General features: G+C 38.7%; 1 long non-coding RNA gene across 1 annotated transcript; it reads left to right on the top strand.

Moving 5' to 3' along the window:
* Nucleotides 1–31,913: 31,913 nt before the first annotated feature.
* Nucleotides 31,914–39,827, top strand: LOC113767553. The gene is made up of 3 exons (XR_003468024.1): nt 31,914–32,034; nt 33,098–33,161; nt 39,724–39,827. It is a non-coding gene; the product is annotated as an uncharacterized LOC113767553 (long non-coding RNA).
* The last annotated feature ends 32,262 nt before the right edge of the window (nt 39,828–72,089 follow it).

The raw sequence follows: 72,089 nt of genomic DNA, 5'->3' as shown, positions 1-72,089 counted from the left end.
CTTGGCTGATGTTTGGTTGACTTTCGGAACGATTCGGCTTGCAAACGGCAAAAGAAAAATTTTTGACCGAAAGGCACTGGATCGAATCCGGCCAGGAATCCGGCCAGAAACTGGCCGGATTGTCGGCCGGATTGCTTGGGAAATTTTTGAATCCGTGAACTTGCTCACTGGACAGTATCCGGCCAAGAATCCGGCCGCTAATCCGGCCAGATTCCGGCCGGATTCTGCTGTCCAGGCCTCTTTTCATCGTTTTCATTTTTTCTTATTTTGATTATTTGATACTTGTGGCTTGTCCGAACGCGCTTTTACTTTCCCGAAACATTCTAGATCGCGTGTAACTGCCCGTAGTCCTGGCGAGAGCTGGGCAGGCAGTCCGCTAACCCCTTTGGTTCGCCTTAGGGGAAGGTGGGGCTGTTACAATTGGTATCAGAGCCACTTCGCGTGGTCTCTGCGCGGAGTGAGACTGGGCCAAGTGGTGTTGTGGTCCTAATTTCATGAATGTGTCTAAGTGCTCGTTTGAGCATAAGTTATGAACCGGGCATGTGATAAGTGTACGAATCATTAACATGGGACTCGAGGAAGCTAGGTATGTATGTCGGGTAGGAATCCTTAATAAGGATGGTTTACTCTTGGGACCGGCCGGCTCGAGTTGTGAATTATCTTAGATGGGATTCTTGCGCCCGGATACGAAAGATATGAGGGCCTAGGTTAGGAAGGATTTGGTAAACTAGTCAGGCCATTCCTCGGGGGATCGTCTATGTTTGTTTCTGACTTGCCTGTACTTGACTGACTGATTGTATATATGTGTCTGACTTGTATATATGTGTGTTTGTGCTTATGCTTGGACTGTATACTTATGTGTTTTTGTGCAAAGTTTAAGTGTTGTTTATATGTTTGTTACTACTTTGGTTTAGTATTCTTGCCTAGACCGAGTGAGACTTATGGAAGGTACTCGGAGTGGTCGGGGACGTGGGCGCGGTGCTAGACAACCCACACCGGTTAGGGGTGCGGGGGAAACCTCGGCTGGACCTGATCCTGAACCCCAAGCCGACCCTAATGCCCAGATAGCTGCTGCTATGCAGCAAATGACAAACCTGCTTGCACAAGTAGTGCAGCAACAAGCTCAGAACCCAGACCCTAACCCTGGAAACTCTGGCCATCATGTCGAGGGCGAAGATAGAGCTCTCGAACGATTCCAAAAGTTCGCTCCGCCAAAGTTTGTTGGGGGACCCGACCCAGACGTTGCCGAAAGATGGCTTGAAAAGATGGTGGATATATTTGCAGCCCTACACTACTCTGACGAACGGCAGGTGACTTTTGCCGTGTTCCAGCTTGAGGGGGCAGCCCGTTCCTGGTGGAACGTAATTCGGCAGAAGTGGGAACGAGAACAGACACCTAGGACTTGGGTGAACTTCATCAGAGAATTCAATGCGAAGTTCTTCCCTCCTCTAGTCCAAGAGAGGAAGGAGGACGAGTTTATTAGGCTCCGCCAAGGGGCTCAAACTGTGGCGGAATATGAGAGTCAATTCACCCGCCTGTCCAAGTTTGCGCCTGAGTTAATCATGACGGAACAACGACGGATTCGGCGCTTTATTCAGGGTTTGAATGTTGAGATCCAGAAGGACCTCGCGGCAGCCCAAATTAACGCCTTCAGCGAAGCAGTGGAGAAGGCACAACGAGTAGAGAATGCTAGGCTCCAGGTGAAAAACTTCCAGGCGAAAAAGAGAGGATTTCCTGGAAGTAGTTCGGGGCAGGGGGATGAAAGTACCCCTCCCAAGTTTGGGCGAGGAACGGGAGGAGTAAGGATGCCGGGAGTGTCACATGAGAGCCCGTCAAGAGGAGGCTCGGTTTCTGTAGCACGCGGACCCTGCGGGTATTGCGGAAAATTAAACCACTCGGAGGACAATTGCTGGAGGAAAGGAGGAAAATGCTTGCTTTGTGGGAGTGCCGAACATCAAATTGCTAACTGTCCAGCTCGCCTGCGCGAGCGGCAAGGGACTCTGCCACCAACTACGACCAACCCTGCCCAGTCGAAGGGGGATAAGGATGAATCGAAAGTGTCCTCTTGGGTGTACTCCTTAGATGTTGACCCATCAGAGGACGTGGAAGGTAAGAATTTAATGAATCTGGCCAGTGAAGGGGTACAGATCTGTTAGCTAAGAATAATGCTCAATTTAATCCCGGAGTAGTCAATGATAAGGAATTTCGAGGACGAAATTATTTTAAGGGGGAGAGAGTGTGAGAACCCGTATTGCCCTAATAATTTTCCTAGGGTTTTTTCCCTTAATTGCATGTTTTCTGCATTTTCTGGCCTAGGAATATTTTCTTGGTGGATTTTATGGGTAATTATAGTTGTTAGATGATTTTCCTAGCATTGGGTAGTTTTTGAAAAATTACGGATATAGAAAGGACGTGGGACCCACTAGTGCAAAAAGTTAGGAAAAATTCGGCCAATAAGGTTAAGTTTCGGATACTGTGAAAAATTTATCGGGTGTTAATGGATAAGTAAAGGAGTGTGAGGTGATTGATGTGAGAGGTGACCAAAGGATTGAATTTCATTTAATGAGATGCCAAGTGTCATTAGATGGTTGGGTGGACTTTTTGATTTTTATTCTTTTGTTTTGACTATTTTGACTAAGTGGTTAATATCTTCAAAAAAATCACAAAAATTCACCATTTTCACCTCTTGATGGCCGAACCTCTCTAGCAAGAAGAAAGACAAAATTCTTCAACGTTCTAGCTTCCATTTCACTCAATCTTCCAAAACCAACCACATAACTTAGATTCTACTCCATAAAATCTATCCTTTGGGTGCTTGTGAGTGGTCTATTGAAGTTTGTTTGAAGGTCTTAGGTGGCCAACATCTCTACATCTCTTGTTTCTTAGGTAAGTGATGCTTGAACACCCTACTACACCTAATGATGTTTATGTTTGGCTTAGAAGTGGCTAAAGTGATGGATTATATGATTTATTTCTTGGTTTGGCTTGATTTGGTGAAGTTTTCCATTTTATGATGAATTTTCTGGTTTCATATGATCTTGATGGTGTGGTTGTTTTTGATGGTTGGTAATAAGGGGCTTTGACTCTAGTAGGTGTGAATTGATGATAAATGCAATCAATTTTGGATTTGGAATGAAATGTGAAAAGTTAGGGTTCATGAACCCCTAATCTGTCCGAAATTTTAGGTCATATATAGAGGCCGAATTGGACTTTCCTCAAAACATGAAAGTTGTAGGTATTGATGAGTATGAAGTGCCTGAAAAATTTCAGGGCATTTGGAGTAGTATAGAGTGAGTTATGCCGTTTTTACTGTTGCTGTTTTTGGTGAACAGAATGTCCGAACTGCGATAGTAATTGCCTGTTTTGACTGGAATTGGTTTGGATTTTGTTGTTTGTGTATTCTTATGAAATGTAGCTTGATGTCTTAGCTTTCATATGCCTTTGGAATCAATGTATTTGGACCTGTGTAGGCTGAGATAGACTGATTACAGTTTTGTGTGTTTTGGGAACCTGCAATTACGGTGCTGGCTTGGTTTTCTGCATTTTTCACCTAGTTGTGCTAGAATTTGGACTGAGAGGCCTTCTTCATTGTTGTAGCCCTGTTTCATAGCTTCGAAACGGTGGGTCTTACACCCCCATCCGAGAACCGTAGTGAATTTGACGCCATTACCGCATAATAAGGGCAAAACAGTTTTTCTATTCGGGGCCAAGGCTAGTGCTACTTCTAATTTCTGGTTTGCTTATGATGCTTGTTTATGTATATGAAACCCTATTGGGTTGTGATTAGTGTTGATTCATGACTCGTTATCGAGTCTTATGGGAATTGTTTACTTGTTCTAGGAGGAAACGGTGGTGCACGACGTTCGTTTAACGACGGTGCATGAAACATCATTTTATCGATTGGTGAGTATACTACTCACTTGGATGTTTATAATGTGGCTTTGCTATATGCTAATGTGATGCCTTGAAGGCTTATTTGGCACTTGGAAACGATTAGGGTGAGGGTGTACTTGACCGCCCTCATTCCTTTTATTCTTGTGACCGATTGTTTACCGTTTCATGGTCTTACTGTATTGCTATATGACTTACTGTACTGGCAATTGTTTGGGTGTCGGTTGGACGAGTATCCAACGACCCTACTGTACTACTGAGCTCGACCCCGTTGGTAATCAAATGAATCGAGCCACCGAGGGCTTGGTCGTGAAAATTGACTAGCCACGGGGACTGACATGGGAATCTTGCGGTATTGAGACCCTGGGTTCCGGTGTACTCGAGTATCACCTAATGTTACTGCTTGGAGTGCGGGCCCGGTTGGGGTATGTTGGGTGGAAGGAATGGAAGTGAAGAGAGGTCTACGGTTTGGTACTTTTAACATTGACGGAGGGTCAATGAAGATGGATCAAGAATGTAAGCGTGGAAATGGGCTCTTGAGAGCCGACCGTATCCTTTTACCGTTTTGTTTTGCTTCTTAATTGTTTACTTGAAATGAACGGTTATGCTTACGTGTATTGGTTGATTGTGTGATAGTTGCTCACTGAGCTTTAGCTCACACCATTCCATTTGTTTTCCTTACAGGAAAATGATCACTTTTGGAAGTTGGTTGCCAAATTGAGCCATGTATATGCCTATTTTGAATCGCTCTTGCATGAAACCCTAATGTGTATTGGGTTCATTTTTGATTGGCAAACCAAACATGTGTAATCATGATAAATAGCTTTTGACATGCCAATGTGGTTGTAAATATTGAATTTCAATGTATATATGCTTGGCTGATGTTTGGTTGACTTTCGGAACGATTCGGCTTGCAAACGGCAAAAGAAAAATTTTTTACGGAAAGGCACTGGATCGAATCCGGCCAGAAACTGGCCGGATTGTCGGCCGGATTGCTTGGGAAATTTTTGAATCCGTGAACTTGCTCACTGGACAGTATCCGGCCAAGAATCCGGCCGCTAATCCGGCCAGATTCCAGCCGGATTCTGCTGTCCAGGCCTCTATTCATCGTTTTCGTTTTTTCTTATTTTGATTATTTGATACTTGTGGCTTGTCCGAACGCGCTTTTACTTTCCCGAAACGTTCTAGATCGCGTGTAACTGCCCGTAGTCCTGGCGAGAGCTGGGCAGGCAGTCCGCTAACCCCTTTGGTTCGCCTTAGGGGAAGGTGGGGCTGTTACAGTTAAGGTACCTTGCTTGGAAACTTCCTCTTTGTTCTTGCTAATGTCAAATTAGTGGGTTTTAGTGGCTAAATTTGCTATTGTATGGAAGGTTTTGTGGTTTGAAGTAGAGTTAGCTAAATTTCAGATTTTAGTGGGAATTTTTCTGATTTTGTATGATAATTAGTGGTTGACCATGAATGATAGAATAAGATGGTGTGAAATGAAGCTTTGGTATGTAAGTTTTAATTGCCTAAAGAAATTTCAGCTAGAGTGCATAAATTCCAGTTTAAGGTTTCCAATTTGCCCTGTTCTGCCCGATTCTGTTTGACCATGTTAGAGGCCGAATTGACCATGTTCTGCCCGATTCCTGTCAAATTTCACCTCGATCAGAGCACTGTATCATGTGAAATGACCGAAATACCCTTGACTGCCCATAAGCCCTATTTCGCGGACAGTTTTCTGTCTTCGTGGAGATTTCAATTTTTGACTCTGAAAATGCATGATTTAGCTTTGGAGGGCCTTCATAAGAAATATAGGTATATGTCTTGGCTTCGAAACACCATAAGATACACCTCAATCGGACTTCGGTAGCCTGAGTTATTGTCGTTTAATCATAGTGCGGTTAACTAGTCTGATTGTGAGATGCTGGTTCTGTAAATTGAAATTTTGACCTAGATACACTGCAAACTGGACTGAGTGGTCTTCATCAAAGTTGTAGGCCTTTATCTTAGCTTCGAATCGGTATAAATTGTATCCCAATCCGATAAGCATAGCCTCGGTTGTGTCCGTTACGCAAAATAACGTCAAATCTGTCTTTTGTTTCTTGAGTCAAACTTCATTTCCGCATATGTTCCTAGCTTGAATTTGTACTTGTACAACTTTGAGCCTATTGAACGGCTATTGAAATGAGATTATTTTGTGTGTGACTTTGGGATTGATTGAGGAAAACAATGAAGCCATAAATGGCTGGAAAATAGGTAAATACAGAGGGCATGCTGCCCAAAATTTTAGGGCTACGCGATTCCTTCAAGTTGAGTTGATCTTGGTAAAAACTGAAGGGTTTTGGGTGTTGTTTGTAACCTTTGGACCAACTTGCATCTTTTTGTTCAAAAGTTATATGTTATTCTTTTGTACTAGTACTTAACCTTGGAAGGCATACGACTTGTAGTCGAGCCTCATTGATGCATTCCATTCACTGGGTTTGTGGATGTGCGAACTATAATTGTTTTATCTTTGTTATTTTAGGGTTTCTTGGCGATTAAAGCCACTTTGGGTAAAAACTTTTGAATTATCTGGACTGGAACTGGTGAGTGTACCACTCCCCTCATTTGTTGTTCAACTTGGTTTCTGTATATGAAATCTGTGATTCGAATAACTATACTATCTATTTATTCTGTTTGAGACGAGGGTGTACTTCATCACACTCGTTCTTTTGTCTGTCTGTATGCCAATTTACTGTGCGAATTTGAATCTATTATCTGTATCTGTATCCGTTCTTGTATCTGTTCTGACGTCGTTTGGAGGCTTGTATCCAACGACCTTTCTGTAACCTCTGAGCTCAAATCCTGTGGCTAAGTTACTCGAGTCGAGCTGGCAAGGGCCTGGTCGATTAGATAACGAACCACGGTAGTCTGTTCCAGGAATCTTTGGGTATTGAGGCCCTTGATTCCTGTGACAGCCCCACCTCCCCCTAAGGCATACCAAAGGGTTCGGCGGACCGCCTACCCAGCTCTCGCCGGGACTCAGTTGTTCACGTCAATCCTCAATCGAAACCAGAATAAACCCACAAGACTAAACATAACAACGATCCAAAACTTAAAGCAAAACTTATATACATTGCTATCTCAAAAGGGAAAAACAAACATCGAATATACAAAGGTTCTCAATTCACCATACATCCAACCCGTGCCGAGCACTAGGGCGAGAACCATTACAAAACCAAAGAAACCAGTCTAGGCTAGACTCTACCGAGCTCTCGTCCTTGCTCGCCATCCCCTGTTAAGGAAAACAAAACTAAAGGAATGAGCTAAAAGCTCAGTGAGGTTCCGAACACATAGGCAACAAGAAGTTCAATGCATTCATTACATATAACCAATAATTCAAGATACAAATACAAAATAAAGCAATAAACACATTCATTAAAAGGATACGGGCTCACAGGGAGCCATATATTCGTTCGTTCGTTCGTTCTCCTGTCATTCCCCTTATTCCTTCGGTCATTTAAATAAAATGCATTTTTGGTAAATAAAACCCTCGTTCGTTCTTTCGTTTCGTTCACCCCCTCCTGGAAATTGGCCAGGCTCCACCAGACTACAAAGTAATACTCGAGTATACCAAATTCACCCAGGGTCACCATATCGCCCGACCGAGTCTGCTTCTGGCTCGAGTCGATCGGTAACGAAGGGCAGGGCCCAATTCAGCCAAAAGGCTTACATCATGCGCAACTAATGTAGCAATGATTAAATCATTGAAAATTTCATGTTTCATTTAGGTCGAGCGCAGTAAAGTACACGCTCGCCTAGAAAACTCATTTTGGAAATCCTTGAAAGCATTTAACACATTATCAAACAAGAACACAAGTCATGAAGTCAAGAAAAATATAGCAAACAAGGAACACTCACCTATTTACGCAAAACAACGTGCAAATATCCTTCCGGATATTACCTCAGTCACCGAGAAAATCTAAGAGTAAATGAGAAAGAATATTACAGTCTATCTAGCACAAACAATTATGTGAAATCGAAGAAACTCAACAATTGATGAATAAAATGTATAGAAATGACTTTAAAGTGAAACGAGGGCATTTGGACCGGTGGATGGAAATAGCTAGGGTTTCATAAACTAAACGCAAAACCAAACAAAAAGGGGTATAAAATTTCCAATGGAAAACACTTGAACCAAAGACATGTCGGCTCCAACTATTTAGACTAAGAAATATTGTTTTCGGGATTGTTTATGTGGTTCAAAATCATCTCATATTCAAGTAGATATTATAGACTAAATGTCTTAATGAAATTCATGTAAAAGGGAGGACAAAATACCCAAGAAAACCCTAAACTACTCCTTTTTATTTGGGTAAGAGTAAGTAAACATTTGGAGTTTTCAATTGAAGAAGGATCATGTTTTAAGATGGAAAAACGGTCATAGTATTTGCCAAACGAAAATATACAAGTTCAAGTAGAAACTTAGCCCTCGAGCGAAAATTTGGGCAGCACGCCCTTTGTATTTACCTAATTTTTTCAGCCATTTATGGCTTCATTATTTTCCTCAGCCAATCCCAAAGTTATACACAATATAAATTCATCACAATAGCCATTCAATAGTGTGAGGACCCGTAATTTTCTTAATTTCTAGGTTTTATTTTCTTTTAATTGCACGTTTTTCCACATTTTCTTGATTTGAAAAATTTTAAAAATAATTTTTATGAGTAAATATAGTTTTTATGTGAGAACCCTTAACCTTTCATACTTTCTAAGAGTTTTGGTTTATTCCCGTTTCTCGTTTAATTGAAGTATTGTTCACTAATCGTTTCAAAAACGGGAAGGCCTTGTTGTTATGTGCAATTATGTATGAGATATGTATGTATGTGCACGTGTTAGAAGTACAATTGAGCGTGGCAATCAAACTTGGAAAAGAGGGAAAATTTTGAAGGACCGAATCCGGCCGGAAATCCGGCCAGTTCTTGGCCGGATTGTTGGCCGGATTGTGGTGTAGTTTTGAAAAAAAATGTGTTTCGTCTCTGCCTCATATCCGGCCAGGAATCCGGCCGGGAATCCGGCCAGAAACCGGCCGGATTGTGACAGGACAGCTGGTTTGACCAGCATTTTTTTCTTCCTTCTTATCACTTTTGATCACCAAAATATCTTCATTTCCTCTTCTTGTTCAGCCGTGAGCTTTGAGAGCTAAGAGAGCAAAACTCTTCATTCTTCATCTTTGATTTTCCTTCAATCTTGAAACTTCACCAATAGATTTTTAATTCCCTCCGTACAAGTGAGCTTCTTGGAAGGTTAAAGCTTTTGGGTGGAGTGATTTTTAAAGGGGAACTTGGAATTGCTAGTCTTCTTGAGTTGTGAGGTAAGATGATTAGAAAGTTCTTTCTTGCTTTGATTATGGTATAGTAGTGATTTGTGGTGGTTATACATGTTATATTGTGAATGATTGCATGGGTTTAATGGATTATGGTGAAGTTTTCTAATTAATTATGATTTTTCTGTTTTCATATGGTTATTGCTTTTGGCCATTTATGATGATAGGAAATGATATAGAATGAGGCTAGTTAGTGCAAATGAGGGTTAATTACAACCAATTTTGGGTTTGGAAGGAATTTGAGGAAGTTAGGGTTTCATAACCCCCTTTTCTGTCTGGTTCTGGATCATATGGTTAGAGGCCGAATTGGCCTTGGCTTAAAACATGAAAGTTGTAGGTATTGATGTGTTTGAAGTGCCTGTAAAATGTTAGGTCATTTGGAGTAGTGTACAGTGAGAAATGTCGATTTTACTGTTGCTGTTCTGGGTTCTTCAGGATGACCGAACTGCGTTTGTAATTGGCTGTTTTGACTGGAATTGCTTTGGATTTGGTGGTTGAGGTCTTCTGATGAAATGTAGCTTGATGTCCTAGCTACCATATGCCTTTGGAATTTCTGCATTTGGACCTTTTTAGACTGAGTTGTACTAATTACAGCATAGTGTAATTTGTAAACCTGCAATTAAGGTTCTAGTTTGGTATTTTGCATATTTGACCTAGTTGTGCTGGGATCTGGGTTGAGTGACCTTCTGAAATGTTGTAGCCCTGTATTTTAGCTTCGAGATGGTGGGTCTTACACCCTCATCCGATAAGCGTAGCGCCAATGGTGCCAAAACCGCAAAATGATGTCAAAACTGTTTTTGTCCGAAAATGTTTCTAGCTTGCTTTTCGTATTTATTTTGTTTTGATATGACTTGTAAGCCTAGTGAATGGTTTTTGGTTGAGATTATTCTATATGACATGTTGGGACTGATTTAAGGAAAATAATGAAGCCATTACTGGCTGGAAAATAGGTAAACACAAGGGACATGCCGTCCGTTTATTTTCTTGTAAATTGAATAAGTTAAAGTGAGTTTTGGAAATGTATTTTGTATCAAATTGAACGTATTTCCTTGGAAGGGTCTTCGGGTCTTTGAATAAGGGTTCGAAGGCTAAGTTTCTATTCGAACGCGTACATTGTCCTTTGGCAACTAATGTAACCATTTTATCTTTTGAAAACATGATATCTCTTCTGTTTCAACCTTCAAATGTTCCTTAAGCCTTTCCAACCTGTAGAGGTATGAGTTCGGGTTTTATCGGCCATAAGTGCATTGTTTCTAAGCAAGGGTTTAAGTGTGAAAGTTAAAGTATTTTGTCCTCCTTTTCACATGATTTTTATTGGCTTCGGTCATTTATTGACCACTTGAATATGTATGCTATTGAGTCATACAAACAATTCCGAAAGAATCTTGCCTTAGCTTATTTCCTGGAAAATTTGGATTGTTTTGAGTTAAGTGTTTCCGTTACAAATTTTATAACCCTTTTTGGTTTGGGTCGCATTAGGGTTATTTTGTCCACGGATCCAAATGCCTCTTTATACTTTGAAAGTCTTTTATACGTTTACTTGCAAGTAGTCGGGTATTTCTTGATTTCATCTAAATCATGCTCGATGAATTGTAATGTGATCTTATTTAATTTTAGGTTTCATTGGTGATTGAGAAGTGCACAATAACTAGGTGAGTGTTCCTTGCTTGTTACGATTCATGATTATATGGCTTGTTTGAATGATTGATAACATGTTAAATGCTTTCAATGATTGCTAAACGAGTTTTCGAGGCGAGTATGTACTTTATCGCACTTAGCCTAAATGATTGTGAAATTTTAATGATTGAGCGATTGAAATGTTAATTGTGCATGAATGTAAGCCTTTTGGGCTGAACTGGCCATTGCCCCTCGTTACCGGTCGTCTCGAGCCAGAAGCGGACTCGGTCGGGCGACTAGGAACTTGGGTGAACGTTTCGGTATACTCGAGTATTACCTTGTAGGTTGGTGGAGCCTGGCCAAAAGCCAGGGACGGGGTGAATGAAATGAATGAACGAATGAATGAATGAGGGGTTTTACTTATACAAAATGCATTTTAAATGATTGAAGGTAGGGGAACGAAAGGAGAATGAATGAACGAATGGCTCCTTGTGAGCCCGTATCCTTTTCATGAATGTGTTTATCGCTTTATTTGTACTTGTAACTTAAATTGTTGTTTATATGTGTTAAATGCATTGATTCTCTTGTTACCTATGTGTACGGAACCTCACTGAGCTTTCCAGCTCATTCCTTTAGTTTTTGTTTTCCTTAGCAGGGGAAGACGTGCAAGGATGGAAGCTACGTATAGACTAGCCGATCTAGTATTTTTGATTCTTTTGTTTTGGTTCTCGCCCCAATGTTTGGTGGGCTGGTTGTTTGGAGAATGGAGAACCTTTGTACATAAGTCGTATTGCTTTTGGGATGGATATGTATACAAGGTTACGTTTAAGTTTGGAATTATTGTTATTTCGATTGTTTTGTGGGTTTTATTGTCTTCTCGTATAGTGACTGACTGAGTCCCGGCGAGAGCTGGGCAGGCGGTCCGCCAAACCCTTTGGTTCGCCTTAGGGGGAGGTGGGGCCGTTACAGTTGGTATCAGAGCCTGCTTCGCGTGGTCTCTGCGCGGAGTGAGCCTGGACTGAGTGGTGCATAGGTATAATGCACTAAGTGCTCGTTTGAGCATAAGTTATGAATTGTGAATGTCTAGGCCTTACATTTTCTTATGGTATCTGAGGACCATAGATAGGTACGTCAGGGAGGAATTTGATTGTAGATGGTTTACTCTTTGGACTGGCCAGCCCGAGAGGTGAATTGTCTTATTTCGGATTCTTGTGCCTAAGTACTCCAGAGTTGAGGCGGTGTTAAGTATGTGAGATTTGTATTTTTGGGAACATGAACAGGCTTTGTTCGACTGGAATGAGTACAAGAGGTTTATGGACATCTAGTTTGGATAGTAGTAACGTGAGGGACCAGACGGGGCTACCTTAGCTAAGACTGGGACGACACATCATCTCCTCGTTTGATTTGCTTATCTTCTTATTACATGACGTTTATTGGTGTATTTGAGCATATGAAGATTTGCCTAACTTGATACGTACTTGTGTAATTGATCATCTATTTTCTTGATATGTGGAGTGCTATGTGCATATATGTTTACTTGTGTACTTGGTGCCTCAATGTTGGTTACTTTTGAGTCACCTTATTGCATTTATGCATTTATTCATTAAACTACTTTTGAAAAAAAAAAGAGGGAAGGAAAAATATGGACGGGAGACGTAGTCAGAGACGTGGTCGAGGCCGTGGAACTAAACGGACCCCAGAACCTAGAGCAGAAAGGGAAACGTCCGCCGAACAAGAACAAGAACCTAGAGTTGAGGCCGGGGACCAAATGGCGACGGCAATTCAACAAATGGCAAACATTTTGACAAGGTTGGTGGACCAACAAGGCCAAATGCCTGTAAATCAAACCCAGAACCCAGAAATGGGCGAAGATAAGGCTCTGGAGAGGTTTCAGAAGTTTGCACCTCCAAAATTCGCTGGAGGGCCTGATCCGGATACCGCTGAACAATGGCTAGAGGCCATGGTGAATATATTCACAGCCTTAAATTACACCGAGCAAAGGCAAGTGAACTTTGCAGTGTTTCAATTTGAAGGACCGGCCCGATCATGGTGGAACGTAATTAGAGCAAAATGGGAAAGGGAACGGACCATATGGACCTGGGCGAACTTTACCAGAGAATTTAATGAGAAGTACCTTCCCCCTTTAGTCCAAGAAAGGAGGGAGGACGAATTTATTGGACTACGCCAGGGGACATTAAGTGTGGCTGAATATGAAACGAAATTCACCAAACTATCCAAGTTTGCTTCCGAATTAGTGGCCACGGAACCAAGAAGAGTAAGACGGTTCATACAGGGATTGAACTTGGACATCCAGGAGGCGTTAGCTGCAGCGCAAGTGAATACGTTTACGGAGGCCCTTGAGAAGGCTCAACGAATTGAGAGTGCCAAGGCACAAATAAAGGCCTCCCAAACGCGAAAAAGGGGTGCATCGGGTAGTGGATTGGAAGAGTTTAGTGAAACGATGGCGCCTTCTAAAGTGAAAAAGGTGAGCCAGTTATCCTATCCGCCCTGGACAATAGGGGCGATAGATGAGAGGTCTACGAAAGGAAGCCAAATCGGATCTAAGGAGATTTCTCAAGATAGTCCAAAGATGACCTCTCACTTGATTTGCGGTTACTGTGGAAAGGCAAATCACATCGAGGATGCTTGTTGGCGGAAAGGGCGGAAATGTTTGATATGTGGAAGCAGTGAGCATGAAGTGAGCAATTGTCCAAGGAGGCATCCACGTGAGGGTAGTACTCAGTCACTGGATGGAACTAAATCACAACCGGTGAAAGAAAGAGGAAACCGAACAAGTGTACCGGCCAAAGTGTATGCATTAGACAACCGAACGGTTCCAAACTCGCCTGAGGCTAATGAAGGTGAGAAAAATTTCGAGGACGAAATTTCCTAAGGGGGGGAGAGTGTGAGAACCCTAAACCTTTCATACTTTCTAAGAGTTTTGGTTTATTCCCGTTTCTCGTTTAATTGAAGTATTGTTCACTAATCGTTTCAAAAACGGGAAGGCCTTGTTGTTATGTGCAATTATGTATGAGATATGTATGTATGTGCACGTGTTAGAAGTACAATTGAGCGTGGCAATCAAACTTGGAAAAGAGGGAAAATTTTGCGAAAATGTTGAAGGACCGAATCCGGCCGGAAATCCGGCCAGTTCTTGGCCGGATTGTTGGCCGGATTGTGGTGTAGTTTTGAAAAAAAATGTGTTTCGTCTCTGCCTCATATCCGGCCAGGAATCCAGCCGGGAATCCGGCCAGAAACCGGCCGGATTGTGACAGGACAGCTGGTTTGACCAGCATTTTTTTCTTCCTTCTTATCGCTTTTGATCACCAAAATATCTTCATTTCCTCTTCTTGTTCAGCCGTGAGCTTTGAGAGCTAAGAGAGCAAAACTCTTCATTCTTCATCTTTGATTTTCCTTCAATCTTGAAACTTCACCAATAGATTTTTAATTCCCTCCGTACAAGTGAGCTTCTTGGAAGGTTAAAGCTTTTGGGTGGAGTGATTTTTAAAGGGGAACTTGGAATTGCTAGTCTTCTTGAGTTGTGAGGTAAGATGATTAGAAAGTTCTTTCTTGCTTTGATTATGGTATAGTAGTGATTTGTGGTGGTTATACATGTTATATTGTGAATGATTGCATGGGTTTAATGGATTATGGTGAAGTTTTCTAATTAATTATGATTTTTCTGTTTTCATATGGTTATTGCTTTTGGCCATTTATGATGATAGGAAATGATATAGAATGAGGCTAGTTAGTGCAAATGAGGGTTAATTACAACCAATTTTGGGTTTGGAAGGAATTTGAGGAAGTTAGGGTTTCATAACCCCCTTTTCTGTCTGGTTCTGGATCATATGGTTAGAGGCCGAATTGGCCTTGGCTTAAAACATGAAAGTTGTAGGTATTGATGTGTTTGAAGTGCCTGTAAAATGTTAGGTCATTTGGAGTAGTGTACAGTGAGAAATGTCGATTTTACTGTTGCTGTTCTGGGTTCTTCAGGATGACCGAACTGCGTTTGTAATTGGCTGTTTTGACTGGAATTGCTTTGGATTTGGTGGTTGAGGTCTTCTGATGAAATGTAGCTTGATGTCCTAGCTACCATATGCCTTTGGAATTTCTGCATTTGGACCTTTTTAGACTGAGTTGTACTAATTACAGCATAGTGTAATTTGTAAACCTGCAATTAAGGTTCTAGTTTGGTATTTTGCATATTTGACCTAGTTGTGCTGGGATCTGGGTTGAGTGACCTTCTGAAATGTTGTAGCCCTGTATTTTAGCTTCGAGATGGTGGGTCTTACACCCTCATCCGATAAGCGTAGCGCCAATGGTGCCAAAACCGCAAAATGATGTCAAAACTGTTTTTGTCCGAAAATGTTTCTAGCTTGCTTTTCGTATTTATTTTGTTTTGATATGACTTGTAAGCCTAGTGAATGGTTTTTGGTTGAGATTATTCTATATGACATGTTGGGACTGATTTAAGGAAAATAATGAAGCCATTACTGGCTGGAAAATAGGTAAACACAAGGGACATGCCGTCCGTTTATTTTCTTGTAAATTGAATAAGTTAAAGTGAGTTTTGGAAATGTATTTTGTATCAAATTGAACGTATTTCCTTGGAAGGGTCTTCGGGTCTTTGAATAAGGGTTCGAAGGCTAAGTTTCTATTCGAACGCGTACATTGTCCTTTGGCAACTAATGTAACCATTTTATCTTTTGAAAACATGATATCTCTTCTGTTTCAACCTTCAAATGTTCCTTAAGCCTTTCCAACCTGTAGAGGTATGAGTTCGGGTTTTATCGGCCATAAGTGCATTGTTTCTAAGCAAGGGTTTAAGTGTGAAAGTTAAAGTATTTTGTCCTCCTTTTCACATGATTTTTATTGGCTTCGGTCATTTATTGACCACTTGAATATGTATGCTATTGAGTCATACAAACAATTCCGAAAGAATCTTGCCTTAGCTTATTTCCTGGAAAATTTGGATTGTTTTGAGTTAAGTGTTTCCGTTACAAATTTTATAACCCTTTTTGGTTTGGGTCGCATTAGGGTTATTTTGTCCACGGATCCAAATGCCTCTTTATACTTTGAAAGTCTTTTATACGTTTACTTGCAAGTAGTCGGGTATTTCTTGATTTCATCTAAATCATGCTCGATGAATTGTAATGTGATCTTATTTAATTTTAGGTTTCATTGGTGATTGAGAAGTGCACAATAACTAGGTGAGTGTTCCTTGCTTGTTACGATTCATGATTATATGGCTTGTTTGAATGATTGATAACATGTTAAATGCTTTCAATGATTGCTAAACGAGTTTTCGAGGCGAGTATGTACTTTATCGCACTTAGCCTAAATGATTGTGAAATTTTAATGATTGAGCGATTGAAATGTTAATTGTGCATGAATGTAAGCCTTTTGGGCTGAACTGGCCATTGCCCCTCGTTACCGGTCGTCTCGAGCCAGAAGCGGACTCGGTCGGGCGACTAGGAACTTGGGTGAACGTTTCGGTATACTCGAGTATTACCTTGTAGGTTGGTGGAGCCTGGCCAAAAGCCAGGGACGGGGTGAATGAAATGAATGAACGAATGAATGAATGAGGGGTTTTACTTATACAAAATGCATTTTAAATGATTGAAGGTAGGGGAACGAAAGGAGAATGAATGAACGAACGAATGAACGAATGGCTCCTTGTGAGCCCGTATCCTTTTCATGAATGTGTTGATCGCTTTATTTGTACTTGTAACTTGAATTGTTGTTTATATGTGTTAAATGCATTGATTCTCTTGTTACCTATGTGTACGGAACCTCACTGAGCTTTCCAGCTCATTCCTTTAGTTTTTGTTTTCCTTAGCAGGGGAAGACGTGCAAGGACGGAAGCTACGTATAGACTAGCCGATCTAGTATTTTTGATTCTTTTGTTTTGGTTCTCGCCCCAATGTTTGGTGGGTTGGTTGTCTGGAGAATGGAGAACCTTTGTACATAAGTCGTATTGCTTTTGGGATGGATATGTATACAAGGTTACGTTTAAGTTTGGAATTATTGTTATTTCGATTGTTTTGTGGGTTTTATTGTCTTCTCGTATAGTGACTGACTGAGTCCCGGCGAGAGCTGGGCAGGCGGTCCGCCAAACCCTTTGGTTCGCCTTAGGGGGAGGTGGGGCCATTACAGTTTGGATGATTTTTCTAGTATCGGTTAGTTTTTGAGAAATTAAGAGTGTATACCGGACGTGGGACCCACTAGTGCGGAAAGTTCGGTAAAATTCGGCCAATTAGGTTAAGTGTTGGATACCGGATTTATTTTAGCAGGTGTTAAGAGATAACTAGAGGATACTAAGTGAGTTGGAGTGAGAGGGACAAAAGGATAGCCATGCATTAAATAAGGGTGACAAGTGTCACCTTGTGGTTTATTCTTGACTTTGACTATTTTACTTACCTTTACCAAATAACCAAAATTAACCAACAATTTATCATTTTCTTCATCCTTATGGCTGAATATCTTCAAGAGAAAAGAAGGGAAAAAGCTCTCAAATTTCTTGCACCAATCTTGCTCAATCTAGCAAACCAACCGTTTAAAGTTCCAATTTCTCCATAAAAATCCTTCTCTTAGTAGTTGTGAGGTGATTAGTGAAGTGGGTTGGAAGATTAAGGTGCTAAATTGCTCCCTTTCTTGGGTTGTTAAGGTGAGTAGCTAAGGGACCTCTCTTTCTTCTCAATAATGCTTAATTAGTGACTTATGTGAGATGAAGTGATAATAGTAGGTGTTGTTTCATGATTTTTGGTAGAAATTGGTGAAGTTTTATATTTATTTGTGATTTCTCTGTTTTCATATGATTAATATTGTGTGGCCATGGATGATGGTTGGTAATGGTTTAGAATGAAGCCTTAGTGTGTAAATTGTAGCTATTTGCGGAAAATTTCCGCTTTGAACCGAAATTTCCAGGTTAGGGTTCCAATTTCTCACTATTCTGCCCGGCACTGTTGGACCTAGTTAGAGACCGAATTAGCCTTAGGTTAAAACATGAAAGTTGTAGAAAATGATATTTTATAGTTTCTTACAAAATTTCAGCCCAATCGGAGCAACGTAACCTGTGAAAAGACCAAAATATCCCTGCTGCCCTGTTTCTACCCGAACATGCTAATTAGCTTCTGTAATTAGTTGTTTTGACCAGGAATACTACTGATTTGGTTGTCAATATCTTCTTAATAAATATATCCTGGTATCTTAGCTTTCGGATGGCTTTGGAATCACTTGAATTGGACTTTGGTAACCTGAATTATGGTTGTTTAACCAGAATGCGGTTTGCTAACCTGTTTATGCGGTTCTGGTTTGGTACATTGCAATTTTGACTTAGTTTCACTACAAACTGGACTGAGTGGCCTTCTTCAATATTGTATCCCTTTCTGTTAGCTTCGAAACGATATATATTTCACCTCCATCCGATAATTGTACGCCGGTTGTGTCCAATACGCTAAATGACGTCAAAACTGTTTTTGGGTTTTAGGGCTTAACTTTCATTTCCGGTCATTTTCCTACCTAAATTTTGTACTTGAATGCCTTTGAGCCTATCGAACGGTTGTTGTGATGAATTTATATTGCGTATGACTTTGGGATTGATTGAGGAAAATAATGAAGCCATAAGTGGCTGGGAAAATAGGTAAATACAGAGGGCATGCTGCCCAAAATTTTAGCGCTACGCGATTCTTTCAAGTTGAGTTGATCTTGGTAAAAATAATGGGTTTTAGGAGTTGTTTATAACCCTAGAACCAACTGTTATCCTTTTTACTCAAAAGTCATATTTTATTCTTTTGTACTAATACTTAACATGGAAAGGCGTACGACATGTAGTCGAGCCTCACTTGTGCATTCCGTTTACTCGATTTTGGATGTGAAACCTTCAATTGGTTTACTTTGATGATTTTAGGGTTTCTTGGCGATTAAAGCCAATCTGAAGTGAAAACTTTTGAAGTATCTGTACTTGAACCGGTGAGTGTACCACTCCCCTCATTTGCTGCTTAACTTGATTTCTGCCTTGCAATCTGTGATTTAAATGACTGCACTATCTGTTTATTCTGTTTGAGACGAGAGTGTACTTTATCACACTTGTTCTCTTGTCTGTCCATATACCTATTTACTGTTAATCTGTTAACTGTATCTGAATCTGTTCGGACGTCGTTTGGAGGCTGGTATCCAACGACCTTTCTGTGACCTCTAAGCTCAACACCTGTGGCTAGTTACTCAAGTCGGGCCGGCAAGGGTCTGGTCGATTAGATAACGAACCACGGTAGTCTGTTTTAAGAATCTTTGGGTATTGAGACCCTTAATTCCGGTATACTCGAGTATTACCACTTCTGTTCTGTTCGGCGTTCGGGCCCGGTAGGGGTATGTTTGGTGGACGGAAATTGGTGTAAAGTGGGGTCTACGGATATGTTGGTTCTATGTACGTTGACGGAGAGTCAACGGGTTCGGATCAAGTACTGCAAATGGAAATCTGGCTCCTGAGAGCCACCTGTATCCTTTCCCTTTGAATCACTGTATCTAAGTGCTTTCCTTATATCTGGTATATCTATCTGGTTGATTAAACGTGAAAGGCCATGATTTTTCTCCTGTATGTTTGGTACCTCATTGAGCGTAAGCTCACCTCTTTCTGTTGCCTTTGTTTTCCTTACAGGGATGTGAACACCTTTTGGAACTGTGATTTTGAAGCCGAGTTGAGCCAGTTTAATATACGTTTGTATAGCTCCTTGATGATTGGAAAACCTAAATGTATTTTGTTCTAACACTTTCTTTTGGGTTGTAAGTTGGGAACCTTACATGTATAAATGTGATTGGCACTGTTCATGTGCGGCTCCGATATTCCGTTTTCATTCCATGGTTTTGTTCCGTTTGAGCGCGCTAATACCTTCCGAAACGTTTTAGACTGTACATAATCGCGCTGGTAGTCCTGGCGAGAGTTGGGCAGGTAGTTTGCTAACCCCTTTGGTACGCCTTAGGGGAAGGTGGGGCTGTCACAAATAGGCTCAAAGTCATATGAGTACAAAATCAAGTTAACAACGTGTGCGGAAATGAGATCTAACAAAAGACAGATTTGACGTGTTTTTACGTAACGGTCACAACCAAAGCTACGCTTATCGAATTGGGATGAAACTTATACCATTTCAAAGCTAAGAGAAAGGGTTACAATGTTGAAGAAGGCCACTCAGTCCAGTTTGCAATGTATCTAGGTCAAATTTACTAAAAGAACCCCAGATTCTATAGTTCGCAGTTCAACTAGCAGTCCTGATTCATTCAATCATATCTCAGCACATACAACTCCAATTCAAGTGATTCCAAAGCCATTTTAAAGCTAATATACAAATCTATAATTCTTAAAAAGACATTGACAACCAAATCAGTAGTATTCCTGGACAAAACAACCAATTACAAAAGCTGATTAGCATGTTCGGATGGAAACAGGGCAGCAGGGGTATTTCGGTCTTTTCATAGGATACGTTGCTCCGATTGAGCTGAAATTTTGCAGGAATTTATAAAATATCATTCTATACAACTTTTATGTTTTGTGCCAAGCCTAATTCGGCCTTTAACATAGTGCACTGAAACCAGACAGAACTGAAGCATACAATTCCATAAATCTGAAATTTTGGGATTTCAAGGTCAATCTCTTCATTTTCTTGATTCAATCACTACCACAACCTCTTATACAAGCCTATATGCATCATATACCACTCCTACAACAAGTATAAGAAGGAAATCAGCCAAACCCTAGCTTACATACATCACCCCAAAATCATCACAACAACTTGTATAGCTACTAATCTAACCAAAACATGAGTTATATAACAACTTAAACAAAAATAAAAGAACCAAAGCCATGGGTCAGACCTTATACCTCAACAAAATGGCTTGCAAGAGTAATACTTCACCTCCTCTTGAAATTTTTGGTTCACTTAGCTTCCCAAGTTCACAACTCACAAGTTAATCGGTTTAGTTTTCCTTGGTTGCACTCAAATGGTTGGATTCAAGATGGATTGAAGGTTTTTCTCTCTTGCTCTCTCTCTCTCCCTTGCTTGGCCAAAAGACAGAAAGAATGAAGGAAAATAAGCTGAAATGAAGGATAAAAGAACAAGAAAAAAAATTATTCAAAGAGCCATAGGGTGGTGACACTTGTCACCACCAAAGCCATGCAAATTTCTCTTTCTTTCCCTTGCATTTTTTGGCCACAAATTTTGGCCATATGGATGAGTAGAAGGGGGGATATTTTGCAAAAATATCAAGGGTATGTGGTGGTAAGGAAATGGTGGTCAAGTGGTGGGTTCAATCGGTAGTGATCGATACTCGTCGGTTTGACGCGATTTCTCTTAAATCGCGTATACTAGGATTTTTAGCTTATAATCACTAACTTATTATTATCACTTCTAGTCATATAGTATTCCCTCATCCAAAAGTCACTTTTACCTATCAAATTTGATCCTCACTCCGTACCGAATAAGCATATTACGGGAAAATGTGAAACCCTAATTCGCTCTTAACTTAGGAATGATTGGGTATTAGGGCCATAATAAATGAATAAATTCCAAATGAAAGGCATTTTTAAGAAAAAAGTGAGGAATTTTACAATTCCAGTGATTAAAATTGGGGTTTCAATTAAAATATGAGTGATTTAAGAAAACCGGTTAGTCACAAGTAAATTAGGGTTTTTGATTAAAATTTTAGGGTTTCTAGTCTTTTAAAACAAAATAAGGTTTTAAATCAAACCCAAAGAAATACACTTTGGTATTTTCTTTTACAAACAACCTCCTAATTTTCGGGGTATCACAATTCCGGTATACTCGAGTATTACCACTTCTGTTTTTGTTGAGGTGTTCGGGCCCGGTAAGGGATATGTATGGTGAACGGGATTTTGGTGTAAAGTGGTGCTCTACTGGACTGGACTGGTTACTTTATTTGGAAGTTGACGGAGTGTCAACTATTATTTGATCAAGTTTCGGTGAAGCAAATGGGAATTTGGCTCCTGAGAGCCACCCGTATCCTTTTATCTATGGTGTTGTTCATTTCTTTATTTGATTTGCATATGTGACTAATTGAGTATGAAGTTCCATGATTCTTACTTGCTATTATTTTGGTTCCTCATTGAGCGTAAGCTCACCCCCTTCCCATTATCTTTGTTTTCCTTACAGGGAACCACACTTTGAGCCATGATTTTGAGAAAAGGGTTGAGCTGGTGTAAATGTTCTTTTGTTAGCTCTTGTGTAATCAAAACACTATTTGTCTTTGAATGAAGTATCCCGCTTTTAATTGTAAATTTTTCAATGTATGTATATAAGTGTTTTATCATGTACATTAAGTGTATTCATTTGAGATGGTACCTTACGGTGTAGAACTCATGCTTCTCAACTTAGTAGTCTTCGATTGATTGTTCTCTTGGTGTGACGACCCCACTTCTCCCAAGGGCGAACCCAAGGGTATCGGCGGGCCGCCTGCCTAGCTCGCGCCAGGACTCAAAACTTAAAGCTAAAAAACTAGATAAATCGAAAGAGCACTATATACAATATATATACAATCCCAAAAGTTACATTTACATCCTCAAAAGTCTCGAGTCAAACCACTCTAATACACTACAACCACAACCAGCAGAAGATAGACCCTAAGAAGGGTCCTTATACAAACCACCAAAACTAAAACAAACATCCTAACTGTTTAACTAATACAAGCCAATCTAACTATACTAGTGTACGAGCCAAAAGTCCCCGCGTCGGCCCCTGCTAAGGAAAACAAAAGGAAAGGGGTAAGCTATATGCTTAGTAAGTAAACAGGGGCGAAAGCATAAATTTCACGTAACAACAATTACACAGTAAGAGTAAAGCAAAAGCAGAAAAGTAACATCACATAATAAGGATACAGGTGGCTCCAAAGCCAATGCATATGCCATGCGTGATCTCCTGCCGACACTCCGTCGACCACACTCAATGGTCCGTAGAACTTCACTTGTACACCCACCGACACCTTATCACCCTCACTGGCCAGTCACCTCATAAACTTGCCCGGGCGAACGAAATCACAAACTTGAGCTTGAGTCACAAGCTCGGGTCACAAACTTGGTCACCTTCTCGGTGAACCGGATTCACAAAATTGGTTCATAACATGAACCTACAAACTTGGTGACCTCAGACTAAGTTGGACTGATTTCGACCAAGCCCTAACCGGCTCGAATAGTCCATACAGCTCAAGGGTTTTGGTTCCAAAAGGTTCATATACATATGCCAAGTACAATTATACATTCAAATTAGGGTTTAGGTCGAGTGCGATAAAGTACACCCTCGCCTAAGTACCCTTTTCACACATCTCAAACACATAGCAAAGAAAACACACCAAACTGGCCTGAATACTTACTCAGAATCTAAAATAGCAAAAACACGTAGTCGGATCGAAATGAACAGCTAGTAGTGGGCCCCACCAGTTCCGCCCAACTCACCACCGTCTGACATAGAAGATTATGTCACATAATATCGCAAACGGCTACTATCGTGCCTAAAACAAGCAAAACGGCAAAAACGACACGCGCGCACGTAAATATGACGGACGGAAACGGAAACGGCCGTTAGCGGAACCGGCAGATTTGACACTCGTTTCTATTTTAATCATAAGTTGAGCTACGAATATCGGATTAAGGCATATGAGATGCCATATCGAAGCTTACAGGATGAACAACAACTGTTATGAAGACATCCAGAACTAAAACTGGAGGCTTCAGTCCCAAATGAACCAAACACAATCACTTACGAAATCTGGCCAATGCACAAATGGTCAGTTTTGAGTGCAAACTGTTTTCTATACTACACATGGGCAAAAGAGCTGCAAATTGGCAGTTAACTAGTTCATTCCAGATGGAACAACTTTCATGAAGGTCGGAAATCCAAATTCGGAACGGAAGTTGGTCATCAGGACCAAAACAGATCTGACCAGAAAATGGTCATTTTCACGGGCAGGCCTTATTTGCTCGGCTATATCTCAGGTTTTATAAATCCGATTCATGAAATTCCAAGGGCGTTAGAAAGATATGATATAGGGCTATAAGTTTGGTGTTTTGGTCGCAAGCCCAAATAGCTTGTAACCTAGTCAAACGTGAAGCCAAAGTTCCAGTCGTAAACTGTCCGGATATAAGAACAGAACAGAATTTGACGGTCAAAACAGGTCTGAGTATTTCGTTTATAACTCAGGTTATACCACTCCGTTAATCCTGAAAATTTACAGGGATATCCAGGACTTAAGGGGCTACAACAATGTAGAAGGCCTCTCAATCCAAATCCTAGCACAACTAAGTCAAAATGCAGAAAACCAACCCAGAACCGTAATTGCAGGTTCCCAAATCACACAAAACTGTAATCAGTCCAAGTCAGTCTATACAGGTCCAAAAGCATTGATTCCAAAGGCATATGAAAGCTAAGACATCAAGATACATTTCATCAGAAGACACCAACAACAAAATCCAAACCAATTCCAGTCAAAACAGACAATTACTATCGCAGTTCGGACATTCTGTTCACCAAAAACAGCAACAGTAAAAACGGCATAACTCACTCTATACTACGCCAAATGCCCTGAAATTTTTCAGGCACTTCAACCTCATCAATACCTACAACGTTCATGTTTTGAGAAAAGTCCAATTCGGCCTCTATCTATGACCTAAAATTTCGGACAGAATGTTCAACCAAGAACCCTAATTTTCCAGAAATTCTTCCAAATCCAAAATTGATTGCAATTATCAACTATTCACACCTACTAGTGTCACTATAGGCCATTTCCAATCATCATAAACAACCACACCATCATAATCCAATTAAACCAGAAAAATCATCAATAAAATAAAAACTTCACCAAATCACTTCAAACCAAGATATAAATCATATAATCCATCACTTTAGCCACTTCTAAGCCAAACATAAGCATCATTAGATGTAGTAGGGTGTTCAAGCATCACTTACCAAGAAATCAAGAGAGATAGGGCTTGTGGACACCTTAGCTCTTCAAATCAACTTCACTAATACACTTATTAGCACTAGAAGAAAGGTTTTTATGGAGTAGAATTTATTCTAGGTGATTAGTTGTGGAAGATTGAGTGAAATGGAAGCTAGAAAGTTGAAGAATTTCCTTCCTTCTTGCAAGAGAGAGAGCCGGCCAACACAAGGTAAGAAAATGGTAATTTTTTTGTGATTTTTGAAGATATTTAACCAATTTTGGTCCAAGGTCAAAATAGTGAATAGTAAATCTTAAAGTAAAACCAATGAGATAGTGACACTTGTCACCACCATAAATGTATTCCTATCTTTTCTTTTCTCTCTCACATCAATCAAATCTCACTCTCTACTTATCTCTTAACACCCGATAAATTTTGCACAGTATCCGAAACTTAACCTTATTGGCCGAATTTTTCCGAACTTTTCGCACTAGTGGGTCCCACGTCCGATATACGTTCTTAATTTCTCAAAACCTAACCGATACTTGAAAACTCATCTAAAACCTATATTTACTCAGAAAAATTATCTGGGGAAATTTCCAATAAATAAAAATGTAGAAAAGGCGGGCGATAAAAACCCGAAACCACCCCACCGATTAACGAATAACCCTCATATCAGCTTACGAACGGACTGGGGCCTCACAATCTCCCCTCCTTAAAAGAATTTCGTCCTCGAAATTCCAATCAACGAACTAAAGGGTTGGAATACTCAAAATAATCAAAAGATCAAAATGTATACATATATATACAAGTCACGCCAACATATACACAATATAATGCATCATATACACCAAGGGACATTTCAAGTTAGACAAAGTCAAGAGCTGCAGGTACTATATATGTAGGTATTCACATACCACAAGTAAATGACATGTAGGGACAATATAAGGGCAAAATGAAAGAAACGCGACTTATCGTCCCACGCTCAGTGAAAATCACCCTCGTCCGGTTTCTTACTCCACTTCCCAAGGTGCCCGTTGATATCTTGTACTTACTCTAGCCAGACAAAGCCTGTTCATGTTCCCAAAATGCTAGTCTCAAGTACTTAGCAGCGCCTCAACTCTAGAGTACTCAGGCACAAGAATCCGAGATAAGATAATTCACATCTCGAGCTGCAGTCCCAAGAGTAAACTATCTACAATCGAAATTCCTACCTGACGTACCTATCTATGGTCCTCAGATACCATGAGAAAGATTTAAAACCTATAACATCTATGATCCATAACTTATGCTCGAACAAACACTTAGTCCTTCATACTTATTCGTCACTTCATCCAGACTCACTCTGCGCAGAGACCACGCGAAGCAGCTATAGGTTTTATCCCTCAATTGCTTAACGTTTAAATCAAATCAAATCAAATCAAATCCCACAGTCCGGCATCCTAAACTTTAGCCTAGGATACACTACAGAGATCTGAAGCCTAAGCTCTGATACCAACTGTGACGACCCCACTTCTCCCAAGGGCGAACCCAAGGGTATCGGCGGGCCGCCTGCCTAGCTCGCGCCAGGACTCAAAACTTAAAGCTAAAAAACTAGATAAATCGAAAGAGCACTATATACAATATATATACAATCCCAAAAGTTACATTTACATCCTCAAAAGTCTCGAGTCAAACCACTCTAATACACTACAACCACAACCAGCAGAAGATAGACCCTAAGAAGGGTCCTTATACAAACCACCAAAACTAAAACAAACATCCTAACTGTTTAACTAATACATGCCAATCTAACTATACTAGTGTACGAGCCAAAAGTCCCCGCGTCGGCCCCTGCTAAGGAAAACAAAAGGAAAGGGGTAAGCTATATGCTTAGTAAGTAAACAGGGGCGAAAGCATAAATTTCACGTAACAACAATTACACAGTAAGAGTAAAGCAAAAGCAGAAAAGTAACATCACATAATAAGGATACAGGTGGCTCCAAAGCCAATGCATATGCCATGCGTGATCTCCTGCCGACACTCCGTCGACCACACTCAATGGTCCGTAGAACTTCACTTGTACACCCACCGACACCTTATCACCCTCACTGGCCAGTCACCTCACAAACTTGCCCGGGCGAACGAAATCACAAACTTGAGCTTGAGTCACAAGCTCGGGTCACAAACTTGGTCACCTTCTCGGTGAACCGGATTCACAAAATTGGTTCATAACATGAACCTACAAACTTGGTGACCTCAGACTAAGTTGGACTGACTTCGACCAAGCCCTAACCGGCTCGAATAGTCCAAACAGGTCTTAGATCGGGCCCACGAACTCACAAACTTTGCAAACTTCACAAACTTTACTCGAAAGTCGCCCCGAGCCACAAGCTCAAGGGTTTTGGTTCCAAAAGGTTCATATACATATGCCAAGTACAATTATACATTCAAATTAGGGTTTAGGTCGAGTGCGATAAAGTACACCCTCGCCTAAGTACCCTTTTCACACATCTCAAACACATAGCAAAGAAAACACACCAAACTGGCCTGAATACTTACTCAGAATCTGAAATAGCAAAAACACGTAGTCGGATCGAAATGAACAGCTAGTAGTGGGCCCCACCAGTTCCGCCCAACTCACCACCGTCTGACATAGAAGATTGTGTCACATAATATCGCAAACGGCTACTATCGTGCCTAAAACAAGCAAAACGGCAAAAACGACACGCGCGCACGTAAATATGACGGACGGAAACGGAAACGGCCGTTAGCGGAACCGGCAGATTTGACACTCGTTTCTATTTTAATCATAAGTTGAGCTACGAATATCGGATTAAGGCGTATGAGATGCCATATCGAAGCTTACAGGATGAACAACAACTGTTATGAAGACATCCAGAACTAAAACTGGAGGCTTCAGTCCCAAATGAACCAAACACAATCACTTACGAAATCTGGCCAATGCACAAATGGTCAGTTTTGAGTGCAAACTGTTTTCTATGCTACACATGGGCAAAAGAGCTGCAAATTGGCAGTTAACTAGTTCATTCCAGATGGAACAACTTTCATGAAGGTCGGAAATCCAAATTCGGAACGGAAGTTGGTCATCAGGACCAAAACAGATCTGACCAGAAAATGGTCATTTTCACGGGCAGGCCTTATTTGCTCGGCTATATCTCAGGTTTTATAAATCCGATTCATGAAATTCCAAGGGCGTTAGAAAGCTCTGATATAGGGCTATAAGTTTGGTGTTTTGGTCGCAAGCCCAAATAGCTTGTAACCTAGTCAAACGTGAAGCCAAAGTTCCAGTCGTAAACTGTCCGGATATAAGAACAGAACAGAATTTGACGGTCAAAACAGGTCTGAGTATTTCGTTTATAACTCAGGTTATACCACTCCGTTAATCCTGAAAATTTACAGGGATATCCAGGACTTAAGGGGCTACAACAATGTAGAAGGCCTCTCAATCCAAATCCTAGCACAACTAAGTCAAAATGCAGAAAACCAACCCAGAACCGTAATTGCAGGTTCCCAAATCACACAAAAATGTAATCAGTTCAAGTCAGTCTATACAGGTCCAAAAGCATTGATTCCAAAGGCATATGAAAGATAAGACATCAAGATACATTTCATCAGAAGACACCAACAATAAAATCCAAACCAATTCCAGTCAAAACAGACAATTACTATCGCAGTTCGGACATTCTGTTCACCAAAAACAGCAACAGTAAAAACGGCATAACTCACTCTATACTACGCCAAATGCCCTGAAATTTTGCAGGCACTTCAACCTCATCAATACCTACAACGTTCATGTTTTGAGAAAAGTCCAATTCGGCCTCTATCTATGACCTAAAATTTCGGACAGAATGTTCAACCAAGAACCCTAATTTTCCAGAAATTCTTCCAAATCCAAAATTGATTGCAATTATCAACTATTCACACCTACTAGTGTCACTGTAGGCCATTTCCAATCATCATAAACAACCACACCATCATAATCCAATTAAACCAGAAAAATCATCAATAAAATAAAAACTTCACCAAATCACTTCAAACCAAGATATAAATCATATAATCCATCACTTTAGCCACTTCTAAGCCAAACATAAGCATCATTAGATGTAGTAGGGTGTTCAAGCATCACTTACCAAGAAATCAAGAGAGATAGGGCTTGTGGACACCTTAGCTCTTCAAATCAACTTCACTAATACACTTATTAGCACTAGAAGAAAGGTTTTTATGGAGTAGAATTTATTCTAGGTGATTAGTTGTGGAAGATTGAGTGAAATGGAAGCTAGAAAGTTGAAGAATTTCCTTCCTTCTTGCAAGAGAGAGAGCCGGCCAACACAAGGTAAGAAAATGGTAATTTTTTTGTGATTTTTGAAGATATTTAACCAATTTTGGTCCAAGGTCAAAATAGTGAATAGTAAATCTTAAAGTAAAACCAATGAGATAGTGACACTTGTCACCACCATAAATGTATTCCTATCTTTTCTTTTCTCTCTCACATCAATCAAATCTCACTCTCTACTTATCTCTTAACACCCGATAAATTTTGCACAGTATCCGAAACTTAACCTTATTGGCCGAATTTTTCCGAACTTTTCGCACTAGTGGGTCCCACGTCCGATATACGTTCTTAATTTCTCAAAACCTAACCGATACTTGAAAACTCATCTAAAACCTATATTTACTCAGAAAAATTATCTGGGGAAATTTCCAATAAATAAAAATGTAGAAAAGGCGGGCGATAAAAACCCGAAACCACCCCACCGATTAACGAATAACCCTCATATCAGCTTACGAACGGACTGGGGCCTCACACTTGGGAATTCGTTTGTGCGCTATATCGGGTTTGTGCCGTTGTCCTAGCGAGAGCTGGGCAGGCGGTCCGCTGAACCCTTTGTTTCGCCTTAGCATGAGGTGGGGCTGTCACAATACCAAACATTGTCCCCGGGTCACCAGCTGCCAGACCGAGTCCGCTTCTGGCTCGAGTCTGCTGGCAACGAAGGCAAGGGTTCAGTTCAGCTAAAAGGCTTACATTCATGCACAAGTAGCATTCAATCATTGAAAATTTACTTTTGTTTGGGTCGAGTGCGATAAAGTATACACTCACCCATTGAAAATCCATTTAGTAATCATTGGAAAGCATTTTACATTCCAGCAACATTCACAACATTTCACATAGTCATTTGAAACACACACATGCAAGGAACACGCACTGATATTAGTAGAGTAAATGTCAAAAGTTCGTCCCTGGGTTATGCTCGTGCTCACCAACAAACCCTAAGAACAACCAAGATAAAGATATTATGGTCCAACCATCCGAAATTTCCAGCAAACAAGGTTCAAGAGAAACTCCTCATTTCACTTTTAAAATGCAAAGTTATCACTTCCAAATCTTGAGATCAAATTTGGTGCTTGAGTGAACCATGAGAGTTCACCTCTAAAACACATTTAAAAGGGCTAATAACTTTCCAGATTTAAACCCCTAGTTCTTGATCCAAAATGTCAAATTTTCTTGTTCAAGTCAGGAGAAAACTCATATACATAATAAATCCATGATCCAAGTATGAAATGGAGTGCAAGTAATCGAGAAAGTTAGGTTTAAAAACCAAAAAATGTTTCCAAGACCCTTTCAAGTTTTTGCCATTTCATAAGAAAAATTTCAGTTTTTGTAACGCTTTTTGAAAAGTCATAACTTGAGTTTCATAATTCCAAAAATCATAAATCTTGTGCCATTAGAAAATAGACTCAAAAGAATACAATCTCTAGAAGACACCTTCATAAAATTCAGTCCATAAATTAGTCAACTCTCAGTCTCAATTCACTGCTCAGCTAAGTGCAAAAACACGACAATCTTGGATTTTCAGCCCATTTTGAAATTTTTTTGGTATTTATAGAAAGTGAACCAAACCATGAATTTTACATGGTTAAAAGAGTTATGAGTCTAGTTTCAAATGCTACAAATGGAACTCAATTTGGATTTGTACACCAAGATATGACAGATTTCCTACAACTTCTCAAAGTCTCCTGCGGGAAAAAAAATTTCAGCAGCACTTCCCCTTATTTTTCTTTAATTTCTAGCCATTTTCAAGGCTTCATTCTCACCACAAAATAGTTTCAAATCAAGCATATACATACCAGGCCACCAACTCACTAAATCAAGTATATATATAGCATATAACCATCACATACTCAAGTTGGAAAAATTAAACTCTAGGCTGGAATTTCACATCTAAAGCTGGAATATCCTATTTTGAAGCTAAAATTTCATACCAAAACTACAAATCTTCATATCTAAACTTTCATATCCAAATCAAAGCTAGAAACCCCCAATTCATGGCTGGAAAGTATAAATAAAAGCTGAAAAATTCCAACAACATCACAAATCCATGAAATCAACCACAAAACATCCATATTCAAGTCATATGCCCAATAAATTTCAAGAATAGAAAGAGAAGCAAGTTTTTTGGCTTTATACCTTCAAACCTCCAAGGAAAATACAAAAATAAAAGCTGTCTGTGAGAACCCTCATTTTTAAAATACAATTTCCCCAAACTACATGCCTTGCACCAAGATTTAAACCACCTCTTATATGCCCTAGCATTATATTTCACAATGTGTTACAACAAATCCCTTGTATTGACCCTCACTTTAAAACACAATTTTCTTACTTACATGCCTTATTATAAGATCTAGACCATTTAATATATGCCCTTACAAATTATTTTCTATGTGTTATAATAATTTCCATGCATTTCATTTCAATTCATTTTACTTGAAGTAAAATATTTCCTTGAGCTAGGTTGTAAATAATTCACCACTTGTAATTGTCCAAGTGTTCTTTTATTAGTGGTAGAGACTTTATGTGAGAGATTAGAGGTGTTGAATAATTATTGGTGCATTTGGAAAGGTAAGAATGGCATTAGTCAAAGATTAAGAAAGGTTAGGACAATAATGGAGCCATGTGGCAAAACCCTAGCCATGTATCTTGTTTGACCAAAGGATTAGAGGAATTTTAAACCAACTTTGCTTCATTTTCCTCCAAAATTTCGTCCACCTTAAGGGCTTCCAAGGGAAGGAAGAAAACTCCATCTTCTTGCTATGACAACCTTAGTTTGATCTTGAACAAAAACCAAAAGAGAAAGATCTAGAGTTTGTGAGAAAATTTCCTTCAATCTTTGAGGTTGTTTCAAGCCTAAAGCTTCTATTGTGGTGGTTTGTTTGGTGACCAAAGCAACTTGTAAGTAAGGTATGTAATCTTTAAAATTTGGGTTTATGATGTTATATCATCTACTTGAGGTTGAAATGGTGAAAACAACTTGTTATGGTTGAATTTGGGGTTAGTTTCTTGAGTTAATCAAGTAATGGTTAGGTTTACTAATATGCATACCAATTGTTTGATGAAATGTCTAACCCTTATTCATGTGTGTTTATGAAGTATTGATATGTTTTAAACCCCTATTTAGTTGGATCTAATACTTGTTATGTGCAAGGAATGAAAATAACAAGAAGAGTAGAAGTTAGAAATTTTTAAAGTGTGCTGACTGAAACTTTTTAAGCTTGCTGCCCGGTTTTTCCTTGATATTTTCATGCACATTTTGGCTACAAATGTGAGTATTATATGTTGGGTTATGTGTGTGGAGGTTGTCTACAAAAAAATTAGCCAATTTGGTTGAATAAATTTTGAGTTATAAACAAAGGAGGAAAACTGGACTAGGTCCAGAAATTTTCTGTCCAGCCATCTTGTTAAGGTCATAACGTGTTACTCACTGATCGGAATTGAGTGCCATTTGTGGCAATTGAAAGTAGACTCTCAGAGCTTTAAAACGGTACAAAGCTCATTTTCTGGTTCATCCCGAGCGATCCGTGGCGAGTCTGGAAAGTTGGCTGTCCGGGAAGTACTGTTCATCCGAGACAGTCCAGAAAGTTCATTTGGTTTCTTAATTTTGAGCCACTTATGTTGGGATTTTGGAAATGGTTTCTTCTAGACAAATTTAGCCTTATGAACCTAGTTTCCAATGCAACTGATGGAACCTAATTCTGACTTTCCCACAATGAGCAATGACCGTTTTCCCGAGGCTGGCCGGGCGAGACAGTTTAACCCGTAATGAAGCCTTTGAGCTGTAGTGAAACTTTTCTTTTGCCAAACTTTCATGTACATACTAGACTTGTTTTCCATGAAATTTCACCGTGGTTTAGACCCTATTTGCATGCCGGATTAAGTAGCTTAAGCTACTCACTTGGCCTCTTAATGAACCTATACTTTAGTAGGGAACGAATCCAATTATTAATGTTTTCACTCGTTGACCTAGGTTTGGGCAACGACGGTGATCGTAACTGAGACGTTTGACGTCGATTATTACTTTTGCTTGACAGGTGAGTGTTCCACTACCTGCTACTTGTTATGTGAAATATTCGTGTACTTGAAAGTATTGAATTGTTATTGTTTGAGCCAAACACTGTTTTAATTAAAATTGAGGCGAATGTGTACTTTATCGCACTCGACCTTCCTTATTTTTTCTTTTCACTGAGGCTCTACTTACTGAATGAATTAACATGAAATGAGATATTGCTATACATGACTGTGCTTAAGTTGCGTGGATGACATTCCACCAACTACTGTTACTGTTTGGGTATCTGTGACAGCCCCACCTCCCCCTAAGGCGAACCAGAGGGTTCGGCGGGCCGCCTGCCCAGCTCTCGCCGGGACTCAGTCGTTCACTACAGTCCTCAATTAAATTACAATATAAAAATCAAATATACATCAACTGGTCCACAAATACACATCCGTCTCCAATAATTACATGTCACAAATGCAGCGGAAACTAATCCCAAATATACATAAAATAATTTCAAATCCAAAATTGTACAAAGTTTAGGCCATCCATACACGTGCACAAGTCCTTCCTTCGCCACGAGCCCTGTGGAGGGGAATAAATAGTTTTTGGGGTGAGCTAAAAGCTCAGCGAGTAACCAGAAAATCATTAATCAAATCGGTTTCACAATAGTTCATTTCAATGATGTCATATAGCAATGATGTCATAAATTAAATGATAAATCCGGAAATGATGTCATAAATTAAATGATAAATCCGGAAACAACTACATCATTTGCAAAACAGTAAATATGGATTATCAATAATTCAAGAAACATTTACAATGGAAAGCGATAGTAACATTCATGAAAGGATACATTCATTCTCCTGACATTTCCTCGCTCATTTGGTCATTCATTTCATTTCATTCACCCCGTCCCTGGCTTTTGGCCAGGCTCCACCAACCTACATAGGTAATACTCGAGTATACCAAACGTTCACCCAAGTTCCTAATCGCCTGACCGAGTCCGCTTCTGGCTCAAGACGACCGGTAACAAGGGGCAATGGCCAGTTCAGCCCAAAAGGCTTACATTCATGCGCAAGTAACATTTCAATCGAAAATTTCACATTTATCGAGGTCGAGTACGATAAAGTACACACTCGCCTCGAAAACTCGTTTTGGAAATCATTATAAGCGCTTAACACGTTATCAACCAAAATACAAGTCATGAAGTCAAGAAATATAGCAAACAAGGCACACTCAAATGCCAGCACACATGATATGCAAGAAAACATTTCAAAAGTAACTTTGGAAACAGTTCAAAAGTAAATAATGTAAGAAACGGTTCATAAATAACTTTAGAAGTAGTTTGAGGTCACTAACCTCCACGGCTCAGGAACCAACCATCATATATCATTGTCTTGCTCAAATCCAAGTCTTAGATCACAAACTCAATGCAATCAAGTCCCTTCAAAGTTCGGACAGCACTTCCCCTGAATTTGCTAACTTTCCCAGCCATCATGGCTTCATTATTCTTCTCATTCAAACCCAAAGATACACACACAACAACAAGTTCATCCAATAGCCATTCAGCAAACTCCAAGTAGTACTAGTACAAGTCAAACTAGGGAAAAGTCCGGAAATGAAAGTTAAGCTCAAAACCAGAAAAACAGGTTTTGACGTCATTTTGCGGTAATGGTACCAAAGGCGCTACGATTGTCGGATGAAGGTACAAGACCCACCGTTTCGAAGCTAAGAGATAGGGGTACAATATTTTAGAAGGTCACTCAACTCAGTTTCCAGTGTAACCAGGTCAAAAATGCAAGATGCTATACCAGAATCACGAAAACAGGTTTGCAAAACGCATTCTAGCGTAAACATCATAACTCAGCCTACACAAGTCCAAATCCAGAAATTCCAAAACCAGATGAAAGCTACGAAACATGGCTACATTTCATCAGAAGACCTCAACAACCAATTCGGAAGAAATTCCAGCGAAAACAACCAATTACAGTCGCAGATTTCCAATTCTGGGTAAACCAGAACAGCAATAGTAATTTCGACTTATCTCATTCCACGCTACTCCGATTGACCTAAAATTTTGTAGGCACCTCTAAAACGTCATTACCTACAACTTTCATGTTTTAAGAAAAGGCCAATTCGGCCTCTATCTAGGACCTAAAAATTCGGACAGAATGTTCATCACAAAACCCTCACTTTTCAATTTTTGGTCCAAAACAGAAATTGGTTGCAATTAATCACTTTTTCCACCTCCTAGAGTCATTAAACATCATTTCCAATCATCATACATGACCCCATAATCATATCCATATGAAAACAGAAAAATCCCCAAAAATAATAAATCTTCATCATTTTCAACCAAAATCAGGAAATCAACCATAAAATCACTTATTCAACCACCACCAATCACTAATTGAACATTATCAAGATCAAAGGAAAGGTTCCTTAGTCACTTACCTTACAAACCCAAGAAAAGACCCAACTTAGCACCTTTGCTTCTCAAACCACTTCACTACACACCTTAATACTACCAAGAGAAAGGTTTTTATGGAGCAAATCCAAGTTTAATCGGTTAAATTGCTTGATTGGAGCAAGAAATGAAGAAGTAAGATGAAAGCTTTCCTTTCTTTTCTCCTTGTGAAGCTCAGCCAAGATGATGAAGAATGAAGGTAATTTTGGATCAATTTGGTACTTATTTGGTAAAGGTAGTAAGATGGTCAAATGTCAAAGTCCAACCTTCAATAACAAGGTGACACTTGTCACTCTTTAAGCTTGAGATTATCTTCTTGTCTCTCCAAGACAAATATCTTAACACCTTGTAAAATTATATCACTTAATACAAAATTCCAACAAGTTGTCAAAAATATAATGCATTTACCGCACTTGCGGGTCCCACGTCCAAAATACGCTTTTAATTTCTCAAAAACTAACCGATACTAGAAAAATCATTTTAAAACTATTTTTGCTCATAAACTTTATCTGGGGAATTTTTCTAATCAAGAAAATGTAGAAAAGGCGGGCGTTAAAAAAATAAACCCTAGAAAATTTAAAAAATTTCCGGGTTCTCAAACTCATTTTTTTTCGGGGCATCACAATCTCCTCTCCTTAAAAGAATGTCGTCCTCGACATTCCCTCTTGTACCAATCAAGTCAAGACATCTCGCACAAATCTCTCAAGAGTCAAATCAAACCCACAGTCCGGCATCCTAAACTTCAAGCCTAGGATACACTACAGAGATCTGAAGCCTAAGCTCTGATACCAACTGTGACAGCCCCACCTCCCCCTAAGGCGAACCAGAGGGTTCGGCGGGCCGCCTGCCCAGCTCTCGCCGGGACTCAGTCGTTCACTACAGTCCTCAATTAAATTACAATATAAAAATCAAATATACATCAACTGGTCCACAAATACACATCCGTCTCCAATAATTACATGTCACAAATGCAGCGGAAACTAATCCCAAATATACATAAAATAATTTCAAATCCAAAATTGTACAAAGTTTAGGCCATCCATACACGTGCACAAGTACTACAAGTCCTTCCTTCGCCACGAGCCCTGTGGAGGGGAATAAATAGTTTTTGGGGTGAGCTAAAAGCTCAGCGAGTAACCAGAAAATCATTAATCAAATCGGTTTCACAATAGTTCATTTCAATGATGTCATATAGCAATGATGTCATAAATTAAATGATAAATCCGGAAACAACTACATCATTTGCAAAACAGTAAATATGGATTATCAATAATTCAAGAAACATTTACAATGGAAAGCGATAGTAACATTCATGAAAGGATACATTCATTCTCCTGACATTTCCTCGCTCATTTGGTCATTCATTTCATTTCATTCACCCCGTCCCTGGCTTTTGGCCAGGCTCCACCAACCTACATAGGTAATACTCGAGTATACCAAACGTTCACCCAAGTTCCTAATCGCCTGACCGAGTCCGCTTCTGGCTCAAGACGACCGGTAACAAGGGGCAATGGCCAGTTCAGCCCAAAAGGCTTACATTCATGCGCAAGTAACATTTCAATCGAAAATTTCACATTTATCGAGGTCGAGTACGATAAAGTACACACTCGCCTCGAAAACTCGTTTTGGAAATCATTATAAGCGCTTAACACGTTATCAACCAAAATACAAGTCATGAAATCAAGAAATATAGCAAACAAGGCACACTCAAATGCCAGCACACATGATATGCAAGAAAACATTTCAAAAGTAACTTTGGAAACAGTTCAAAAGTAAATAATGTAAGAAACGGTTCATAAATAACTTTAGAAGTAGTTTGAGGTCACTAACCTCCACGGCTCAGGAACCAACCATCATATATCATTGTCTTGCTCAAATCCAAGTCTTAGATCACAAACTCAATGCAATCAAGTCCCTTCAAAGTTCGGACAGCACTTCCCCTGAATTTGCTAACTTTCCCAGCCATCATGGCTTCATTATTCTTCTCATTCAAACCCAAAGATACACACACAACAACAAGTTCATCCAATAGCCATTCAGCAAACTCCAAGTAGTACTAGTACAAGTCAAACTAGGGAAAAGTCCGGAAATGAAAGTTAAGCTCAAAACCAGAAAAACAGGTTTTGACGTCATTTTGCGGTAATGGTACCAAAGGCGCTACGATTGTCGGATGAAGGTACAAGACCCACCGTTTCGAAGCTAAGAGATAGGGGTACAATATTTTAGAAGGTCACTCAACTCAGTTTCCAGTGTAACCAGGTCAAAAATGCAAGATGCTATACCAGAATCACGAAAACAGGTTTGCAAAACGCATTCTAGCGTAAACATCATAACTCAGCCTACACAAGTCCAAATCCAGAAATTCCAAAACCAGATGAAAGCTACGAAACATGGATACATTTCATCAGAAGACCTCAACAACCAATTCGGAAGAAATTCCAGCGAAAACAACCAATTACAGTCGCAGATTTCCAATTCTGGGTAAACCAGAACAGCAATAGTAATTTCGACTTATCTCATTCCACGCTACTCCGATTGACCTAAAATTTTGTAGGCACCTCTAAAACGTCATTACCTACAACTTTCATGTTTTAAGAAAAGGCCAATTCGGCCTCTATCTAGGACCTAAAAATTCGGACAGAATGTTCATCACAAAACCCTCACTTTTCAATTTTTGGTCCAAAACAGAAATTGGTTGCAATTAATCACTTTTTCCACCTCCTAGAGTCATTAAACATCATTTCCAATCATCATACATGACCCCATAATCATATCCATATGAAAACAGAAAAATCCCCAAAAATAATAAATCTTCATCATTTTCAACCAAAATCAGGAAATCAACCATAAAATCACTTATTCAACCACCACCAATCACTAATTGAACATATCAAGATCAAAGGAAAGGTTCCTTAGTCACTTACCTTACAAACCCAAGAAAAGACCCAACTTAGCACCTTTGCTTCTCAAACCACTTCACTACACACCTTAATACTACCAAGAGAAAGGTTTTTATGGAGCAAATCCAAGTTTAATCGGTTAAATTGTTTGATTGGAGCAAGAAATGAAGAAGTAAGATGAAAGCTTTCCTTTCTTTTCTCCTTGTGAAGCTCAGCCAAGATGATGAAGAATGAAGGTAATTTTGGATCAATTTGGTACTTATTTGGTAAAGGTAGTAAGATGGTCAAATGTCAAAGTCCAACCTTCAATAACAAGGTGACACTTGTCACTCTTTAAGCTTGAGATTATCTTCTTGTCTCTCCAAGACAAATATCTTAACACCATGTAAAATAATATCACTTAATACAAAATTCCAACAAGTTGTCAAAAATATAATGCATTTACCGCACTTGCGGGTCCCACGTCCAAAATACGCTTTTAATTTCTCAAAAACTAACCGATACTAGAAAAATCATTTTAAAACTATTTTTGCTCATAAACTTTATCTGGGGAATTTTTCTAATCAAGAAAATGTAGAAAAGGCGGGCGTTAAAAAAATAAACCCTAGAAAATTTAAAAAATTTCCGGGTTCTCAAACTCATTTTTTTTCGGGGCATCACAGTATCCAACCTCATAGGTGAGTCGGTTGTATCGAGCCAACAAGGGCTTGGTCGAGAAGGCCGATAAACCTTGAGGACTGTTTACTGTTCACTGGAAATTGAATCTTGCTTGGAGGTCCCTGGTGAAGCATAGCCGTTGTGCTTGCTTGTTGTGTTGTCCAGCACCACCAGTGATAAAATCCTCGGCTTGATACTGTTTCATTGGAATCCTTGAGCATTGAAAACTCGGATTCCTGGTATACTCGAGTATTACCAAACTACTGTTTATGGAGTGCGGGCCCGGTGGGGGGTTGTTTGGTGGACGGAGACTGGTGAAAGTGGTGTTCTACGGACCTATATACTGTTACAAGTGTTGACGGAGTGTCAACAGGAGGCAATTATGATCAAGCTCAAGTGGACTTTTGGCTTTTGAAAGCCACCCGTATCCTTGAATTGAACTGTGATTAAACTGTTATTTTACTGTACGGTGTTTAGTTGGCTATTTTGTGATTTTATGTGGCTATGTGTTTACTTGTTTACCTGGAACCTCACTGGGCTTTAGCTCACCCCATTCCATTTGTTTTCCTTAACAGATCGGGAAGGGATTTGATCGAGGGCTTTCTTAGCTTTATTTTGCCGTTCTTGCGTTTTGAGGTTGTAACTTTCGTTTAAGCAGACTTGTAAGCTTAAATTCTTAAGGGTGATTTATATTATGTAATTTTGAGTGAAGCATGGTAAGTTGGCATGCGATAATATATGTACTAAGCTGAATTGTTGAATTAGTGATTATGTTTGAGTTAGTGTTTCAATCCCCTGCATTGTCAAATGTTACATTCGTTTCATTGATGATATTAGTACTTTGAACGACTGAGTCCTGGCGAGAGTTGGGCAGGCAGTCCGCTGATACCCTAGGGTTTGCCCTAGGGAGAGGTGGGGCTGTCACACTATCCTTCCCAAATCAATCCACTACAAACCTTCTTGCTCCCTTGATGCAACTTTCTTCGGTTTAGATTTAACTTTCTTGTTGATTTCCTCCCTTAATCAAGCTAAAAGCAAGGTGGAACTTGGAGAAATTTTCTCTCTTTTCTTGCTTAGGATAGTCGGCCAAGACGAAAGGAAAAGTGAGGGATTTTTGGTGAAACATTCAAGATAAATACAAGGGAGGTCTTGGTCAAAGGTAGCTTAGATCATCAACACTTGTCACCCAATCAATTTTTCTTTCTTTTCCTCTCTTTTTTAGTCAATAATTTCGGCCAACCCTAGGGAAAAATTAGGAAAAGAAAAATAAGAAAATTAGGGAAAAAAAATCTTGGTCGAGTGGAGTTTTCGACTGGTAACAAGCGGCGCGAGTAGGTTCAACCTATTTCCTTGCCTCTCTTGTACTTTTGTTTAACTTATGATTCACTAACTTACTCTTAGACCTTTTGATGACATACTTCCTCTGGCACCACACTTATTCTCGTCCACCAAATTTAACGCACATATCTCACTAGTCGGTCAAACTATCTTAATAATCTACAAAACTTAACATACACTAAAATATAAAAGGAAAATGATAAGATCTTGACTTAACTCTTAAAATCACCATAAAATTAAGGCTAGCAAATAAGCAAGTAAAGTAAAATTAAAGGGAAATATAAATTAATTTTTCAAAAACAGGTGAAATTTTAAAAATAATTTTCAAATCCTCATAGAATGTCTGTGAGATTATAGGTTTTGAGGAGTCTTGGGTCTTTGATTAAAGGATTTAAAGAGGTTGAAGTTTGGTTCAGGGATTCTTTGAATTTGTTCAGGTAGAATTGTTTTTTTTTCTGTTTTAGGAATACTTCAATGATGTCGAGGAGAAGGTTTTGGTCCTTGGTCAGCACATTGACTGTAGGATCTTCTTTTTCATATACATATATATATACATACGTATATGTATACATATATAAATACATATATATGTGTGTATCTATATATATATGTGTGTGTGTATATACATGTTTATACACATATACGTATATATGTGTGTGTGTGTATATGTATATACACACACACACATATGTGTGACGACCCCACCATCCCCTAGGACGTACCCTAGGATTTAGCGGGTCGCCTGCTTGATTCTCGTCAAGATTCAGTCACTCACATTAACTTCAGAGAAACATTTATATAGACTAAACTATTAATAAACCATTCATTCTCAAGTACGTACTCCATCAAAAACAAAACTGTCTTAAACTATTTAATATGTACATCTCTTAAAAGAAAGTCTACAAAGCTTTAAGGTTAACTATAAATTCACCTAAGCACACATTCAACTCTCCAACTTATACTGCCGGCCTCTTCTCACCCCGTCCTCCACTCCCCTAAGCAAAACAACTAAAGAGGTTGAGCTAATACCCAGTGAGGTTGTGAGAGCCCGAAATTTATTGTGCATTTTATGTTTTTATTTAGAATTGAAGGTGTTGCTGTGATGCCCCCACTTCTTCCAAGGGCGAACCCAAGGGTATCAGTGGAACGCCTGCCCGACTCTCGCCAGGACTCGATACAAGTCAAATTTAAACTTAAAGGTACACAACCAATAATAAAATTTAAATTAAGAAATATCTCTCCCTTCAATAAACTTCCCAGTCTTACATCACGAGTTATCAAAATTACCTCAATCTTCAAGTTTAAATACAACCCAAAAGAATATGTACTACAGTCGTCTGCTATAATACAACTTAAAGTTTCCAAAAGAAAACAACTTAGTACTATTCGCGAGTACTCTCGGTCTTGAACCCTGTTAAGGAAAACAAAAGTGTGGAATGACCTAAACAACCCAGTGAGGTTCCAAACTACACTAGCAGTTCCAATAAATCAAGTAAATTGAGCATAACGCACATACGGTTTCAAGTTGCACATTGGCACATTAGAATGAAACAGTTATCATTGTGCAGAAATAAACACACATTGAAAGGATACGGTGTTCACTTGGAACGATTTCAGTCCACTTCACCTTATAACTCCAGTGATCCCCTCGGTTTGTCTCACCATCACCTTATCCCTCCAGTGGTAATTCTCGAGTATACCAAAACGGTGGCCTAGGGTTCCAACCTACCCGACCGAGTCCAGTCCTGGCTCGAGCAGGTTAGTAACCAAGGGCAGGATCCAATTGAACTTAGAGCTTACAACATGCGCAAGTAATCAAGTAAATCGGTAGACGGTTGTAGTTCATGGTTAACGGTAGAAATTTACGGTTAAACGGTAGATTTTAGTAGGTCGAGCAAGATAAAGTACACACATACCTTAAAATGGTGGACAGTTACATAGGAGCAATTATAGGGTGCACTTAACACTTAAGCACACAATAACTATGAAGTAAACATGTAGCAAAACTGTTCAAGTCACGTACACCTATAAGGAACACTCACCAATTCAAAATAAGTGAATAAGTGAGCAAATAAACTCTTTAGTTGTCCCCACCGGGATCCCCTTGGAAACCCTCTCGAGTACCTGAAGAAATAGTGATCAATTATCACTCACACATACTCACGACCATGTAACATCCAAAGAAGAAAATACACGCGCTTAAAATTTAAGACAATGTCTTATAAGAGTTTTATTCAACGAAAATCGAGATTCAAAAATGGGGATTTATGATCACAAGTTCGAATCAAGTTAAAGGAACTTAAACTCACAAAAATTGAGGTAAAAAGAAGTAGGGTTTGAAGTTCATTTCTCAAGTATAAAATAAGATGTCATTAACCAAGAAAGTTAGCAACTAATAAAACACATCAAAAGAGGTTTATTCCATTGGGAATCGAGTTTCATAAATGAAGGTGTTAAAGTCACAAGAGAACTTGTATCATTCATGAAATCGAGTTTAAAATAATATATGAATATCGAGATAAGAGAACGAGTTCTCAAAAAAACTCATTTCCCAGGAAAGCGGAAAATTTTCAGCTTTGCACGTCAAACTTAGAAAAATCAGATCTTGCACTCAGTAGGTCCAAAAATGAAAAAACATTTGTACCGTTGGAAACTAGATCCAAAGTACTAAAAGTTCATAGAAGACACTTTTCCAAGATTCTAAACGGAAGACATTCAAATTTCAGCTCAAATTGGCTGATCTGAACAAGCAAGACAGTTTTGGTCATGTTTTTTGGCAAATTTTGGAAATTCGGAAAAATTCAAAGAAAGTGAACTAGCCTCTTAAATTTATAAAACAATAAGAATTTCAATCAAGGTTTCAAACAAAACAAATGGAACTAAATTCGGAGTTTCGAGTATCGAGATACATCAGTTCAAAGTTGGTCGCGTTTTGCAAACTGTTCAGTCATTTCCAGATTTGTAAAGCTATCTTTGAAGTATCATTTAGCCATCGAAAAGGCATTGAAAATACACCAAATTTGGTACACTAAATCTTCCATATGTGACCTATATCTCTACCAAATTTCACACAAAAACACACCTGAAAAGGCAGTTAACAAAATAGTCAAAGTTCGGGAAAATTTCAAAGCAAATCTGCCGCCCGTGGTTCTTTTTTGTTTTCAAATGTTTTGTCCCACACAATCAACCTCAATTAGCTCAAATTGAAACTAAGGTTCCATAAACATCCAATGAGAAATTTAGAGGTAATCGACATCAAATTTTTTGAAACAAAATATTCCAAAACAAGTTTGACCATTCGGCCAGCAAGAGAGAAGAAACTTTCTAGTTTCCAGTTTTGCTGCAATTTAAAAATCAGGCCATAACTCGCTCTATACAAACTCAAATAAAGAATGGTTGGTGGCGCTGGAAACTTTGTTCAAAATACTTCATTTCATCAAAAGAAAATATTTCCAAAATCAGTTCACAAGTAGTTCAAATTCAAGCCAAAAATTGCAGCTTCTCATGTCCATTCAAATGGAACAGGCAGACAGAGCAGAACAGAACAGCCAACTTTATCAATTCACTGCAGTTCACTCAGATCGAACTAGCAAGTGATTTTTATACCATTAGAAAGCTACAGATGTCTAGTTTCAAATGCCATAAATGGCACTCGATTTAGACTTTTGTACAAAGAGATATGTTCGATCAAAGATACACTGTTCGGACAGCCCGAACACGTTTTCCAGATTTCTTCAAATTCTGAAATTTCAAGTTTTGCTCAACCAAATCAAATGATTTTTGGTAGATACTTTATATAAACAATATAAAACATATATCAACCAATTTTACAGCCAAACAACCAACAAAAATTTGAAATGCATGCACGAAATTCACTGAACAGATTCGGCCAGCTTACTTCCTCTCATAGTTTTCTCTCTTTCTTTTTCCTCTTCTAGTTTCTTCTAGTAAAACTCATCACAAACATACTAACACACACATAAACATCATGGCAGCCCTCAGATAACCAAGGTGGGAGTTCATAGAGCCATTTCAACCAACCAAATCCAAGCGACAACAACAATAAGGAAGCTACAAGTTTCAAAACCAAGAAATGAAACAAGAAAGTAAAAGCTTTGGTGGAGGTGTTTATACCTTCAAAACTCAAGATAAAACTCTATATTTTTGTTGCGAGAAACTCCTTAAAACAGCCCCTAACCAGCCGCCGCTCTTTTCCCTTCAAGCTAGAGCAAGAACCCAAGGAGTTTAATGGTTGGATGATGTTTTGCAAGCAAAAATGGAAGCTAGAAGTGAGGAGTTCTCTTTTTTCCTTTCTTGTCTTGAGGGCTGGCCAAATGGAATGAGAGAGATGAGGGTGTTTGGTGGTTTGACTCTTGTAAAACTTAGGGAGAAAGAATGGAATAGTAGCCATAACTGTTGGGCAAAAAGTCAACTCTCAATAGTTGTTGCGTGCGGGTTTCGTACCACCATTTTCTCTCTTGTTTGTTATACTTGTGCACTAAACCTCTAGTGTACTTCCTTTAATACTATAATTATTCACTCTTAGTAGTCTAGTATAAGTTTCTTAAATCTCCACTTAACCGCTCCGACGCGAAACACGCGTACTTACTTGAAATGCGTGAACTTACGCGCGCGAAAAATTGAAACTTAAGAAAAATTCATGCACTACTAGGGTTATTAAATATAACTAGGGTAATTAATTATAAAAATAGCTAAATTAAGAAATGAAAACACGAATCCTCACAGTTGCAATTTGCTTTTTATTATTTAATTTATGTGTTTAATGTACCCTATATTAGTGTTGGATCAACCTTTATACGAATTGACACTAGAATAAGAAATTAGTAAGGACATATCATAATAATATAAAAGTGAGGGGTAATTGTTAGAATAACTCTTGACAACTCACATATATTTGACAAGTAGAGATGACTAAGTGCCAAGTGTCGGTAATCAAGCACAAGACATTAACTTCTTTAGTCAAAGTTTTCTTTTGGCTTTCTCCATTGTTCAGCTGAGAGAAAAAAGAAAAGTTGAGAGAAAATTTAGAGTTTTGCTTCCTTGTTCCAGTTGAGTGGAAATGGAGAAAGTAGGGAGCAAATTTAGTGTCTTGTTTCATGGTTCCAGTCAAGAGAATTAGTGAGTGAAGGAAGGGAGGAAGCTATCCATTGTTCAAGCCTGGACCGAGAAAGAGAGAGAGAGAAATTTCTCTTGTTGTGCTCCACTTCAGCCAAGGGAGAGAACTAGAGAGAGGGTTGAGAGCAAGAAAACTCCTTCAACCTCTTCTGCCTATTATTAGCAGAGAACCAAGGCTGATTCAGCCATAGAAATTCCACAAAAATTCTCCTATTTCTTCAAGGTTAAACAATGAGTGAGAGAGCCAAGAGAGTAGAAAGGATCTAGCTGCATTGGGGGGGGGGAGGGAGAAAACATAGGAAACCTGGTGCATTTCACCCTTGAGGAACCGAAGAAGAAGGAAGTGAACTGTCTGCATTTTTTTTCTAGCTTTGATTTGTGAGGTAAAAATTGCTATAAAATCCCTCATTTTTCTATTACTATTGGGTACTCTAGTTATGTGTTAAATTTAAGCCAAAAGGTAGGAATTTTGTGGAAGAAAAATTTACTTTTCTAAGCTATAGGTTGCTGGAATTTCGATTTAGTGGCATGTGATGATAGTTTTGATTTGCAGCTTTGTATGTAGAACTTTGATGGATTTCTTTGCTATGAACTCAGGTCATATGCTTCATCTTATGTTAAAATTATATATGGTGTATTTTCCATGGAAATGAGTGAGAAATTAGTAGCTTGGATGAAAAATTTTGAAAGAACCTAGTTGGAAAAATCTGTTGAGCTGACCAAGTGAGATAGAGAGAGAGAGAGAGAGAGAATCTACCGGCTTTTCTCCATGATTTATGACTAAAAATTTCATATTGTTGCTCAATATCCTTTAGGGCACATTCATCTTAACATACATGTTGGGTTTGAGGGAAAAATAAAGAGTTTTAAGGGAGAAAAAAATTTGTTTCTTCAAACTGTTCTCTTGCTAAAAATTTTTCCAGCCTTGAACCGTAGAGGAAGCTTGAACTTTCCTTTTAGATACAAATTTTCTTTGTTGACTTTTGCTGGAATGCATGATAAATATCTCATCTCATGTTACAAGCCAATTATTGTGTGATTTATGGTTAAAAGCAAGTAAAAGAGATGCTGTTTTGGTGACAAAACTGTGGGGTGTGAGATGTACTTTCCAGCTTGTAGCTTCCATTTTTATTGAAAATTTCAAAGAGATTCATGCCTTATAGTCACTTTATAATATATTGCATGATTTATGTATAAATCGTGAAAGAAATTTGAGTTTTTGATTAGAAAACAACATGCATGTAACCTATTTTGGGATAAAATTTGCAACCCTGAATCATGGTTAAATTGCAGCCCTTATTTCGAAATTTTGTTACCATTTTACTGTAAATTTATGTGATATGCCTTGTTAAAGGTTAATGTCAGTTTTGGTGTGCTAAATTTAAAAACTAAAAGAGAAAAACTTGAATGGTAATGCTAGAATTTTCTGTTTAAAACTGAGGGGAAGAAGCTGGGATTTCTCTAGCTTTATCCCTAAAACTTTGGTTGTAAATTGATACATCTTGGCTCTGTATACTTGCTAACACCTAAATCTAGTCATGTATGTGATATTTGAGGGGTTAAGAGCAAGAAAATATTGACTTTTAAAGCATTTTCAAAGCTGGAATTTCTGCACAGCAAATTAAGAGGAAAAGCTGCAATTTTCAGTTCTTGTATTTCAGAAATTTTGATTAATTCTGTCTAAAAGCACTTTACACATCTCTTATATCTTTCATATTGACATACATATAGTGTTTTGCTTGAATCCAAGTGAGATAAGTGTTGGTTTTGAAGAAACCTTGTTGAAATTTCTGTTTATGTTGACATTTGAGAGCCGATAGTAAATCTTTTGATATTGAGTGGGTATTTTGGTGAATGTGGCTAGAAAATCATGTTATATACTTAGTATAATCTTTATCTAGTGTTGAGTTTTTCCTGGTGAAAACTAGATTAATAGGGTTTGAAATGACTACATGGTTGTGAGACAATTGTTGGCTTGTCCGATGGATGTTTAGCTGAAATTCTTGTTTTAAAACTAAAATTTCTTGGAAAGTTTTGTTGGATTTTGGATTTCATGTCCTCATTTCAATGTTTATAAGATTACATGTTGATTTGGGATGGATTGAATGAAATTTTGGAAAAATCCCTCACTTGGATTGAATGTTCACTGGATTCCTTTCCAGCTTTGCTTACGTTGATACTTGGATGGTTAGATAGCTTTTAAATGCTGATTTTAGTGAGTTTCTTGATGAAAATCCTACTAGGAACTATATATTATGTTCAATTATGAATGCATGTTGAAAGGTCTAGTAATTGTAACTTGGACATGTTTCAAGAGTCGGTAGTAAGTTAAGGAAACCCCGAAGCCAGGGTGTGACTGTCCATCTGATTTGGTAACTGTTCCAACTGCATGTTAGGGCCATGTGATTTACTTGACTGATGCTTGATGTGACTTGTTGATCGAAATGTGACTTGTTGCTTGAAATTGCTAGATATCTTGACTTGTCATTGCAAAGGCGAGTGTGTACTTTATCGCACTCCACCTGTTAATCTCGCTTGACTTGATATTGAATAGGCGAGTATGTATTTTATCGCACTCGACCTAACTTGACTGAGCTCTTGTTATTCTATTTACAAGTGAACTGATATACATGTGACAGGCGTAGGGTATACATATAACATTAAACTCATCCTAATCAAGTTTTACATTTATAAACTCCTAAATACCCCACACGTGATTTATCGCAAGTATACGAATCGTGAGCGAGTATAGGGTATTAAGGGTCGATCCCACAAGGAAGATTGCAATTACCGGCACTACTAAAGCTTCTCTATTATTTAGACTATCAATGTATTATAAGAAATGAAACCTACTGAACTTATGCAAAATAACAAATGAAAGCTCCTTAGGTTATGGTATCCCTAATTACTCATGCAAGTGCTATATTTAGATCATTGAGTACTACTATCTAGGCTAATTATGGTATAATTTCCTTAAACATGTGAAACCTACTTTCGTAGTGAATCAACTATACTCCTAACTAATCCATACCTATTCTCGTGGTTATGAAATTAGTTACAAGCTCATTTCTTCAATAAAATTACATGAAATTAATCACTAAAACCACATAGGTGCACCTCTACTCTCGTGAGTGTACTCCCTGTGTTTAGCACTTCTTGAACTGGTGTTAAATCTCAATTTTCATTGCAGAAACAACACCTTAGATAATCACAATTAATGGTACCAGATTAATCATGATTTAAAGAGCCAAAGTGCTAAATAACTTGCTCAAATAATAGCAATCAAATAACCAAATAATAAACACTAACAATCATAGAAAGTTCAACCAAACCCGAGGCATAAACTTTAAAGATACATATTAAACACAAAATCCAAAACTTGCATATCAACTAAACTTAGAATCCAATACAAAAGATAAAGAGTTGGAAAAGAGATAACCCTTGTCACATGAGGTTCAACTCCTCCTTCTTCATCTCCATTTTCATCCTAATCTAGCTAATATACAAGAATGGAATAGCTGCACTATTCTAAACTAAACACACCACTTGACCCATACTTTATTACATTAATCTTCTCATTTTATTTCAGCTAATTAACCCTCAAAATATCTCATACATCAGCCACAATATTTGACCAAGAAAACAAGAGAAAAGAAAAAATAAATTGACTTCCAATCACAAGGTGACACTTGTCACCTGTGACCCAAATCAATTATGGCTGATCACCCTTTCTTTTCCATTAATCATGATTAAGTTGGGTATTAATGTTAGAATTGTGCTTGTGATGCTTGTTTGAAATGGTTTTGATGATTGGAGGGATGAATTTTGAGATAGGGTTTTGATTTATTCACTTATAATTCTTGTTGGTTAGGTGTTATATGGTGTATATATGGTGTATATAATCTTGTAAAGGAGAAATTAGTGGTGGTTTTAAGGTAACAATGTGAATTATAGCTTGATGTAGCAAAATTACAGATTTCTGGAAATTGAAGCTTCAGTTCTGCCCGGTTCTAGTTCCCTATGCTAGAGGCCGAATTAGGCTTAGTACAAAACATGAAAGTTGTAGAGAATGATGTTTTATAGTTACCTAAAAAATTTCAGCTCAATCCGAGTACGGTAACATGTGAAAAAACAAAAATACCCCTGACTGCCATAGGTAGAGCCCTGTGGACAGCGTTGACCTTTCACCAATCTGACCGTATTTGTTCACCCTGATCCGTACTCAATTAGCCTTTTGTCAAAACATGAAAGTTTTATTGCTATGTCTTAGCTTTCCAACGCCCCTAGAATCACCTCGTTTGGACTTCAGTAGCCTGAGTTATGGTGGTTTATGCACAGTGTGGTTAACTAGCCCAATGTGAGTGAGATTCTGGTTCTGTAAATGGCAATTTTGACTTAGATACACTACAAACTGGACTGAGGGGTCTTCATCAAAGTTTTAGGCCTTTGTCTTAGCTTTGAAACAGTATAAATTTCAGCCCAATCCGATAAGCGTATCTTCGGTTGTGTCCGTTATGCAAAACAACGTCAAATCTGTCTTTTGTTTCTTAACTCAACCTTCATTTCCGCACATGCTCCTAACTTGATTTTGTACTTGTATGACTTGGAGCCTATGGAATGGCTATTGAAATGAGATGATTTTGTGTATGACTTTGGGATTGATTGAGGAAAAGAATGAAGCCATAAATGGCTGGAAAATAGGTAAATACAAAAGGCGTGCTGCCCAAATTTACGCTCGAGAACTAGGTCGATATACTTGCGACTTGAGTAAGGCTTGAGAGCGAATACCATGTGAACCATCTAGGGTATTTTTTGCCAGTTCGACTCAAATAGCGATTTTAAAGTTTTACAAGTGAGTATAAGTTTTACAAATATTTTACTTATGTCCTTTGGTTTAAATGTACTCTTTTTCACTACCAAAATCATATTTATACTTTGTACTAGTACATATTCGAATTTTCTTTGAATCACTTACATCTTTGATGGTTGAAGCATAATGTGTTCTTTTGATTATATTAGGATTCCTTGGTGATTGAGGGTGTTATCCGGAAGGATATTTTGGACGTTATTTTGGGTAAATAGGTGAGTGTTCCTTGTTTGTTATATTTTCATTGACTATGTGGCTTGTTCTTGATTATACGGCTTGTTATTAACGAATGACAACATGTTAAATGTTTTCAATGATTGCTTAAAATGAGTTTTTAGGCGAGTGTGTACTTTATCGCACTCGACCTAAATGAATGTGAAATTTTCAATGATTAAATAATTAAATGCTAGTTGCGCATGAATGTAAGCCGTTTGGCTGAACTGGGCCCTTGCCCTTCGTTGCCGGTCGACTCGAGCCAGAAGCGGACTCAGTCGGGCGATTTGGTGACCCTAGGTGAACGTTTGGTATACTCGAGTATTACCTTGTTGTCGGGTGAAGCCTGGCCAATGTCCAGGAGGGGGTGAATGAAATGAACGAACGAATGTCAATGCAAACATGGGTTTTACTTACAAAAACACATTTTTTTAAATGATTGGAGGAATAAGGGGAATGACAGGGGAATGAATGAACGAACGAACGAATGAATGGCTCCCTGTGAGCCCGTATCTTTTTAATGAATGTGTTAATATTGCTTTCCATTGTAAATGTTTCGTGAATTATTGATTATTGATGGTTAATGCATTGAACTTATTGTTTAATTATGTGTTCGGAACCTCACTGAGCTTTTAGCTCATCCCTTTAGTTTTGTTTTCCTTAACAGGGGAAGGCGAGCAAGGACGAGAGCTCGGTATAGACTAGCCTAGACTAGTTTCAGATTTTTGTAATGGTTCTCGCCCTATCTTTCGGCACGGGCTGGATGTATGAAGGATTGAGAACCTTTCTATATTCGGTGTTTGTACTCTCTTTTGAGATAGAAACGTATATAAGTTTCGCTTTAAGTTTTGGATTATTTATTCCTGTGGTTTATTCCGATTTTAAGTGAGAACTGAAGTGAACGACTGAGTCCCGGCGAGAGTTGGGCAGGTGGTCCGCTAAACCCTTTGGTTCGCCTTAGGGGGAGGTGGGGCTGTCACACTACTACTCAGAAAGTGCAAGAGCTACATCTCTGCACTCCAAGTTTCTCCCGTATCTCTCTCTATTCTCCCTTCAATCTTGCAAGTTTTGGCTATATAAAGATGAAAGAAGTCAAGAAAATGAGGCCTACACCATCCTTTTACAGCTGTAAAGTAGTTCTCACATGTCTGGCATTGCATGTGACTTGTTGGAGGTGAAAATAAGTTTTTCGCGTAAAGAGCAGCCTTCTCTGACCACAATCCGGCCAGAAATCTGGCCAAGTTCCGGCCGGATTGCTACAGTGACATTTTGGTGCACTTTTGTTCAATTTTCAGCTCTGCTCCGATTTTGTGTCAACTTCAACTAAACTTTTCTTGATGATAAAAGCTGGTTTAGCTCTTGACCAAAACATGAAACGTGTATCCCTTTGAGTTAGCTTTCCAATGCATCAAGAATTACCTCATTTGAATCTGTGTAGGCTGATAAATGACCAAAATACCCTTGACTGCTCACTGCCCTGTTTCAGCTTCGACCAATAGAAATTAGCTACTGTAATTCGGCTTTTTGACCTGGAAAACCTTCAAACTGGATTCAGATGTCTTCACCAAAGTTGTAGACCTATCTCGTATCTTCAAATTGGTTTAATAATCATCTCAATCCGATCATTGTAGCTCAAGTTATAGTCAAAATACGAAAATGTGTCAAAACTGTCAAAATGCACAAAATCCAAGTAAAAAGTGATAAAAACCTCATTTAACCACTTAAAATCATTTTTCACCAATTATAGCCAAAATGATTCATTTTCTTCCAATAATATACCCAAAGTGACTAAAAATAATATAAAAAGTCATACAGTTATTACGTAAATTAGTCACTTATCAACATGTGTATAACTTGAAAGTCGGTTGGAAATATTATCTCATCGACTATACTACATGCTTGGGATCCCAAACCCCATTGGTTAGTTAGTCAAATCAAGCCAGTAAAGGCTTGGTCGAGATGATTGATGAACCATAGATTCTATTTCTTGTTACTTGATTCGATATACTCGAGTATTACCACCCATTTAACTTGAGGCGTTCGGGCCTGGTAAAGGGGGATGATCGGTAGACGAAAATTGGCATTAAGTGGTGATCTATAGATATTATTTATTATTGAATTTCAAACATTGACAGAATGTCGATGGATTCGGAAAACGCTGCTACTGAATTGGCTTGCAAAAGCCAACTGTATCTTTTAGTTGCTAGTGAATTACTGAACGGAGCTAAGTGCTACATCTGAAAACGGATGGGAGCCACCTCTAGAGCTCATATCAGTACCGTATACTTTGATAATTATTTGTGCTATTTGCTAAGAATTATTTCATGAAATTTCTTGTTATTATTTGGAATGCTATTTCTGTAATATTATTGAAAATGTGTAATTGTATGTTTAGGGTTACTTATTTATGTGATGACCCCACCTCCCTCTAGGGCGTACCAAGGGTTTGACGGATTGCCTGTCCAACTCTCACTAGGACTCACTACGTTCACTACATTAAATTCTCAAAATAACCAATCAAGCCTCCATATAAGCACTGGAGTTCTACAATTCAACCAATAATTCAAGCTTAATTACAAACCAAAAGTGAAACGTAAGATACATCACCAAATATCAACATACAATTTGTCTGTCAAAAATACATGTGCAAGAGGATCATTACACACTAGTTCAAACTTATCTGCTTCGGAGCTCCACTCCTGTGATACCCCAACTTTTAGGATCATCTTTTGTTTAGTCTCAAAGAGGATATTACGGTTTCTTTAGTTTATTTTTATTTTAAAACATTATTTTGTTTTAAAGAAGAAACTAAAGTTATTTCTTTGGGTTTGATTTAAAACCTTGTTTTATTTTAAAAGACTGGAAACCCTAAAAGTTTAATCAAAACCCTAGTTTCACTTGTGACTGACCGTTTTCTTAAATTTCTCATATTTTAACCGAAACCCTAAATTCAATTTATGGAATTGTAAAACCCTTAACGTTTTTCTTAAAAATGCCCTTTTATTTGGAAATTATTTGTTTATTATGGCCCTACTACCCAATCACCCCACAATAAGTGTAAATGAATATAGAAGTAGGGGTATTCGTTGTCCGTTTCCAAGTTAGAGCGAATTAGGGTTTTCACATTTTTTCGTAGTGTGACTATTCGGTACGGAGTGAGGATCAAATTTTGTAGGTAAGAGTGAATTTTGGATGAGGAAATATTATATGATTACAAGTGATAATAATAAGTTAGTGATTAGAAGTTAAAAACCCTAGTATACGCGATTTAAGAAAATCGGCTCGAACCGACGGATATCGATCACTACCGATTGAACCCACCACTTGACCACCACTTCCTTACCACCACATACCCTTGATATTTTTGCAAAATATCCCCCCCCCCCTCATCCTCAGCCATATAACCAAAATATGTGGCCAAAATGCAAGGAAAAGAAAACAAAATTTGGATGGGTTTTGGTGGTGCCACTTGTCGGCTATCTATGGCTTCTTGCCTAACTCATTTTCCTCCATATTTATCATCAAAAAACAAACAAATTGTCCTCATTTTCTTCCTCCTAGCCATGAATAAGAGAGAGAGAAAGAGCAAGAGAAAACAACTTCAATTTATCTTGATTTGCACCATTTGAGTGAAAACAAGAAAAACTAAACCGATCAATCACTAGTTTGGAAGCTTGGGAAGCTTAAGGAACCAAACATTTCAAGGAAAGGTGGAGGATCATTCTTGCAAGCTCTTTTCTTGAAGTATAATGGCTGATCAACCTTTCTTTCTCCATTAATCATGATTAAGTTGGGTATTAATGTTAGTATTGTGCTTGTGATGCTTGTTCCAAGTGATTTTGATGATTAGATGGATGACTTTGAAGTTAGGGTTTCTTGTGGGTTAGGTGTTGTATGATGTGTATATATGGTATATAATCTTGTAAAGGAGGACGTAGTGGTAGTTTCAAGGTAAAAATGTGAATTATAGCTTGAATATAGCAAAATTCCAGATTTCTGGAAATTGTAGCTTCAGTTCTGCCCGGTTCCATTTCAGTATGTTAGAGGCCGAATTAGGCTTAGTACAAAACATTAAAGTTGTAGAGAATGACATTTTATGTTTGCCTACAAAATTTCAGCTCAATTAGAGCAACGTAGCTTGTGAAAAGATGAAAATACCCTGACTGCCCTAGGAGTAAAATCAGTGGACAGTTTTGACAGTACACTAAGTTGGTTGCGTTTGTTCACCTTGATATGTATTGAACTAGCTTTTAGTCAAAACATGAAAGTTTTATTAATTTGTCTTTGCTTTTCAACGCCTCTAAGAACGCCTTAAACGGACTTTGGTAGCTTGAGATATGGCCATTTGGATGTAGTACGGTTAACTGGCCGGTTAGTTGGAATTTGGTTCTGTGAATTGGGAATTTGACTGGCTTACACTGGAAATTAAACTAGGTGGTCTTCACCAAAGTTGTAGCTCTCTGCCTTAGCTTCGAAACGGTATAAGTTGTACCTCAATCCGATACGCGTAGCCTCAGTGAATTGTATCATTTTTCGTGCCAAGCTTTATCAAGTGAGTAATTGGGTTGTTTATTGATTTGAAATGGTTAAAGTGCTTTGTATATGTTAAATGGGTACTTAGGCGAGGGTGTGCTTTATCTCACTCGACCTAAGCCCATCCTTTGTTTTGATTTCCTATGTGAGATTACATGACTTGAGTATCACCCTTTTGCTGTGTGCTGATGGGGGTGATTACATGACTTGAATTGAACCCCATTTGCTGTGTGCTATTTGGGGTAAGTACTTTGTTGTGTACTTTGTTGAGAGATACCATCTATTGAGGGATTGGATATCTCAGGGCTTGGTTCCAGCCCGGTTCCAAGGGTTAGACGAACTATTCGAGCCAGCTGGGGCTTGGTCGAAGATAGTTCCATGCTAAACTTGGGATTTAGTTCCTTGTTAAAGCTTTGACGAAAGCTAAGTTATTTTGTTTCGCTCGAGCTGTTGTGTGCTGTTGACTGGCTGGCGGGGGTTGATAAGGTGGACGGAGAGTAGTGTAAGTGGAGTCTACGGACCATGAGTACTTTGGTTAACGGAGTGTCAACAGGCGTTCAAACTCGGGGAATTGAACTGGCTTTGGAACCACCCGTATCCTACCATTGTGATGTTACTTTTCCGTTGTCGATGTGAAATATCCTGATTTACTTGTTATTTGGATGTGAGTTTACATTTATTCCCCTGATTACTCACTAAGCATATAGCTTATCCCATTCCATTTGTTTTCCTTAGCAGGGGCCGACGCGGGGATCGCTCGGGAAGGTGTTTAGTCTTTTGATTAGAGAACAGTTGAATTTATCCTTGTTGTAAGTTGACTAGTAAGATGTATATAGTTATCATGGTGATTGTAGTTATTAGCTTTTCTAGGGTTTACTTTCTGATACTCGTGGTATGCATGACTTGATGTACTAGTTTATGCAACCTTTGAAGCTATAATAGAGTACATAGAACTTACTTTTGGCGTGAACTTTATTTTCTAGTTTTAAAGTATCGAGTCCTGACGCGAGTTGGGCAGGTGGTCCGCCGAACCCTTTGGTTCGCCTTAGGGTGAGGTGGGGCTGTCACAGGTGGTATCAGAGCCTGCTTCGCATGGTCTCTGCGCGGAGTGAACTTGGGCCAAGTGGTGAATAAGTATGAAGGACTAAGTGCTCGTTCGAGCATAAGTTATGGATCATAAATGTTATAGGCCTCAAGTCTTTCTCATGGTATCTGAGGACCATAGATAGGTACGTCAGGTAGGAATTTCGAATGTAGATAGTTTACTCTTGGGACTGGCCAACTCGAGATGTGAATTATCTTATTTCGGATTCTCGTGCCTGAGTACTCCAGAGTTGAGGCGCTGCTAAGTACTTGAGACTTGTATTTTGGAACATGAACAGGTTTTGTCTGGCTAGAGTGAGTACAAGAGATCAACGGACACCTTGGGAAGTGGAGTAAGAAACCGGACGGGGGTGATTTTCACTGAGTGTGGGACGACAAGTCGCGTTTTCTTTCATTTTGCCCTTGCATTGTCCCTACATGTCATTTACTTGTGGTATGTTAATGCCTACATATATAGTACTTACTGCACTTGACTTTGTCTAACTTGAAATGTCCCTTGGTGTATATGGTGCATTATATTGTGTATATTTTCGGCGTGACTTGTATATATATGTACACATTTTGATCTTTTGATTATTTCGTGCATTTTATAACTTTTCAACACTTTGATCTTGTACCATATTTTGGCCCAGTTATAGCAACTATAAAACCATCAAATGGAGACTCGTGGTGGGGGTAGAGGACGAGGACAAGGAACCGAAGGGGTAACTAATGAAAATACGAGTACACAAGCCGAAACCCAGGTAGCTACAGCCATTCAGCGAATGGCTGATTTATTAGAACGAATGGTCAACCAACAGGGTCAAGGCCAAGTACAGCATCCTGGAAATCATAAAGGAGAGGACCGTGCCTTAGAACGGTTCCAGAAGTTTATACCACCAAAATTTTTGGGTGGGCCTAGGCCGGATATAGCGGAGAGTTTGTGATGACCCCACCTCCCCCTAAGGCGTACCAAAGGGTTTGGCGGACCGCCTGCCCAGCTCTCGCCAGGACTCACTCACGCACTCACCCATAGCTCAAGCAAAACAACGTGCATCCAAAGAAAATGAATAACATATCCTTTTCAACTTAATATATACATTGCTGCTCAAATCCAGATACAAAGTGTTTATATTTCGAGTACAATCAACCCTAGTCGGGTACTAGCGTGAGTACAAGAGCAAAACTCAAAACAACTAAACTACGCTAGTCTGTACATGTCTCATGCATCGCTCGTACCCTTGTAAGGAAAACAAATAGCGTGGAATGAGTTAAAAACCCAGTGAGGTTCCAAATAGCAAATTGACCATTACTTATAAGTACAGGTTTTCGATATAGCAAAGTAACGAGCATGAAGAGTTCATAAAAGTGAGCAATAACACTTCAAGTAACAATCTCAAAATGAGCGAGTGTAAATATTTTTCAGAATAAACAATAATCTAATAAGCAATAATCATTCCAAAACATAAGGATACGGATGGCTCTCAGGAGCCAACATCCCATTTCATCATCAGGAGCTTGATCACATAATAGTTGACACTCCGTCAACTTTCAAGTAAAGGAACCAATCCAGTAGAACACCACTTAAACGACTCTCCGTCCACCGTTCAAACCCCCAACTGGGCCCAAAATCCTCAAGAAACACGGGTGGTAATACTCAAGTATACCGATTAGTCGATGAGATATCACTCCACTCCACAAAACAAGAGACCCAGTGTTCGTTACCCAATCGACCAAGCCCTTGCCGGCTCGACTTAAGTAACTCACCGCAGGGTTTCTGGAATTCTAGGAAGTGCGCGCATCATAAACAAGTATATCAAGTCAATTACAACAATAAACAAGTATATATCACATAAGGGCAAGTGCGATAAAGTACACTCTTGCCCTAACAGTTCACGTATATAACATGTAATCATATTGGTCACGTATCAAGTTCAAGTATCAAGTTCAATTTGGTATTTGAAAGCACTCACCAAAAGATATAGTGCCTCTAGTAATCACGTCTGGGTGGTACTCCGGGTTTGGAGTCCAAATCTGCGATAAAACTTGGCTTAAGAACTTTGAAAATCGACTAAGATTCGGAACTTAGACGTTTCGTTCAATAAAAATCAAGAAATTGAAATTTACTCGGATAGTAGTCGTGAAACACTTGCTCACTTTTTAAACAGTAAAACTTTGTAACATTTATACTTGAAATTGTCATGCGAATTGAAAGTACAAGGAAAACATACTTCGAGCAATCATTATTTCATTTCTCAAGGGTACAAGTTCGGCCAAGTCCTTACTTATATACCTCGGAACAAGAAGACTCAAGTACCCTAGATAGTTCAAGTAGTACTCACTCTTAACCCTTACTCAAGTTGCAAGTATAGTTCTCTAGTCCTCGAGCAAATTTGGGCAGCATGCCCTTTGTGTTTACCTAATTTCCAGCCATTATGGCTTCATTCTTTTACTCAATCCAACCCAAAGTTATCCATAACACAATTTCAGTTCAATAGCCATTCCATAGGCTCAGAACAATACAAGAACAAAAATTAGGCTAATATCAAGTGCGGAAATGAAGTTACAAAAGACAGATTTGACGGGTTTTTTGCGGAACGGGTACATCCAAGGCTACGCTTATCGGATTGAGGTGCAACTTATACCATTTCGAAGCTAAGGCGAAGGCCTATAGTTTTCATGAAGAGCACTTAATCTAATTTCCAGTGTAACCTAATCAAATTCCCAATTCACATAACCTAATTCTAACTAATCGGCTATTTAACTGTACTGCCTTCAAATGGCCATATCACAGTCTACCACGGTCCGTTTAAGGCGTTCTTGGAGGCGTTAAAAATCTAAGACAGTGTACTAAAACTTTCATGTTTTGGAAAATGGCTAAATCTGAACGGATTATAGTGAATAAACACAGCCAAAAAGACTGAACTGTCTACGCGGAACACTGGAATGTAATCTAGGGCAGCGAGGGTATTTTGGTCTTTTCACATGTTACATTGCTCCGATTGAGTTGAAATTCTGTAGGAACCTATAAAATACCATTCTATACAACTTTTATGTTTTATTCCAAGCCTAATTCGGCCTCTAACATGGTACAATAAAACCGGACAGAATAGAGCTGAAATTTTCCAGAAATCTGGAATTTTGGGATTCAATGCAACCTTTCTTGATTTCTTGCTCCAATCATCACCACAACCACTTATATAAGCTTAAATACAACATATATCATCCATATAACAAGTATATGCAGCAAATACCTCAAACCCTAACTCACATATATCACCTTTAAATCATCATAACAACTTGTTTCACTACTAATCCAACCACAACATGACTTATACAACAACTTAAACCAAAATAAAAGAACCAAAGCCATGGTTTAGCCTTATACCTCAACAAATGAAGCTTGTAAGAGTGATACTTCACCTCCTCTTGGAATTCTTGGTTCCCCTAGCTTCTCAAGCTCACAACTCCCACTTTAATCGGTTTAGAATTTTGGTTCCTCACTTGGATGGTGCAAATCAAGAAGAAGGAAGTTTGTTTCTTGCTCTCTTTCTCTCCCTCTTAAGCTCGGCCAAAACCAGAAAAGAAATGAAGGAAATGAAGCTGAAATGAAGGATAAATGGCAAGAAAAAAAATAAGCAAAGAGCCATAGGGTGGTGACACTTGGCACCACCAAAGCCATGCAAATTTCTCTCACTTTCCCTTGCGTTTTTGGCCACCAATTTCTGTCAAGGCCAGCTGGAATTGAGGGGATATTTTGCTCAATTATTAATGAGCTCATGTGGTAAGAAGTGGTGGTCAAGTGGTGCGTTTAATCGGTAACGCGCGGTACCCGTCGGTTCGCGCCGTTTTTCTTTAAAACACACGTACTAGGGTTTTTACTTCCTATTCACTAACCTTATATCATTGCTCCTAATCACATATTATTTCTCACCTAAAATTCACTTTTAATCACCAAATTTGATCCTTGCTCCGTACCGAAAAATCATCCTACGAAAAATCGTGAAAACCCTAATTTGCTCCAATCTTGAAACCGAAAAGTGAAACCCTACTTTCTAGGTTCATTTGCACTTATTGTGGAATGACTAGGTGGTAGGGCTTTAATAAATGAATAATTTCCAAATAAAAGGAAATTTTTAAGAAAAACGTGAGGGATTTTACAATTCCAGTGATTAAAATTAGGGTTTCAATTAAAATATGAGAGATTTAAGAAAACCGGTTAGTCACAAGTAACTAGGGTTTTTTATTAAAATATTAGGGTTTCTAATCTTTTAAAACAAAATAAGGTTTTAAATCAAACCCAAAGAAATACACTTTAGTATCTTCTTTACAAACAACCTCCTAATATTCGGGGTGTCACAGAGTTGGTTGGAGCGAATGCTAGATATTTTTGCTGCGTTAGGATACCCGGAGGAACGACAGATAGCTTTCGCCGTTTTTCAATTTGAGAGAGCTGCTCGTGCCTGGTGGAATGTAATTCGAGCCAAGTGGAATAGAGAGCAGACCCCATGGACATGGGTTAATTTCACCCGTGAGTTTAATGAGAAGTACTTACCGCCACTTGTTCAAGAAAGGTGAGAGGATGAGTTCATACGCCTACGTCAAGGGACTATGAGTGTGGCGGAATACGAGACGCAATTTACCAAACTCTCTCGTTTTGCTCCAGAGTTAGTACTGACAGACCAAAGGAGAATTCGTCGGTTTGTCCAGGGTTTGAACGTGGAAATTCAAGAGGCACTGGCAGCTGCTCAATTAGAGACTTATAGTCAAGCGATTGAAAAGGCACAAAGAATTGAAAGTACTAAGAGTCAAGTAAAGGCCTTTCATGATAAGAAAAGAAGGCACCCAAATACTAGTTATATTGAGGGACAGAGCTCGGGGAGCGAGCCACCACCTAAGAAGGGTCGAGGAATAGGTGGACCACGATCCACTGGGATGCCAAATCAAGGAAATATTGAGAAAAATCAGGTAGGGAGAGAGACCCAAAGGGGTGCCTCACGAGGAGGTCCGACATCAGGACCTAGAATGGCATGCAGATTTTATGGCGCTGCTAATCACATAGAAGATAATTGTTGAAAGAAAGGACAAGTACGGAAATGCTACCGATGTGGTAGTGCTGAGCATCTGATTGCTCAGTGCCCTCACCTGCCAAAAGAAGGAAATTTGTCAAGGGAAGAAGGGAACACGTCTAAGCCGACCAATGCAACGGATAATCGACCGAAAGTGCCGGCAAGGACCTATGCAATAGGAAGCCAAGAGGTGACAGACCCATTGGCAATCACCGAAGGTACCTTCCCTATTTTCCATCGTATTGAGGTTTCCTTCTACTCGTTTTACAAAATATTTAAAGACCATTGAGACCGTGAGATAAGGATTATACGGTTGGATCTTGGATTGCGATACATAGAGTGACTAATTCTTGAGGTAATCTTTACCACTACTGACGAACTTGTTAATGAGGTATTCGAGTATTCCAACCCTTAGCTCATTGATTGCAATTTCAAGGATGAAATTCTTTGAAGGAGGGGAGATTGTGATACCCCAACTTTTAGGATCATCTTTTGTTTAGTCTCAAAGAGGATATTACGGTTTCTTTAGTTTATTTTTATTTAAAACATTATTTTGTTTTAAAGAAGAAACTAAAGTTATTTCTTTAGGTTTGATTTAAAACCTTGTTTTATTTTAAAAGACTGGAAACCCTAAAAGTCTAATCAAAACCCTAGTTTCACTTGTGACTGACCGTTTTCTTAAATTTCTCATATTTTAACCGAAACCCTAAATTCAATTTATGGAATTGTAAAACCCCTAACGTTTTTCTTAAAAATGCCCTTTTATTTGGAAATTATTTATTTGTTATGGCCCTACTACCCAATCACCCCACAATAAGTGTAAATGAATATAGAAGTAAGGGTATTCGTTGTCCGTTTCCAAGTTAGAGCGAATTAGGGTTTTCACGTTTTTCCGTAGTGTGACTATTCGGTACGGAGTGAGGATCAAATTTGGTAGGTAAGAGTGAATTTTGGATGAGGAAATATTATATGATTAGAAGTGATAATAATAAGTTAGTGATTAGAAGTTAAAAACCCTAGTATACGCGATTTAAGAAAATCGGCTCGAACCGACGGATATTGATCACTACCGATTGAACCCACCACTTGACCACCACTTCCTTACCACCACATACCCTTGATATTTTTGTAAAATATCCCCCCCCTCATCCTCAGCCATATAACCAAAATATGTGGCCAAAATGCAAGGAAAAGAAAACAAAATTTGGATGGATTTTGGTGGTGCCACTTGTAAGCTATCTATGGCTTCTTGCCTAACTCATTTTCCTCCATATTTATCATCAAAAAACAAACAAATTGTCCTCATTTTCTTCCTCCTAGCCATGAATAAGAGAGAGAGAAGGAGCAAGAGAAAACAACTTCAATTTATCTTGATTTGCACCATTTGAGTGAAAACAAGAAAAACTAAACCGATCAATCACTAGTTTGGAAGCTTGGGAAGCTTAAGGAACCAAACATTTCAAGGAAAGGTGGAGGATCATTCTTGCAAGCTCTTTTCTTGAAGTATAATGGCTGATCAACCTTTCTTTCTCCATTAATCATGATTAAGTTGGGTATTAATGTTAGTATTGTGCTTGTGATGCTTGTTCCAAGTGATTTTGATGATTAGATGGATGACTTTTGAGTTAGGGTTTCTTGTGGGTTACGTGTTTTATGATGTGTATATATGGTATATAATCTTGTAAAGGAGGAAGTAGTGGTAGTTTCAAGGTAAAAATGTGAATTATAGCTTGAATATAGCAAAATTCCAGATTTCTAGAAATTGTAGCTTCAGTTCTGCCCGGTTCCATTTCAGTATGTTAGAGGCCGAATTATGTTTAGCACAAAACATGAATGTTGTATATAATCACATTATATGGATGCCTACAAAATTTGAACTCAATTAGAGCAACGTAGCCTGTGAAAAGATGAAAATACCCTGACTGCCCTAGGAGTAAAATCAGCGGACAGTTTTGACAGTACACTAAGTTGGTTGCATTTGTTCACCTTGATATGTACTGAAATAGCTTTTAGTCAAAACATGAAAGTTTTAGTAATTTGTCTTAGCTTTCAACACCTCCAAGAACGCCTTAAACGGACTTGGGTAGCTTGAGATATGGCCATTTGGATGTAGTACGGTTAACTGGCAGGTTAGTTGGAATTTGGTTCTGTGAATTGGGAATTTGACTGGCTTACACTGGAAATTAAACTAGGTGGTCTTCACCAAAGTTGTAGCTCTCTGCCTTATCTTCGAAACGGTATAAGTTTCACCTCAATCCGACACGCGTAGCCTCGGTTGTGTCCGTTATGGAAAAACATGTCAAATCTGTCTTTTGTTAAACTTCATTTCCGCACAGGACGTTAGCTTGATTTTGTACCTGTATGACCTTGAGCCTATTGAACGGCTATTGAAATGAGATTATTTTGTATGTAACTTTGAGTTTGTTTGAGGAAAATATTGAAGCCAGAAATGGCTGGAAAATGGGTAAACACAAGGGGCATGCCGCCAAATTTTCACGAGAAAGATAAACTAGCCTTTGTAGTTCTAGTTCTGTATTTTGCAAATTTAACTTGGATGCACTGAAAAATGGGTTGAGGTATCTTCATGGAAGTTGTAACCTTTTGTCTAAGGTTCGAGGCACCATCTAGTACATTTTGATCCGATAACCACAGCTCCAGTTATGGGTAAAATCGTGTAACCCATTTGGTACCATTTTCATTTTCATGGACGCGCACGTGCATTTCTCAACCGTTTTTGCCGTTTTGGACCGTTTAGGTCCACTTTTGGTATTTTATTACCATTCCGGCTGTTTCGGCCAATATCGACATTCTTTTGGCCTTAACGTCATATTTGACCATTTTTTATTATTTTTGACCGTATTCTATCGTTTAAGTTATAAACTGCTATTGTGTGGCCGTTTCACTTATGTGTGTATATAATCTGTCAATACAGATTGTGAGGCTTTTGACGGTGACGGTCAAGCTCAGTGAATTGTATCGTTTTTCGTGCGAAGCTTTATCAAGTGAGTAATTGGGTTGTTTATTGATGTGAAATGGTTAAAGTGCTTTGTATATGTTAAATGAGTACTTAGGCGAGAGTGTACTTTATCTCACTCGACCTAAGCCCATCCTTTGTTTTGATTTCCTATGTGAGATTACATGACTTGAGTATCACCCTTTTGCTGTGTGCTGATAGGGGTGATTACATGACTTGAATTGAACCCCATTTGCTGTGTGCTGTTTGGGGTAAGTACTTTGTTGTGTACTTTGTTGAGAGATACCATCTATTGAGGGATTGGATATCTCAGGGCTTGGTTCCAGCTCGGTTGCAAGGGTTAGACGAACTATTCGAGCCAGTTGGGGCTTGGTCGAAGATAGTTCCATGCTAAACTTGGGATTTAGTTCCTTGTTAAAGCTTTGACGAAAGCTAAGTTATTTTGTTTCGCTCGAGCTGCTGTGTGCTGTTGACTGGCCAGCGTGGGTTGATAAGGTGGACGGAGAGTAGTGTAAGTGGAGTCTACGGACCATGAGTACTTTGGTTGACGAAGTGTCAACAGGCGTTCAAGCTCGGGGAATTGAACTGGCTTTAGAGCCACCCGTATCCTACCATTGTGATGTTACTTTTCTGTTGTTGATGTGAAATATCCTGATTTACTTGTTATTTGGATGTGAGTTTATATTTATACCCCTGATTACTCACTAAGCATATAGCTTACCCCATTCCATTTGTTTTCCTTAGCAGGGGGCCGACGCGGGGATCGCTCGGGAAGGTGTTTAGTCTTTTGATTAGAGAATAGTTGAATTTATCCTTGTTATAAGTTGACTAGTAAGATGTATATAGTTATCGTGGTGGTTGTAGTTATTAGCTTTTCTAGGATTTACTTTCTGATACTCGTGGTATGTATGACTTGATGTACTAGTTTATGCAACCTTTGAAGCTATAATAGAGTACATAGAACTTACTTTTGGCGTGAACTTTATTTTCTAGTTTTAAAGTATCGAGTCCTGGCGCGAGTTGGGCAGGCGGTCCGCCGAACCCTTTGGTTCGCCTTAGGGTGAGGTGGGGCTGTCACAACTCCTGCAAGGAAAACAAATCTAGAGGGGTGAGTTATTGCCTAGTGAGGTTTCCCAAACAAACGTCCAAGCAAAACACCAATCAACGCACAAAAATATTGCATTTAAAAATTTCACACACATTGCACAGTAGTAAACAATTTCAAGGCATTCAATTCACAAACACAAGGAACACTCACCACTTGACCTCAATGTTTCCACTTCAAACCCTGATTCGTCTTCTCAAGTCCTATGGTCATATACGCTATCAAGAGTCTATCCATTTAAAACCAAGACAAATGAGAAAATATGAGTTCAAAGCTTCACTTAACAAACTGTGAGGACCCAAAAATTTCCTTATTTTATATTATTTTATTTTATTTCTTCGAATACATTTTCTTTACTTTACTTTATTACCTTAATTTCCTAGATATTTTTATAAGTGAGTCAAGTTTTTAAATCATTTTCCTTATATAAGTTAGTTCATGCTAAGTTCGAAATGTATTACGGAAGTAGGACCCACTAATGCAATAAGTGCAAAAAATTTTTGAAGATTAGTAGGAGTTTTGCATAAAGGGATATTAATTTATAAGGGACTAAGGGATAATTAGAGATTAGTTAGATAGCATAGCCTTTGGAAGACAACAAGATGAGGATTAATCTTGGCTAAACACTTGTCACAAAGGTCTTGGTCCTTTGACTTTGACTAAAGACTTTCTTACCTCTTTAATTAACAAAAAAATTGACTAAAAATCCTATCACTTTACTCCTCATCTGGCCGAACCTTGGAGAAGAAAACTTCATGGTCAACCTCAAATTTCTTGCTTGAATCTTGAGTTTAACCATTAATTTTGCAAACTACTCCATAAAAGGTGATATCTAAGGAAGATTAAAGGCTTTAGTGGAAAGTTTATGGAGGAAGAAGCACTTGGTTTCCATTTTTCTTGGGGTTTCAATGTAACTATGGCAAGAAACCCTTTTTACTTCTATTACTTGCATACTAGTGGTTTGAGAGTTGGATTTTGGTAGTTTACATGGAAAATTTCATGGTTTAAGAGGTGATTGGAAAAATTACAGCTTTTATGGTGAAATTTCAGCTTCTATATGATGCTTGAGCTTGGCCATGATTTGGTAGATTTTCCATGTGGATTATCTAGCTTTTATATGTTAGTTTGGCTTGCTTAAGGAAAATTTCAGCTTTATTATGATTGATATTTGAGCTATGAATTGGCTATTTGGGGATGATTTTGTGGCCTTAATCAAGTGTATTTGATAGCTTATGACTTGTGGTTGTGGTTGAGGTTGAGGTTGAATTGAGATGAAATTTGGTGTTGAGTTTGGATGGAAAAGTAAAGAAAACAAGGGGAAGTGCTGCGGAAATTTTTACTACTTCTTTTCTTATGAAATAAGTGATATAAGAGGGATGATTTTAGGTTGATTTGGACTTACGTTACATGTGATTTCTTGCGTGCACTTTGATGGTAGCATATAAGTTGAAATTTTGATTAAATCATGTGAAAAGTGAGCGGAAAAGTGATGTTCCTTCTAGTATGCTTTCTAGTTGCATTTGTTTCACTTTAACCTCGAGGTTGGTTGTCTTCTTAGTTATTTTGTTGCTGGAAATTCCAGCCATGAATTGAAATGAAGGACTCTTTGGTTATTCATGTTCTTAAGTCCAAATGTTTTCTTTTTACTCCAAAATCATATTTGCATCTTTGCACTAGTAGTTACTTGGATTTTCTTTGGTTCACCTAAACTTTGGATGGTTGAACCGTAATATTTATCTTGGTTGTTCTTAGGGTTTATCGGTGATCAAGGGCATAATCCAGGAGGAAACTTTTGACATTATTTTTGCTTGAATTGGCGAGTGTACCACTCGCATGACTTGTTGTTTAACCGATTTACTTGTGCTTGAAATTTATGACTTGAATGACTGTAACTTTAGTTTATCCTAGACGGGACAAGGGTGTACTTTAGCACACTCATTTTCCTTGACTGTTTGACTAGTTTAATGTGCAATTTGGATCTGTTACTTGTGCATGAGTTGATGTCGTTTGGAGGCTAATATCCAACGACATTACTATGGAATTTGAGATAAAACTTTATTGGTAGTCAATCGAATCGAGCCAGCAAGGGCTTGGTTGAGGTAGGATGATGAACCATAAGGAAACTGTGACGCCCCCACTTCTCCCAAGGGCGAATCCAAGGGTATCCGCAGAACGCCTGCCCAACTCTCGCCAGGACTCAATACAATTCAATTCCAACTTAAGGATAATAACCAAATAGTAAAAGTCGAAACGAAGAAAAGTCGTTTCCTTAAATAAATATTCAAATCTTACAACACAAGTTATCAAAAGTACAACACTTTCCCCAAAAGTACAATCACTAGAAGTCGGCTAATCAAATACAACCCAAAATACTAATCAAAAGTAATCAAACCGGCTTCTCCAAAAATTCTTTCCATTCCAAGCTCCTGTTAAGGAAAACAAAGCTAATGGGGTGAGCGAAGGCTCAGTAAGGCCAAGAAACACGCATGCAAACACGTAGTCCAAGTAACAAGAACATTTATATGGTAAATAAAACTGTAAAGTTCAAGTAATTAACATTTCAAGTAGGAAAAGTAAGCAGAAACAATTTAAGGATACTGAAGCTCTCAGGAGCTAGATTCCACTCGCTTTGCCAAGGCTCGATCAGATACCTCCACGGAAATGACACTCCGTCAAAATCGGGTAGGCATTAAGTCCGTAGAACTCCACTTACTCTTCAATTCCCGTTCACCGTTACACCCCCTGTCCCGGGCCCGCTCTTCTGTTATAAAAGGCGATACTACTCGAGTATGCCAAACGAGATCTCTCAAATAGATCAAGCTTACAAATATTTTCTCATGGCTTACCAAGCTTCTCCACCAAGCCCATTTCGGCTCGAGTCGCAAGGTCGGCCGATGAGTTTGGGCGTCCCCCGAATTACTATTATGAGTCGATGAGATTCACTCCAATCGACATATGCATAATTCACTATTGTAGCACTTCACTTATTTCACTTAGCAAATTATAAGCCAATGAGATTCACTCCAATCGACATATGCAACCACAATTATAAATTCAAGTATGAGCAATTCAATTAGATAATCAATTAAAAGAGAACGAGTGCGATAAAGTACATACTCGACTGGACAATTGTAAATCACTTAATCAATAAGAAGAAATTCACATAATTGGCAACTATTCATGCACTTGACACTCACCAATTCAAAATAAGTGAGTAAGAGCAAATAAGATCTTTAGTGGTCAGCCCTGAGATTCTCGTCAAGGTCCTCTTGAGCACCTGAGGAAATAACAATTAACTATCACTCACAATTACTTACAAACCACTATCAATTAAGGACGAAAGTTCATTCGTTTAAAACTTAAGACAACGTCTTAAAAGAGCTTTATTCTCTCGAAAATCGAGATTCAAAAGTGAGGATTTAAAGTCCCAAGAGAAACTTGTATCTCCCATGAAATTGAGTTTAAAACGGATGATCGATATCGTAAGACAATGAAAAGTTCTCAAAAACTCATTTCCCAAGAAATCATGAATTTTCAGCTTTGCGCGACAAACTTGGTAATATCAGATCTTGAGTTCAGTATGTCCAAAAATGGAGACTTTATACCGTTGGAAACTAGATCCAAAGCACTAAAAGTTCCCAGAAGACATTTTTCCAAGATTCGAAACCGAAAGCATTCATTTTTCAGCTCAAAGTTGCTGATTTAAACAAGCAAGACAGAACCAGTCTTGGTTTTTCGGCGATGTTTGGAAATTCGGCAAAATTCATAGAAAACGAATCAGTTTTTGAAATTCATAACACAATAAGAGTTACAAACAAGGTTTCAAACAAAATAAACAAAACTAAATTCGGAGTTTTTAGCAACAAGATATAACAGCTTAAAGTCGGTTGATTTTAACTACTTGAATTTCCAGATTTTAAGAGCAATCTTTGGGGCATCATTTGGACATCGAAATGGCATTGAAATTACACCAAATTTGCTACACTTAAACTTCAATATGTGGACTACCTCTCTATCAATTTATAGGCAAAAAATCATGTGGGAAGGCATTTAACAAGACGACCAAATTTTGTGAAATTTTCAAAGCAAATCTGTCAACCCACTCTTTCTTTCTTTCCAAAGGTTTTGTCTAATGAAATCAACCCCAATTCACTCCATTTTTGAAACCAAGGTCTAGAAAAATTTAATAAGAAATTGATGGTTAAATGACCACTAAAATTTTTGAACTATAACCTCCCAAAACAGGTTTGACTATTCGGTCAGCAAGAAAGGAAAAAGCTTCCATTTTCCAGCTTTGTCGCATTTTCAAAATCAAGCCATATTCCAAAAGCTACAATTTATCAGAAGACATCATTTTGAAAATCTTTTCACAAATCGGACAAAATCAAGCCACAAAATGCAGCTTCCAGTTTCATTCGTATGAACAGTCAAAACAGAACAGCTAACTTTGCCAACTCACTGCGGTTCACTCAAAATGAATCAGTAGGAGATTTTTATACCGTTGGAAAGCTATGAATGTCTAGTTTTGAATGCCTCTAATAGCACTCAATTTTGACTTTTGTACAAAAATTTATTTTCAGATAAAGAAGCACTGTCCGAGGCCTTTGCTATATGTTTTCCAGATTTGATTCTTGCCAAAACTCAAGTTTTATGCAACCAAATGAAACGATTTTTGGAAGGCACATTCTACACACAATATACAACATATATCCATCAATCTCATAGTCAAATAACCAACAAAATTTCAAAATACAAGCAAGATAACAGTAGGACAGTTTCGGCTAGCTCCCTAACCAAAATTTTTCCAACTTTCTCTCCATTTTCTAACCATAAACCTTTCATATAACACATAAACAACATTAACCAAGCAAAAAATCCTTAAGGCAGCTGCCTATAATTCACCTCAAGACCGCTAGCCTAGAGATTAAAGCAAGAAATGAAACCCCTCAAGTCTTCTAGCCTATTTCTTGCTTAGGGTTGTAAACCCATGCAAACTAACCTTAAATCTTGAAGAAATTGGAAAGATCAAAGGAGATGAAAGGTTACCTCCTAAACCCTTGATGAAGTCAGATTTTTCCACCAATAACTCCCCGAGAAAATCCACAAGAGTGCTTCTTGCTCCAAGATAAAACTAATCTTCAAAGTGTTTGGAAGTTGGATAATGGATTGCAAGCCAAATGAAACCTAGAAGTGAAGAGTTTTCTTCCTCCCTTTTTTTTCTTGTTTCAGCCGAGAAGAGAGATGAGGGTTTAACTTGTGAATCTTGTCTTGGAAGCTTGGAGGGAAAAGTAAGGGTTAAGTTTAGCAAAAGTCAACTTTGAATAGTTGTCGCGCGCGGGTTTCGTAACACCATTTTCTCTCGAGTTTCATACACTCATGCATTGATCCTCCAATATAATTCCTTTAACACTGTAATTACTCACTCTTAGTAGTCTAGTATTAATTTCTCAAATCTCCACTTGGTTGTACTGGCACGATTATCGAGAAACTATCAACGCGCGCGCGATAAAGCGAAATTTTTGAACTCACTCACCTCTAATCCCTCAATTAACTTTTCTTAGTCTACTATTAATCATTCTTAATTCTCCAAGATTATTGCACTCTCGAATCGAATATTGTCTCGAAAAATGTGTACTCGCTAAACGAGCCTTCGAAAAATTAAATTTGCTAACGGGACTTTTTAAAACATAAGTGAGACATTGCTCCATGTAAATGGGTTTAAAATGGTTGAAATAAATTATTCGGAGAAAACAGGTGAATAAATAATTAAATAAGCCAGTAAAATAAGATAAAAATAAGAAAATTTTCGGGTGTCCTTTTACTATCTGTATCCTTTTACTTGAACTACTCTGTTTAAGTTGTGGTGTTTACTTATATCTTTATTTGATGCTTATATTTGATCGATTAAAATTGTAATTGTGTGATTCTTGACTGCCTGACCCTTTTGGTACCTCATTGGGTAAAAACTCACCCTGTTACCTTTGTTTTCCTTGCAGGGGGCGAAATTTTGGGAGCGTGAATTTTGGGGCAGGAGTCGAGCTAGTTATAGTTATTGTTGTTTAAGCTCCTTTGTATTAGCAAACTCGCATGCATTTGTATAAGTTTGGATATCTAGCTTGTACTTTAAGTTGAATCATTAGAGACTCCATTGTATGTTGTATGGATTGATTATTCGAAGTTAAATTGCGCATTTTGGTATGGTAAATGTGAATTTTGGCTTAGTAGTCTTGGCGAGAATTGGGCAAGCAGTCTGCTAATCTTTGGGGTACGCTCTAAGGGATGGTGGGGCTGTCACAGTTGGTATCAGAGGCTAGGTTAGAAATGGCTTGGACGAAATAGAAATTTGATTTTAAGGAACTTAGTGTGGCGTGTTAGGGTGTCATTAAGTAAGATTAAGCTTACCTAAGCTGTAAACTGTGTTTATCCTTGTAGGTTATGGACGGAGCCAGTGGAGAGGGTGGAGGTGAGCAGCCTCGGGGGCACTTTCGAGTCATCGATTACGAGAAGAGGCCAAGAGGATCGATCCGGTGTTGGAGTACCGCAAGTCGAACTAGACGATGTAGTCATTGCTAGAACTACTCCTATGCTAATAATGTGGTTTTGGCAGTACTAGAGGAGAGGAG

This window comes from Coffea eugenioides, chromosome 4, assembly GCF_003713205.1.
Source record: "Coffea eugenioides isolate CCC68of chromosome 4, Ceug_1.0, whole genome shotgun sequence".
NCBI lineage: Eukaryota > Viridiplantae > Streptophyta > Magnoliopsida > Gentianales > Rubiaceae > Coffea > Coffea eugenioides.
This window is presented reverse-complemented; position numbering and strand designations above follow the sequence as displayed.